The sequence below is a fragment of the Musca vetustissima genome, unplaced genomic scaffold (assembly GCF_032173495.1).
Source record: "Musca vetustissima isolate MV318-11 ecotype Yass unplaced genomic scaffold, APGP_CSIRO_Mvet_v1 utg488, whole genome shotgun sequence".
Taxonomy (NCBI): domain Eukaryota; kingdom Metazoa; phylum Arthropoda; class Insecta; order Diptera; family Muscidae; genus Musca; species Musca vetustissima.
The window spans coordinates 47,155-119,243 of NW_026877441.1; the positions used below are offsets into that span (position 1 = coordinate 47,155).

Sequence of the window (72,089 nt, forward strand, 5' to 3'; positions counted from 1 at the left end):
TTCTCATATGGTAGCAAATCTTTCTACTAAAAGTTAAGAATAATGGTTCAATTTTTTATGTTTTAGTGTCTGGGAGTTTAGGCACTTTTTTAACCCAATTGGCTGTAATTATATACATTAAGTTCCCATTGGGTAACAAACCACCTTACCAAAAGTTATCGATATCGTTTTTTTAAGATATCCTTCATGAACGACTACTTGGTCGAACTTAGAGACGTCTTTACTTGTTATTAGATCATTTTATAAAGAATGACATGTAAAACATGTATTTTTAAAACAAATATATTGTATTATGCCTATTAATTTTTATATAGTTTACCAATATATACCATTTCCTATACCAAACATCCTCGGAGTAATAGCAATGTATGTGCTAAATTTCAAAGATTCATATATTTCGAGCTCTTTCGTTTTAAAGGTGTGACAATAAAATTACAAACATGTCAACTACCGAACTACTGAGGACATCCAATAAAAACCTTACATAATATTAGGCTACTGTTATCAGAAAGTCTTACAATATATGAGAAAAATTTTATTAAATTCATATCATGTAATATTCAGCAATTTGGGCTTTTGATGTCTAACATATGTGTGCTTTTAATTTATTTCATTTTAGAACGGAAAAAAATCATTTGGGGGATCGTTAATGGCACCGGTATATTATGCCTATTATGCATTTAATAGACGAATTTTGCAATGTCTTCTTATATTAGTTTTCTCTGTGATTCATATTGCCAATGGCATAGAAACACTTTAGGTACTTTAAGGAACAACTTGAAATAATTATAATTTTTTTTTCAACCAAAATGATCTAGGGCATCACAGAATTCCGTGAATGGACGCGAACTCGATTCAGAATGTCTTCTGATATTCCATCCTTGCATTTGTCCCAAAACTTACGTGAATTCTATAGAAAACCAGTAAATACAATACTCGCGTGTACATTCAATGATATACTTCTCAATTATTTTTTGTACTCTCAAATATTTTCAATACAATGCCAATCCCATTAAAAAAAAATAAATAAATAAAATATTTTGAAAATTTTCAATAATTGACAAATGAAAGCTTAAAAGATTGATACGCTACCAATTTTCGCCCAAAATGTCTCAAAATAACAACTACGACGTGGTGCAATCATAATAGATCGATACTAAATTCGTAGAAATGCAAATATGATTCATAATATTTTTTCGCAAATTTTTCGCGGTTTTCGACACCTTTTAAACCTTCCCTGAAGCTCCACGAACATTTCAAGACTAAGATATGAAAAATCCGTTCAGCCGTTCTCGAGTTTTAGCGAGACTAACGAACAGCAATTCATTTTTATATATATATATATGTAGATAGATATATAGTTTGATGTTTTAGGTATATAATATTAACAATAATAAAGATACATATAATAACAATAGTGTTTGCCCTTAACCCACTTTTTACCTTCTAAATGTTTCGGAATTTTTAAAAGAAGCTCCCATTTTAGGAGTACTATTAGTTATAACGAAAAATGTTGCTTAGAAAAAATTTTTTAAAAAGCTTCAAAATTGTAATTTTCATCTAAAAAGTTAAGTTTTTTCTAAAAACAAATCGGCGCTTAGTGGGTTAATAAAAAAAATATTGCCAATTTTTTTCATAAAATAATTAAAATTGTCCGTCTAAATCTATTCTTATCCAAGATATCGATAAACACACAGTAAAACATCTACTTTTATTTTCTGCGCGCTAGATCTGCCTTTTTCCCACTGTGCCGTGCTAGTGTGTGAATCTGAAGCATGGGTACTTGCACAAACAAATGAGGCACCTCTTGGAGTTTTTGAGATAAAAATTCTCCGAAATATCTACGGGTCGATCTTCGTCGACGGTGAATATCGGTTTAGAATCAATCCACGAGTACTTGGACACTGTACCCGGACATCGACATAGTCAGACGTATCGAGCTGTAGCGACTAGGGTGGCTAGGTCATGTTTTGCAAATGGGTATCCTCATCCATTTGCAAAACACGACATGACCAAATTAAAAGGCATATAAAAGCTAGCCAACTAATGGCTACGCTGAAGAGCAAATCCACTAATTCGATGGAAAGATCAAGTGGATGTTAACATATCGAGACAGGGTCTTTCAAATTGGAAAAACTGTGCACAAGACGGACGCGCCTGAAAATCGTTTTTAAGCTCTTATGGAACAAATTTTCTGTCTCGAATCAGCTTAGTAGGTAAGTATTCACAATCTAAGAACCCGTAATGCCAAATTACAGCCACTTCAGAGCTAAAATAAAATTACGGCAAATGGTGTATTGATAGGAAGGATAACAACCAAGTAGAAACCAACATTCTAAAATTGAGCCTATTCGGTTGAAAAACCGTTATATGGGGCCTACTGTAAAAAATTGACAAATATTTAATTGTTTTACATAAAAAGATTTCCTACCCAAATCATTCATTTCAAATTGGTCCATAGTAAATAGACTCTTACAGAGGGAATTTACAGCAAAAAATCGAACTACGCAAAATCCCATATGGGTAATCTGTATTTTTCTTATTACTAAATCTTATTATTAAATGTTTTTAATAAATGCAATTTTGTCTGCAATACCATATTTATGACCTATATTCACTTGTTACTGATGTTTATATAACAGCTGTTGTTTTTTTTTTGCGTTTCAGCGGCACCTGTTTATATATTGGTTGTTCTAGTTGTAATAGTTCCAGAATTTATTCATTCTTGTGTTTCCAACGTCATCATCTCCAAGGAAATTAGAACAACAACAAAGTAAAAAACATCAAAACATTGGGAATTTAGCACAGCGGGACTTCCTCTTGTCTTCTCGGAGAGAGACAGAGTGAAAGATAATATAAACACAACAATTTTTTGAATGGCAAGAAACACAAATGATGCAGTTAATGTTCCAGTTCCATGTGAAAAAATCATCCAATGAATATGCGTGTATTATGTATATAAGGGTGGTGTGGATGTGGAAAATTAAATGGAGGGCGTTTTAAAGACTATTTCTCAAGGAATCCTTTTAAAGAATATTTTTCAAAGAATCCGTTCAGCAATAGGCGTGGATTTTGTAAAAAATATTTTTCAAAGAATCCTTACAGCAATAGGCGTGGATTTTGTAAAAAATATTTTTCAAAGAATCCTTACAGCAATAGGCGTGGATTTTTTAAAGAATCATTTTAAAGAATATTTTTTAAAGAATCCTTACAGCAATAATCGTGTATTTTGTAAAGAATCCTTTTAAAGAATATTTTTCAAAGAATCCTTACAGCAATAGGCGTGTGTAAAAGATTTTTTAAAGCAATATTTTTAAAAAATAAGAATCCTTTTAAAGAATATTTTTCAAAGAATCCTTTTAAAGAATATTTTTCAAAGAATCAATAGGCGTGGATTTATTTCATTTTAATGAATATTTTTCAAAGAATACAGCAATAAGCGTGGATTTTTTAAAGAATATAATTTTCAAAGAATCCTACAGCAATAAGCGTTAAAAAATATTTTTCAAAGAATCCTTTTAAAGAATATTTTTCAAAGAATCCTTACCTATTGCTGCGTGGATTTTTTAAAGAATATTTTTCAAAGAATCAGCAATAGGCGTGGATTTTTTAAAGAATATTTTTCAAAGAATCCTTTTAAAGAATATTTTTCAAAGAATCCTTTTAAAGAATATTTTTCAAAGAATCCTTTTAAAGAATATTTTTCAAAGAATCCTTTTAAAGAATATTTTTCAAAGAATCCTTACAGCAATAAGCGTGGATTTTGTAAAAAATATTTTTCAAAGAATCCTTTTAAAGAATATTTTTCAAGGAATCCTTACAGCAATAGGCGTGGATTTTTTAAAGAATCCTCTTAAAGAATATTTTTCAAAGAATCCTTACAGCAATAAGCGTGGATTTATTAAAGAATCCTTTTAATGAATATTTTTCAAAGAATCCTTACAGCAATAAGCGTGGATTTTTTAAAGAATCCTTTTAAAGAATATTTTTCAAAGAATCCTTACAGCAATAGGCGTGGATTTATTAAAGAATCCTTTTAATGAATATTTTTCAAAGAATCCTTACAGCAATACGCGTGGATTTTTTAAAGAATCCTTTTAATGAATATTTTTCAAAGAATCCTTACAGCAATAAGCATGGATTTTTTAAAGAATCCTTTTAAAGAATATTTTTCAAAGAATCCTTACAGCAATAGGTGTGGATTTATTTAAGAATCCTTTTAAAGAATCTTTTTAAAGAATATTTTTCAAAGAATCCTTTTTAAGAATATTTTTCAAAGAATCATTTTAAATAATATTTTTCAAAGATCTTTTTAAGGAATATTTTTCAATGAATCCTTTTAAAGTTTATTTTTCTTTAAATTTTTTAAAGAATACTTTTCAAAGCAATAGACGTTATTTTTATAAGGAATATTTTTTAAGCAAATCACACATCAATAGGCGTTGATTTTCTGAGCCCCGAATTTTTTCCAAGAATCGAAAATAATTCTGATGGCAGAATTCGTACAATTTGGACTGTATACACAAATTAGTACTGTACACAAATTTACCTTCTTTTCTATATTTAAAAGCTCATAACTTTACCAAAATTTTGAATTTGTTTGATTTTTCTTTTGTGTCGTCCATAATCAGGTCTTGACATATGAAATCCAAATAACATATATCTACTAGCTGCATATTATATATAAGCTCTAAAACATTTTGTTGCCTGTGAGCAACACTGGCCACAAAGGGTTAAAGTATATTTTACAAAGACCTGACACAGATAAAGCGTGGATTTTTTAAAGTATATTTTTCAAACAATTCACACATCTATATTTTTTAAAGAATATTTTTGTTCCGTTTTGAACATTTAAATTTATATCAAATATCACCACAGGTTCACTTTAATATAAATTACATGCTGAAATAAAAAAATCTCTCACACAAATCAAATTAAATCGCCCCCTTTTATCACACCCCACTTGTTGATGGCATTCCTCTCCGATTCTTCCAATAGCAATTTATCAAAATTAGTACCCTCCACCAGCACAATTAACACCTTAATTTATCTACTTTAAGGAAAATATTTCAAGAAAAAAATACATCTTCATTTTCTTGTAAATTAAGAAAAAACATGTCGTTTTTTCAAATAGATTGTTTATTTAAGAGAAAGTGTTTCAGTTGCTATTTTTAAAAAACACTTTCTTCGTTTTTTTTATAAATAAAAAATTATATTGAAATTTGTTGATGCGTGTGTGTCGGTTATGCGTTTCTGTCTCGCAAACCAAATGAAAATGAAATTCCGACACATGTCAGCTTGAACTTAACACTCATGCACGGACACACACACATGCATACATACACTCACTCCCTCGCATATAGTCACAGCAGTCAGCCAGGCAGACAGCCAACCAGTAAGATAGACATTCTCCACATTCCTTTTTGTCCGTGGCAGGCATTCATACAGAAATTATTTCCCATTCACCAAAAACGTCATGATTTTTAGTGATTTTTACCGCGACGAGCGATGACGTGTGATGATGTCAGTCAATTGGTTGGTTGGTTACTTGGCTTGTCATGACATTCAAGATGTCTACACACATGATCATTATTATGGTAGCATATCAATGGTGACAATATTTAAGAAACACTATTTCATACCAAAATCATTATGATATGAATTTAAGCCTATATCTTCACCTCATAATGATTCTTTCTTTATTATTCTTTAAAAAAATCTACGCCTATATCTGTATGAAAAAATATTCTTTAAAAAATTCTACGCCTATGACAAAAAAATATTTTTTAAAAAAATCCAAGCCTATAGCTGTGTGAAAAAAATATTCTTTAAAAAATCCACGCCCATAGCTGTGTAAAAAAATATTCTTTAAAAAAATCCGCGCCCATAGCTGTGGGATTTATTTGAAAATTATTCTTTAAAAAATCCACGCTCATAGCTGTGTAAAAAAATATTCTTTAAAAAAATCCTCGCCTATAGCTGTGGGATTTATTTGAAAATTATTCTTTAAAAAAATCCGCGCCCATAGCTGTGGGGTTTATTTGGAAATTATTCTTTAAAAAAATCCACGCCTATTGATGTGTGAATTCTTTGAAAATTATTCTTTAAAAAATCTACGCCTATTGATGTGTGAATTCTTTGAAAATATTCTTTAAAAAATCCCCGCATATGACTGTGGGAATTCTTTAAAAAATATTCTTTAAAAATACACCCCTTTCACTACTCTTGGATTTTATTACTTGTCATCGAAAACTATTAAAAATAATGAGAAACACAACAGATATTTTGTTCAAAATATTATAAATATTTTTTATGATCTGTCCTTATACAAATCCGTACAAATCCAATGAAGTTATAAAACAAGGCATTCATAAAAATATAATTTATTGCTCCTAAATATCACATAAATCTTGTGCTAAAAAACCGGTCATTAATAATTTAATAGCTCATTTTATATTTTAAATTCTTACAAATAAACAGAAAATTCCTATTTTTTAACAAAAAAATTTGAAAAATGCCATATCTATCAAAAACATTGAACAAAAGATATCATTGATCAATTCCAATGAGTTTTTTAACTTTTCACTTCGAATTTGAAAAAAATGTTTAGAATAAGAAAACTTTTTTGGCAAAAAGATTGTTTATAAATTCCTTAATTGCCGTCGAATTTTTGTTTTGTTTGTATTTGGTTTAATTTAAAATAAACATTCAATGGTGGTTTGGTCATTTTAATGTTTATATTTGCATTTTGTGTTTCATGTGAAAAACTCAACACTTTTAAGAATTTCGAAATTATTGTTGTGAAATATGAAAAAATTGTTCAAACTTTTATGAACAATTTTCTAGAAGTGGTAGAAACTTTTGAGAAGCTTTAATATTTTTTTTTCACACAGCTATAGGTGTGGATTTTTAAAGAATATTTTTTTTACACAGCTAAAGGCGTGGATTTTTTAAAGAATATTTTTTCACACAGCTATAGGCGTGGATTTTTTAAAGAATATTTTTTCACACAGCTATAAGCGTGGATTATTTAAAGAATATTTTCTCACACAGCTATAGGCGTGGATTTTTTAAAGAATATTTTTTCACACAGCTATAGGTGTGGATTATTTAAAGAATATTTTTTTCACACAGCTATAGGCGTGGATTTTTTAAAGAATATTTTTATTTTAATGAATATTTTTTCACACAGCTATAGGCGTGGATTTTTTAAAGAATATTTTTTCACACAGCTATAGGCGTGGATTATTTAAAGAATATTTTTTCACACAGCTATAGGCGTGGATTATTTAAAGAATATTTTTTCACACAGCTATAGGCGTGGATTATTTAAAGATAATTTTTATTTTAAAGAATATTTTTTTCACACAGCTATAGGCGTGGATTTTTAAAGAATATTTTTATTTTAAAGAATATTTTTTTCACACAGCTATAGGCGTGGATTTTTTAAAGAATATTTTTATTTTAAAGAATATTTTTTTCACACAGCTATAGGCGTGGATTTTTTAAAGAATATTTTTATTTTAAAGAATATTTTTTTCACACAGCTATAGGCGTGGATTTTTTAAAGAATATTTTTATTTTAAAGAATATTTTTTTCACACAGCTATAGGCGTGGATTTTTTAAAGAATATTTTTATTTTAAAGAATATTTTTTTCACACAGCTATAGGCGTGGATTTTTTAAAGAATATTTTTATTTTAAAGAATATTTTTTTCACACAGCTATAGGCGTGGATTATTTAAAGATAATTTTTATTTTAAAGAATATTTTTTTCACACAGCTATAGGCGTGGATTTTTTAAAGAATATTTTTATTTTAATGAATATTTTTTTCACACAGCTATAGGCGTGGATTTTTTAAAGAATACGTCCCAAAGTATTTTTACAGTTATAGGAGTGGATTTTTTAAAGAATATTTTTTTCACAGCTATAGGCGTGGATTTTTTAAAAAATATTTTTTCACACAGCTTTAGGCGTTGATTTTTAAAAAAAAAAATATTTTTTCACACATCTTTAGGCGTTGATTTTTAAATGAATATTCTTTAGAGAATTCACACAGCCATAGGCGTGGATTTTTTAAAGAATATTTTTAGAGATCCCAAAGTATTTTTAAAGTTATAGGAGTGGATTTTTTAAAGAATATTTTTTTCACAGCTATAGGCGTGGATTTTTTAAAAAATATTTTTTCTCATTTTTCACACACAGCTATAGGCTTTGATATTTTTTTCACACAGCTTTAGGAGTTAATTATTAAAAGAATATTGTTTAGAGAATTCACACAGCCATAGGCGTGGATTTTTTAAAAAATATTTTTAGAGATCTCTTACAGACATAGGCGTTGATTTTTTAAATAATGTTTTTTACAGAATTCACACAGCCATAGTCGTGAATTTTTTAAAGAATATTTTTTAGAGAATTCACACAGCCATAGGCGTGGATTTTTTAAAGTATATTTTTCAAAGAATTAGAACAGCTATAGGCGTGGATTTTTAAAGAATATTTTTTAGAGAATTCACACAGCCATAGCCCTGGATTTTTTAAAGAATATTTTTTAGAGAATTCACACAGCCATAGCCCTGGATTTTTTAAAGAATATTTTTCAAAGAATTCTCTCTCATTTTTCAAAGAATTAGAACAGCTATAGCCGTGGATTTTTAAAGAATATTTTTCAAAGAATTCTCACCACCATAGCCGTGGATTTTTAAAGAATATTTTTGAAAGAAATTACAAAGCCATATGCGTGGATTTCTTAAGGAATATTTTTCAAAAAATGGCACAGCTATAAGCTGGGATTTTTAAAGAATATTTCCACCAAAAGGTGGAGTGTATATTAAATTTGTGTTTGCAACACCTCGAAAAATTCACCGTAGACCCCATAAAGTATATATATTCTTGATCAGAATAAAATTCTATGTCGATTTACTCCGTCCTTATCCCGGTCTGTCTGTTGGAATCACGATAGTAATCGCAATATTTAAGATAGAGTTCTGAAATATTGCACAAACATTGCTAGTACTCCTGTTATGTTTGGTATTACAAAAGTGACATATCGGTCTACGTTTTGGTGTAGCCCCCATATAACGATACCCCCCAAATATTCGACATTTTGGAGATGTTTGAAATATACTCCAACCGAATTAGCTATAATTTTATTTTTATTTTGGGTTCTCATTGAATAACACTTATCCGTACCAAAAATTTAGGGTAGTCCCAGTATTCTGTATTTTGGGAATTTTGAACACGTTTTTCTAACCAAATTTGCTGTAATTTGATATTTTGTATTCTCATTGGTTGTCAAATCTCACTGCCAATATTGCTCTTTGTTTTATTATAGCCCCATATTTTCATATTTATTATAGCCCCACTAATATTTCCGAGAACCACCCATTAACTTTAGATATTTTGATTGTCATCCGCATGGTTTTATTATAGCCCCACTATTATCTCCCAGAACCACCCATTAACTTTAGATATTTTGATTGCCATCCTCATGGTGGAGGGTATAAAAAATTCGAACTTAACATTGTTTTTATTGTTTAAACATGGATATTATAAAAAATAATAATTCAAAATGTTCACCCTTTCTATGAAATGAAAGTATTTTATTTGAATTTCTTTTTCTGAAATTAAATTTTCTCGCCAAAAAAACATTAAAGAATTTTAAAAATACATTTTAATGGACCACTTTGAACTCAACTCATCAATACATTATTATTGTATTATTATTTCACTTCTGTATTTGTTGGTTTTGGTTTTTTCCTTTCTTACCGATTTCTCCATTTCACCAACATATAGCCAATAATACAAAATAAAATTATGGCAAACACTGCCGACACCTCCCATTTGACCGAATTAATGAGGCAAATATCGGTGCCCAAATGGTCATGCAAAACTTCGGAGCGTATGTAATCACAATTAATTGATTTTGAGGCCATATTTATTACACTTTTAGGAAAATGATTTCCCTTCACTTTCTTAAGGAATTTTAATAACAAAATATTTTCATCTATATTTTCATTTTTAATTTTTTTCTCAATTTTCACTTATTTTTAATTTCCATTATTTCATATCACTTTGCAATATTTAATTAAATTTAATTTTTTCTCCCCGATTCAAAAGTTTTCCATGTGCTTATTCGCTAATTTCATTAATGGCCTTCATTTTGAAATTTTCTTTTGTTTAGAAAATCATTTTTTATTTTCCTTTGTAAATATTGATTTAATTTCTTCTTCTGGACTTCCACAATATATTTTTTTTCTTTAAGCAATTTTCGTTTGCATCTTTTGCCACGGTAATAGAAAAAATTTCAATTTCGTAAAATTTTCACACAAAACACACCGACGACACACACACACACACTGAAGCAATCCGCGACAAGGTAGATATTTCAAAACTCATAAACAATTCGACACGAACGGTGTTCTACACGTTTAAAATTCTTTTTTTGGGGGCGAATTGTTTATTTTTCCAAAATCCAAACATGAGCAACAACAACAACGCCGGATACTACACGCCAACAACACTTGAAAACAACATACCGTTTTTTCCGTAAAATAAAATTCCAAATGAACCGTCTCCCTTGAATATCGCCGATCGTCTGATTGCTGAGAATTTTCACAAAAACTGAAGATGTTTATGTTCGCTTCTGGCCATCGTCGGCATGATCTCTTCGTTGGCTGGACGATGCAAGTGCGTCCTGCTTATTCTCAATAGCATTGGGAATTCTTTGAATTGGAACATAAAGAAATGTTGGGTTTTCTCTTTGTTTACGCCAGTCCAGAGAGCTTTTACTTGGACTTTTTTTAGCGCAGATTAAGAGAAGAATTATTTTGGAAAACTAAACCAAAATGTGGGAAATGAAACCCATTGGACTTCTTTGGAAAACAATTTCCTTTATAAAGTCCCATTTGTTTGCATAGAAACCATAGGGCCTTATAAATACTAATTTGGTCGGTATAGAGACCACAGTTCTTTATAAAGAAAAATTGGTCGGTATAGAGACCACCGGTCTTCATAAAGAACAATTGGTCGGTATAGAGACCGCCGGTATTTATAAAGACCAAATGGTCAGTATAGAGACCACCGGTCTATATAAAGACCAATTGCTCGGTATAGAAACCACCAGTCTTTATAAAGACCACCGGTCTATATAAAGACCAATTGCTCGGTATAGAAACCACCAGTCTTTATAAAGACCAATTGGTCTGTATAGAGACCACAGGTCTTTATAAAGACCAATTGGTCTGTATAGAGACCACAGGTCTTTATAAAGAGTCTGTATAGAGACCACAGGTCTTTATAAAGACCAATTGGTCTGTATAGAGACCACAGGTCTTTATAGAGACCACAGGTCTTTATAAAGACCAATTGGTCTGTATAGAGACCACAGGTCTTTATAAAGACCAATTGGTCTGTATAGAGACCACAGGTCTTTATAAAGACCAATTGGTCTGTATAGAGACCACAGGTCTTTATAAAGACCAATTGGTCTGTATAGAGACCACAGGTCTTTATAAAGACCAATTGGTCTGTATAGAGACCACAGGTCTTTATAAAGGTCTAAAGACCAATATAGACCACAGGTCTTTATAAAGACCAATTGGTCTGTATAGAGACCACAGGTCTTTATAAAGACCAATTGGTCTGTATAGAGACCACAGGTCTTTATAAAGACCAATTGGTCTGTATAGAGACCACAGGTCTTTATAAAGACCAATTGGTCTGTATAGAGACCACAGGTCTTTATAAAGACTGTATGAAGACCACAGGTCTTTATAAAGACTGTATGAAGACCACAGGTCTTTATAAAGACCAATTGGTCTGTATAGAGACCACAGGTCTTTATAAAGACCAATTGGTCTGTATAGAGACCACAGGTCTTTATAAAGACCAATTGGTCTGTATAGAGACCACAGGTCTTTATAAAGACCAATTGGTCTGTATAGAGACCACAGGTCTTTATAAAGACCAATTGGTCTGTATAGACCACAGGTCCAACAGGTCTTTATAAAGACCAATTGGTCTGTATAGAGACCACAGGTCTTTATAAAGACCAATTGGTCTGTATAGAGACCACAGGTCTTTATAAAGACCAATTGGTCTGTATAGAGACCACAGGTCTTTATAAAGACCAATTGGTCTGTATAGAGACCACAGGTCTTTATAAAGACCAATTGGTCTGTATAGAGACCACAGGTCTTTATAAAGACCAATTGGTCTGTATAGAGACCACAGGTCTTTATAAAGACCAATTGGACCAATTCTGTATAGAGACCACAGGTCTTTATAAAGACCAATTGGTCTGTATAGAGACCACAGGTCTTTATAAAGACCAATTGGTCTGTATAGAGACCACAGGTCTTTATAAAGACCAATTGGTCTGTATAGAGACCACAGGTCTTTATAAAGACCAATTGGTCTGTATATAAAGACCAATAGACCACAGGTCTTTATAAAGACCAATTGGTCTGTATAGAGACCACAGGTCTTTATAAAGACCAATTGGTCTGTATAGAGACCACAGGTCTTTATAAAGACCAATTGGTCTGTATAGAGACCACAGGTCTTTATAAAGACCAATTGGTCTAGACCACAGGTCTTTATAAAGACCAATTGGTCTGTATAGAGACCACAGGTCTTTATAAAGACCAATTGGTCTGTATAGAGACCACAGGTCTTTATAAAGACCAATTGGTCTGTATAGAGACGAAAAGTCTTCATAAAGATCAATTGGTCGGTATAGAGACCACCTGTATTTATGAAGACCAATTGGTCGGTATAGAGACGAATGGTCTTTATAAAAACCAATAGGCCGGTATATAAATACCAATTGTTCGGTATAGAGACCACCTGTCTTTATAAAAGACAATTGGTCTGTATAGAGGCGCTTATAGAGACCACAGGTCGTAATCAAGACAAATTGGTTTATATAGACACCACCGGTCTTTATAAATACCAATTTGGGCAGAATTTAGACATCCGGTCTTTATAAAGACCAAGTATTCGGTACAACAACACCCATGTTTATAAGAAGACCTATTAACCCCCCATTGCTTTCTTCTCCTCCACAGTACCATCCGATACAATAACAATTACTGTGAAGTAGACATATTTCAATTTCATCCCATTAGCATGACATGTGTATTTGAGAAGTGGAGTAGTCAACTCCATTTATTTTCCAATTAATACAAGATCGAAAATAAAACAAAACAAACCCCACAACAAACAAAGACAGAAGAAACTAAAACGATGAACAATGTAAACATATTTTACTCATGCGTCCGCACATTGAGGGTGGTACTTCGTTCCAATTTAATTGAACCGTACGCATATCGCTTCATTTGTTTTATAAATATTTAGCTTTTGCAACAATTAAGGCAAATTTCAATACAGTTTGTTTGTTAGGAATACAAGAACAACACACACTTGTCCTCAACATACCGACTGGTGGTTCTGCGGTTTGTTGGTCACTCGTTGTTTCCTTCAACTGTCTCTGTTTGCTTGATTAAAGCGATCGCCGGCAATTTAGTTAAGGGTCAATTAAAAACTACAGCAACAAATGCACAAATGGAACTTCTATGGGAGTAGAGTAGATGATACAGAATCATCATCACATACAACTTGCTAAACCATTAAAAATATTTATAAATTATGATGTTATTCCATTTCTAAATTTTCAAAACATTAAAAGTTCAAACATATTTATACTAATTGACTAAATTATTATATTTAATTCAAGAATTTTTTTAATATTTCTTTTCCACCACACACCACGGGAGATTGTTTTTTCCCCTCTAGTCGGAAAGAATTTTGCATCCTTCTTCTAATTGGTAGAAAAAAAATCTTCAAAAACATATTGCTGGCGCCACGATCTCTAACTGCACTTTCAATTAAAAAAAATATTGCAGATTTTGTTTTGAGTTTGTGCAATCATCATTAAAAATCCAAACTCTTAGCTGGACCACAAAATCACCTAATAAAAATTTCATCGTTAAGATGGAATGAAAACTGCACACACACGCACGCACTCAAGCCGAACAACATCCAAGGCATTTGTTATTAACATGATAGACTCTTGAGAATTGGAGATATGCGTGCCTTTTAGATTTTTAAAAACAAAAATAAGTCAAACAATTCGAATAAAAGGCAATTACTCTATACAACCATATATTCCAATAATAAGTGAACACATCTGTGAAACATATTCGTCTTCGATGGGCAAGATAGGCCCATACAAAAAATGTTTATATAGGTCATGAAGGAATTACCCCCAACATCTCATATTGTAGCTTTTTTCAAGACAGCGATTCTAGCAATCATGAATGCAACAGGAATTATCAAAGAGTTTGGGATTAACAACATAGGACCCCCGACTATTTGTGTGGAGAGGCAGGTGGCCTAATGTAATCAATAGCAATTTGTTAGTCTTAGTTGGGTAATCATATTGTCAAAGTGAATAAATAACATAAAATGTCTTGAGGTGATCCACAGTCTACTAATATACCCATTGATAAGTATTTCAAAACATCAATAATAAGCTATTACATCGACAGAATTCATTTTATTTACTTTACAACGTTACCTAAAATCCGACGGAGCGTACAAAAATATTCAACTTCCCCACTATGGCAAAATGTTGTTTTCGGCCGTATTACCCAAATACGTCGAATCCATATCTTCAAGCAAATAATACAAACCGCAAAAAATTTAAAATTTATTAAATTAATCCACATATTTTTAGTTTCCATTCGAAATTTCAAATTTCCAGAATGTTTTGTTTTTGTTTTCAACAAAAGGAAAAATGAAAAATACGTTCTGTCAAAGTTGAAATTGTTCAACTTGAAATTTTGTACGTTCGACGTATTTCGGTAACATTCATATAAATACATGTGTTCTACTTTTGTGGTGAAAAACGTCGAACGAGCTAGTTGAATTTTAGGAAAGGCTGTTAAGAAAACTGACACTAAATTTACAAAAACCATACATGGGTTTTGTAAATTTTGTTTTATTTGCAGGTATTCATTTAACAGGATCATTCCGACAGTTGTCCCCGCATTTTTGAAAGACCATTAAAATGAAATTGGATGAACTAAAATATGTGATCTTTATCGAAATGTGAACCGACTTAGATCCATCAGTAAACATGTCATTCGTTTGTTACAATGGGTCAAAATTATATATGTATGTATATCGATTTAAAGCAAATATCAACCGGACACCCATTTGAAGCCCAATTAACACGAAGTCAGTAGGAAATATATATGGGATATTTCTGTACTTCTACAAAACGAAATTACGCCATTCTATGCTCAATTTTGTACATTGTGCAAAATGCCATGTCAATTTGGGTCTTTAGTGCACCATTTAATTAAAATCGGAAGAAATTATATATGTGAGCGATTTTCCCAATTTCAATATGGTTCTTGGGCCAAATAAATGAGCTGTGCCAAATGTCATCCAATTCACAAATGCGACTTGTACTTTTGTACAATTTAACATGGACAGACAGACGGACATGCATAAATCGACTCAGATAGTGATTATATGCACTTTTTTCAAAAGGAACCATGTGTCTAACTCGTTTCCTTTTGCCTGTTACAGACAGACGCACAAAGACATATTACCCTGTACCACAGTGTGGTGAATTGAAAAAGGCGTTAAGTTCGGCTGCGCTAAAATTTCGATAACCTTCACTACATAATCTCCTACAACGGTGTATGAGGTTGGGAATTGTCCCTAAGACTTCCGATGCAAGTAACAACTGGCGGGATCTTTATGTATAAGAGATATCACAACTAAGTGATCCTATACTAACAATGCTTTCTAATGATATCTTGGAAACGACTAACGACCAGCAATACTAAATGACATTCACGTTTGTTGATACCTTAAACTGAAAATTCCACCTTAAACTGATTTTCTCATCACAGGAGGAACTAATTATAATGTATTGCTTTCAATCGGGAAACTTGCCAGAAATCCTCAAGAATCGGATATTTGAGGCGTGCCTTATAATGGGGCTACTTAAAAATTAGACCCATATTGATAATTTTCAGTAGGTAGATTTCGTACCAAATGAGAACTTAAAATACCAAATTACAAACATTTCGGTTGTAAAGATGGCCAAGCTCCCCAAAATATATACCTAAATAGTAAATCGATATTTATAATTTTTAATAGGGAGATTTGCTACCTAATGAGACCACAAAATTCCAGCTAATCCGGCCCAAAAATCTTTTATATTCAATTCTATTAATCATGATAAGCTCGTATGGAAATTAAGAAATAACTTTGACTTTTCTAAATTAGTCTGCATGCTGATATTGCCTTTTTTGAGGGATCGGAACCCTTCATTATATATTTTAATATTAATATTAATTTATTTATTTTATTTATTATTACTTTTTTTGTAATCTATTGAAATTGGAGAAAATCGGTTCAGATTTAGATATAGCTCTCATATATATTTTCGTCCGATTTTAGGTAAATGGTGCACCAAAGTCCCTTAAAATCATTAGATTTGTACGAACTTTGGCATAGCGTACTGAATTAAGTCGACAATGATGTGTGCTAAATTTCGGGAAAATCGGTTCAGATTTAGATATAGCTCTCATATATAGTTTCGCCCGATTTTAGGTAAATGGTGCACCAAAGTCCCTGAAAATCATTGGATTTGTACGAACTTTGGCATAGCGTACTGAATTAAGTCGACAATGATGTGTGCTAAATGGTGCACCAAAGTCCCTGAAAATCATTGGATTTGTACGAACTTTGGCATAGCGTACTGAATTAAGTCGACAATGATGTGTGCTAAATTTCGGGAAAATCGGTTCAGATTTAGATATAGCTCCCATATATAGTTTCGCCCGATTTTAGGTAAATGGTGCACCAAAGTCCCTGAAAATCATTAGATTTGTACGAATTTTGGCATAGCGTACTGAATTAAGTCGACAATGATGTGTGCTAAATTGCGGGAAAATCGGTTCAGATTTAGATACAGCACCCATATATATTTTCTAGAATGATGTGTGCAAAGTTTCGTGAAAATCGGATCAGATTTACAAACATCTTCTATATATATTTTCGTCCGATTTTAATGGTGCATTAAAGACCCCCTAGCTAGGCCGATTGACACAACGTACTGAAATTAATATAAACTAATATCTTGCAACTTTCCTTGAAATCGGTTCAGATATAGATATAGCATAGCTTCCATATATAATTTCGAATTATTCATGTTTATTGTACACCAAACAATCAATGGGTGTTTGATTGAGATTAAATTTTAAATAAATCTGAAATTGTTTGATCGATACTTTACGAGAAATCTATTAGTACAGCCATATCCCGATATGGATAATGGATTTCTTTTTCCCCAACCTAATATATAATTTATATATACTTTATAGGGCCGAAAATGAATATTTCGATGAGTTACAAACAGAAGGGAAAATACTATGGTGAAGGGTATAAAAAAACTAACTTTAAGGGATATATAAAAGGAATTTAAAATGTCCTGAAGTGATGAGTGGCCATTATATGAAGACCATGTCAAAAGATACGCCAATATGTTTGCAAAATGGTTTTTGTTGTATATGTTAATAGTTTTAAGTAACATGAATTACCCTGTTTGTAATTACTTACCACTATGTATGATAATAATCACAACATAGTTATAGTTTATATAAAACATAATAAATGGATTCACTTTGGTTGTACATACAAATTGAAGAAGACGTATTTTCTTAACATGGTGTCAGGTGTGCTTAATTCAATTATAACCTAAAAAAACACTAAAGAGCAGAATGGAGGAAAAACACCAAATTGCGGCCGCTTTGCCAATGATGGATTTTAAGGCTACAAATTTAGCAAAAGAGTGGAAGACATGGCACACAAAGTTTAAAATATTTTTAAGAGCGTCAAATCTTGAAACAGAGCCTGACAAACGAAAGGTTGCGTTGCTATTACATCATCTTGGAAGTCAGTCGCTGGAAATTTTTAATTCCTTTGATATGGATATTGATACAGTTACGTATGAAGACTTAGTGCGAATGTTGGGATCCCATTTTACGCCAAAAGCAAATATTGTAATGGAACGGCACAGGTTCTTCACTTGTAAACAACAAGACAACCAAACAATTGATGAAGATGTAACAATTTTAAGAAACTTGAGTTTAAATTGTGAATTTGGAGACTTGAAAAATGATTTGGTCCGTGATATATTTATATGTGGATTATCACAAAAACATTATAATATAAAAGAGCGGCTTTTAACAGAGGATAAAATTAACCTAGAAAAATCAATTGAAATAGCTAACAATATAGTTTTGGCAAAATCAAATGCGGCTATGTTACAAGAGGATGGTTTTATGGAAGGAAGTATTAATGCCATGAGTAAAAAATCAGGAAGAATGTACGGCTACAATTCCAACAATACCAAAAGTGAGAGCGGGAAATGTAAAAAATGCGGCCAAAGTCATAAATATAATTGCCCAGCCGAAGGAGCTAAATGTTTTAAATGCGGAAAATTGAATCACTTCGCTCGAGTGTGTATTAATCGGAGAAAATTTGTTAAGCAGATGCAGGCAGAAGAAGAGGCGAATGATGGTGATGATGATGATCAAAATAGCGATTTATTTGTTGGAGTGCTGAATAAAAGGGGCAAGTCATCTACTGAGTGGAACGTTAATGCAGTGATAAACGATAAAATGATACAATGTCAAGTAGATACGGGTGCGCAGGCGAACATAATGTCGGTGGATACGGCTGGTATGCTGAAAATCAAAGATAAGCTGAAGAAAAGTGCGACAAGGCTATTCACTTTTAGTGGAGAGAGAATACCAATTCTTGGAGTAATTGAGGTTAAGCTTTGTTATAAAGAACAGGTATTAAATTCAAAATTTTATGTAGTTAATATTTCATGCAAATGTATTATTGGTATAGAGACCGCTATGGATTTAAAATTAATTAGGGAAGTGAATAATATTACTATGAAAAATAAATTAGTTGAAAAATACCTAGATGTTTTTGAAGGCCTAGGTCTTTTACAAAATAGTTGTAATTTGAAACTTAGGGATGGCATAGAGCCGGTGGTGGAGCCCCCTCGTAGAATTCCATTCAAAATGTATAAAGGCTTAAAAGAAGAATTAGATCGTATGGGGAAAATGGGGGTAATAACCCCGATAAGTGAGCCAACAGAGTGGGTGAGTTCTATTGTTCTGGTGAGCAAGCCCAATGGCACTATAAGAGTTTGTTTGGATCCGAGACATTTAAATAAGGCAATTATGAGACCACACCATTCATTTCCAACCATAGATGATTGCAAGGCCAAATTAAGTGGAGCAACAATTTTTACAGCATTGGATGCCAAAAGTGGATTTTGGATGGTGCCCTTAGACGAGCAGTCCTCCAAGCTATGTTCATTTAATACACCTTTCGGGCGATATCGTTTTTTAAGATTACCATTTGGTATTAATGCGGCCCCTGAAATTTTTCATGCCGAAATGGTTAGATTATTTGGTGACATTCCCGGCTTAATTATATATATTGACGATTTCTTAATATATTCATCAAATATTGAGCAACATTTAAAGATTTTGGAGATGGTGTTAGAAAGGGCGAGGAAGGTTGGACTTCGGTTTAATGAGGATAAATGCAAATTTTTACAGAATAAAATGAAGTTTTTAGGTCACATTTTTGATAGTTCAGGAGTCCGTGCTGATGATGAAAAGATTAGAGCAATTGTTGACATGCCTAGGCCCCAAAATGTTAAAGATTTACAGAGGTTTTTGGGTATGGTGAATTACGTGGGCTCCTTTATAGAAAATCTCTCGTTGAAAAACAAAAATCTTAGGGAGCTCTTACGAAATGACGTTTTGTGGCATTGGGCATCACATCACGAGAAAGAGTATAATGATTTGAAAAATGAAATAACCAAAGTACCGGTGCTTACTTATTTTAATCCCGATAAAGAATTGGTATTATCGGTGGATGCTTCGAAATCGGCATTAGGGGCTACAATTTTACAGGAACGAAGACCGATTGCGTATGCATCAGCTTCGTTAACGGATTCCCAACAAAACTATGCACAAATAGAAAAGGAGTTGTTCGCTATCTTATTTGGCTGTACAAAGTTTCATCAGTACATATATGGGAATAAGGTTATGGTAGAAACAGACCATAAACCTTTGGTAACCCTATTTGATAAACCACTATATAAAATTCCGCCAAGACTACAACGTTTCATGTTACGCTTGCAATGCTATAATCTCGTAGTTGTATATAAACCAGGAAGGGAATTAAAAATAGCGGACACACTGTCAAGAGCGCCACTAAGTGATGTAGTAATGACAGAACTTGATGAAGAAGTATCACTTCACTGTAATTTTGTATATTCGAATCTAGAGAGTTCATTTGCGGACATGGAGTTAGTTAGGAAAGAAAGTAAGACGGACGAAACAATTTTAAAATTAATTGAATATGTGAAGAAAGGATGGCCAAAGAGTAGAAATGATTTGGACCAGGATGTTATGCCATACTTTAAGACACGAGATGAACTTACAATACTAAATGACATATTATTAAAAAATAATCAGGTTGTGATACCAAAAAATTTGCGAAGAAAGGTATTGCATAAGATTCATGAAGGGCATATGGGAGTATCAAGATGTCAAAATTTGGCACGTCAGTCTGTATACTGGCCCAATATAAATAGTGAGATTGAAAATCTGGTATCAAACTGCGAGGTGTGTATGAAATACAAAAATTCGAATACTAGACCTGATCTAATGCCGCATGAAATTGTAGATATTCCTTGGTACAAAGTGGGGTGTGATCTTTTTGAATACAGAAATAAAATGTACATACTTGTAGTCGATTATTATTCAAAGTTTATTGAGATCGAAATCCTCAATAATGGCTACAATAGCATGAACGTGATCACTAAACTGAAATCTATATTTGCACGGCACGGTATACCGAACATCTTTATGTCCGACAATGGCCCGCCTTTTACTTCAAAGGAATTTAGAATATTTTGTCGTGATTGGGAAATTGAACATATTACATCAAGCCCATTTTTGCCAAGGTCAAATGGCTTGGCTGAACGGTCTGTGCAAACAGTTAAAAAAATGCTATTAAAATCTTCCGAGAGTAATTCTGACCCCTATATAGCTCTATTGCACTACAGAACAACACCGAAAGGTAGTATGCATAGTCCTTCCGAATTACTAATGTCTAGGTCATTACGCACAAAAATTCCTTCAATCTCAAGAAACCATGAGCCAAAAATAGTTGATAAAGGCGATTATAGGACAAAGTTAGAGACGAACTTAAAGAAAACTACAGAATACTATAATAAAAAGTCCAAGGTTTTGAAACCAGTTGGTGCGGGCGATGCGGTCATGTTTAAGAAAACACCATCCAGCTATTGGCAACCTGGAAAAATTGTGGAGGCGTGCAAAGAGCCAAGATCGTTTGTAGTTGTAGATGATGGTGGGTATATGTATAGGAGAAGTCAAGAACACATAATTAATAGATCCTCGAATGAACAAAGAAATGTATGTAACGATAATCAAGACACTAATGAAAGAGATGTAAGCCCTGTAGATAGTGATAATAATTATGAGGAACATTTATTTGAACATAATAATAACAGCAATGAAAATAATAGAACTTATTTAACAAGAAGCGGTAGAGAGGTCAAGAAGCCAAAACGATATGAGGAAGATTGTTAATTAAAAAAAAAAAAAACATTGCATTTCATTCAATTATTTATTTATATTATACATTGTACTTGAATACTTAAAATTATTATTATATTATATATACTTTATTCCTTTAAATTGTTTTATACTTATTTACCTGTAAAAGGGAGACTGTTGTATATGTTAATAGTTTTAAGTAACATGAATTACCCTGTTTGTAATTACTTACCACTATGTATGATAATAATCACAACATAGTTATAGTTTATATAAAACATAATAAATGGATTCACTTTGGTTGTACATACAAATTGAAGAAGACGTATTTTCTTAACAGTTTTCATCCTCCAATAACCCGATATACATCGCAAATTGTTATATCTATAAAAATATGAACATTTGTTCGCATATTTCAAGAATATACAATACCAAATTGATTGTACATCGGTGAAATTATACGCCTTACCTCAAGAATACTCTTATAAATGGACTATGTTCAATAGCAAACATCCTAAGAATATATACAAAATTCCAAACTCTATACTGCTCTATCGACTCTAGATGTACAGGCAGGTTCACATCTGCCGTAATGGGTCAGAAAGAAAAATTGTATATACATATAATCCACATAGTAAAAAGGCTCATTCGATATTCTCTATAAATCGCCGTACAAGCTACAGCTATGTATAACATGAGGAGAAGGAAAAAGGTTCTCAAGTCACTACCTTGGGTCCTTATAAGGAAACATTTTTGGCAAACCAAAAAGCGCCTATGAGTAGTCCACCTATGCAATGAAAAATTTTTTAAATTCTCCAAATTTTCTCTGAGGACTGCAGCAGTGTATCCCCTCAATACTCCGATATAAGACTTACATGAGGCGACGAAAATCCTTCATATGCGAAAACACAACAAGATGTTGTCAAACCAATATCTGCATGGTGCTACAGAAGCAGTTATCTAAATCATTACCTAATGGATAGACGCCCAACGGCCAGGAATGTCAAGAAGCGTATTCACGATCTAGAGAAAAATGTCCAAAGTACAAAAGAACGATTCTAGATCAACAGGTGTATCAACAATTATGGAATTGCTCACACAACGGTATTTTTAAGGAAGGCATTAAGGAATACAGGTGCGATCTTTCTACAACATACACCACAAATATCAGCAGAAAAACTGCAGAACCCGGGAAAAACTTGAGTGGTTTTCACACAATTAAGTTTACTTTGGTATAGCCGGCTCAATTCACACTGGCCTAATGACATTAATCAGACACCCTACAGCTATTCAATTACCCATCTAAAACTATACACTCAACCTATACAGGACTCTACCTGAATCTGGAGTTTGAAGCAGAACCGGCTTTTGTTGTGATAAGAGACTCATCTTTAACGTAGACAAATTTATATCGCGTATCCGAAATTTCAATCTGTCCATATGGTAAACTCTAAAAATCCCTAGCCTAAGACCCCATAATTTAGGAACTTTAAGTTATTTTTTTTAGTTTTAATAAAAAGGATATCTTGATCGTGTAGCCGATTATTCCTATTCATAGCGAATGTCTTAGATTCCTGACTATAAAAATTGAAAGGAATTTAGTGTGGGATAGTAATGTAGTCGCTTTACAACATATGTTACCTTCATCGATCCATAAAGGACAAAGCCTCATATCTCGGTAAGTATGAACCACACCAATGAGTCATATATTTTCATAATTAGGAGGCCCAAACCTACGTGTTATAAACATTAAAAAATCTGATATAAACCCTCAAACTCAACTGTATATCTTTCCCCACATATAATCACCTAAAAATGTAGTAACAATTTTTTTTCAATATAAATTAAGAATAGTTTTTATTAAAACTTTATACATATTTCATTTAAATTTAATTCATTTTCATTTAATTAAAAAACCTATTACAATATTAAATATTTTACATTTCATATTCATGGTACAAGTAACAAAAATTTATTGTGCTTACAAAGCAAATATCTTACAAACTACAAAAATAATCACAATTATCACACATGGCCTCCAATTTATTATTCAAAGGATTTACGAAGAAATTCAATTTGCTCAAGCAGTTCTTTTCGTGTGTATCGACTCGGGATAATAACTCGGTATGAAGTGATGATGTATCCGATGAATAGAGAAAGCTATAAAAATATTAAAGGAATATTATAATTTCGAATTTGATTAATTAATATTTGGCTTAAATGAAATTAAAGAGCAACATGAAGTTAAATATTTCATTAGGTTTATAATTTATATCAACATGTTAAGATTTACCCCACCAAAAATTGCGGTCGTTCTGAGAACTATTGTCCCCAACCAGAATTGTATATCTAAAATGTTACTTACTTGGCATTGCATTTGCATCTGTAGTTGAATTGTTCATTTGTCTTGTATGCAACTAAATTATTAACCTGACAAACGGGACAAATCAATGCTTGTGACTCCGCAACCTCTAACAAATAGTTATCCTCATTTTCCAATTCCTGGACAAACCATTCATTGAATTCTTCCAACAGCTCATTGTAAATTTCATTTTGTAATTCAATATCATGTTCCAGTTCAGCCAATTCTTGACGCAAAATGTCATTAATAGAAATCTATAATTAAATTCCGAAATATTTAATAAACATTTCCAACAAACCGTTCATGATGATGGTACATTCATTACCTTACTCAAAATCGCTTTACCCTCCTCATCCAAACGACCCTGGCTATAGCACTGTTGTCGTGCCTCCTTGGCACGAATTACACATTTCTATCATGGTCAAACAAAAATCTATATTAATATTGTTTAAAATAGTGGATAGATATACGCTACCTCTCGTAATATATCCCTTAGCTTGGCTGCACCATAACGATGCAATTTGGCCGCATTTTTCGATTTTAGTTTTTGCTCAACTGATGTATTATACACGGGATTTGTAGGACATTCCAAAGACATTTTCGTGTCGATTTAAATAAAAGCCTGTTGAATAGTAATGAAATTAAATAAAAATATAAGTATTCCCGAAATCCTTATTGGAAAGTTAAAGGGCGCGTATCAAAACTGTAAATTGTTATCTTCTTCTTCTACTGACATATGTTTTCCATATGTCAATTCCACCATGAGATGCCATACTGTCACTTTAATAGCTATCAATATTATTTTCTTGGGAGTTATTGTACATTTTCTCTGGGAACAGGAAATTGATGACTCAAATGGCTCAAGCAGCTGTTTCAAATTGGTATAAAATTATAGGAAAGGAATTACGAAAGCTACGTTACTTAATTGACTAATTAAGACCATGTGTGTAAGAAGCCAATCAAATATAACATTCAAATGGCGTTAGTTTCTTATTTTCACAATTACGCGATTTGACTATGAGCACGTTTAGACTACTAAATCCACTCAATCTCAAATCCATAGCGTATATGTCACGTTAATCCCGTTCACAAATCCAGTGGACACTATGGAATTTAAATTTGAGGTTGATATTTGATGATAATCATGGCATAATTATAGAAGGTAGCCTCATTTGAGAATTTATGAAGGCAACCCTTTTCAATTTGGAACTCATTTATCAATTTTAAATAATATGAAAAATAAATTCCATAAAATTGTGTGTATGACGATAGGCATATGTTCAATAAATTAAATTATATTTTCTAAAGGTGAACATTGCTCATAGGATTTAACCATGGTTGTTACATCATATATTTATACATTTTGGAGGCAGGGAACTTCAAAATATTTATATATATAAATTATTTAGCAATTTTTGCCACTGAACAAATGAAAGCTGAATACTGTCAAAGGACAATTTATGAAAAAAAATGGAAACATATGACTGCATGAGACTTCCTTGCATGGTATTATTATTACAAGGTAGGGCACAGCTACAAGGTAAGACACAGCTACCAATTTTTTCTCAAGATGGATTGTTCCATCAAATCAAAATACAAATTTTGTGTATGTGTGTGTAATGTTTTGAATACTATGTCAAATAAATTCAAAATAAATTGAAATATATTCAAATTTAATCATAGTACAATTATAAAAGGTAACAGCAAATCCCAGCTGATTTGATTCCAACGTAATACTAATGTCAATATGAATTTGACAAATTATGTTTTTAAAAATCACCCAACAGGAAAAAAAATTGGGAACGTATACAATTTGAAATTGTTCTTTATTAAATGTGTTCCCGTATTCAATTTACTCAATCTGCCTACTGGGAACGTTTGAGGAAGCAAATCTTTCTTCATGGAATAACTCGCTATTCCCCGCATTTTCATACGTGTTACACATATAAGTGGCAATGGCTTAATTATGGGAAAGATGTTGAAGCGATAGAAATATAAATTTGATAGATTTGATAGAAAAATTGATAGATGTTTTTCAAATTTTATTTTGAGGATTCAAAATTATTTCATTTTCAAAATAAATATAATTTGTTTATAATTGGTTTGTTTGTTTACATTTTTCTGTCAAAAGACATTGACACTAGTAAAACTTACAACAACAAATTTTCATGTGGTTGTTGTATCGTTTGTTGTACAACAACAGTTGCTGTTACCTTCTTTTATTATACCATGAAATTTAATTGAAATGAAAATTATGTTCTTAACATGTTCGTCTGGAAGTAATTACTTTGTTATGGATGAAACAAACATTTGATGATATTCCCTACTGGATTTTGGGAAGAAATCATAACCTTTCATTCATATTTCGCGTTTTAGTTTTATGTTGAAAAAAATGTAAAATAAACACAAACACTTGTTGCGTATATTTATTTTATTTTTGGCAGAAGAAGCCACACGTGCATAGTTGCTTTTTTATTATTCACCTCAAGCTGTCCTACCTTGTATTATTGTACCATGCAAGGTAGGGCACAGCTACGAATTTTTGTGGTTTGTTCCATCAAATCAAAATACATATTTTGTGCATGTGTTGATTGAAAACGTTTTCTATTTCTGTAGTTATATTTTATACAAAAATATAAGCAATCAATATTCACGATGTTGAAGATGATGTGCCGTTTAAATAAAAATTTCAGGAATCTAAAATGCATATGTTGAATCTATGGTAAGTTCTGGTTTTGCGTCGCAATAAATACATCGTAATTTTTTCAACAATATTATTCTACAGATTTTCAATAGATGTTAATTCAGAAGTATCCAACAGATTGGGGGAACAAATAAAAGTTTGAAATACATAGGTAAATATTCTCCAAAAGCTTCTACTTATGCTCAAAATATATATTGTAGAACATAATTTTGAAATAAATAAAAAAATATGTATTAAAAATAACTTTTATATTTTCAATTTTCCAAACTGTTATAATAGCTAATTTGCTATAATAACATGTAACTAGGAATAATACTAAACAATGGTATCTTCAGAAATTGCTGGTTACTGGTAACGCAGGTATGGGACAATTGACTTCCCCAATGACATACCCATGTTACATTCACCAGTCTAGGGTATGAAATGGTAACTAGTGGTAGTTACAGGTAATTAGTAAAATATCTAGTTCATAACTAGTTACTCGAACTACTGGGTACTATGTCAAATAAATGAAAAATTTGAACGCGCCCGTCTGAAATTAATTACTTTGTTATGGACGAAACAAATATTTAATGATATTCCCCATTGGATTTTGGTATTCCCATTCATTTTTCGCGTTTTTAGTTATATTTTGAAAAAATGTCAAATAAACACAACCACTTGTTGCGTACAATTATTTTATATTTGGCAGAAGAAGCCATCACCTACTTAGTTGATTTTTTGTTATTCAACTCAAGCTGCCCTACCATGTATTCTTGTACCATGAATAATAATTGTACCATGATAGCAACTTTCTGTTTTCATTAAAAATATAAGATAAAAAAGCTCATCATCATAAACAACCTCGTATTCTTTAGTTTTTATAATTGTGCGCTGTATACGAGGAAAATGCTTCGATTTTTGTTTTTACATATTAAAAATTAATCAAATTTACATTATTACAAGCGAAATGATTCACTTAAAATTCTCCCAATTATACTTTACGTTACGGTGCCATTAATCAACGAGTAGAACAGTTATCGAAAACGCAGTGTTGTATTACGCAATGCTGACAACTTTTCCTCAGTACTGACAACATTGAAAACAACTTCCTTTTGCCTTTTCCTTTTCTCTTTCAACGTGCACTGTGACAAGTAAAGGTTAGTGAAGATTTTAATGTTTTTGCCGAAAATTAGTGCAAATTAAATATGTTTACCGTTATTAATCAGTTAAAATGTGTTCCCCATATAGATGCCTGCCACGGCCGCAAAGAAAACCGGAGCTAAAAAGCTCCCAGTTGTGCCTGAATCCAAATTGAAGTTCAGCAAGAAGCAATTGAGCAAACGTGCCCTCGAAACCAAGAGGAAGTTGAAACGCGCTGCCGTCATTGCTTTGCGTAAACGTGAAAACTTGGTACGTGCTGAAAAATACCAAAGTGAATACATTAAGGCTGAAAGACGTGAAATCAAGTTGCGTCGTTTGGCCAAGAGCCGTGGTCAATTCTATGTCCCAGCTGAAGCTAAATTGGCTTTCGTTGTCCGTATTCGCGGGTAAGTGTAACACTCGGTAGCCGGGTAGAGTATATGTGTCGGTGGTTTCCAAGTCAAAGTAATGTTGTGTCGTGGTGCAAGTGTGTGTTCTTTTTTTGTGTCTCTGTTGAGTGATACCACATTTCCACATGATAGTCGTCGTTGATTGTTGTTTATAAACATAACCTTACTTTGTCATGCCATCTGCATTTTGTTTACCCATGCAAACATTAACGTCTGTCCAATTCTATTTCAGTATCAACAAGGTTGCCCCCAAGGTCCGCAAGGTCTTGCAACTCTTCCGTTTGCGTCAAATCAACAATGGTGTCTTCATCAAATTGAACAAGGCTACCATCAACATGTTGCGTATTGCCGAACCCTACATTACCTGGGGTTATCCCAACTTGAAGTCGGTGCGCGATTTGATCTACAAACGTGGTTTCGTCAAGCACAACCGTCAACGTGTCCCAATCACCGATAACTTCGTTATTGAACGTAAGATGCGTCAAGCTCATGGCATCCAATGCGTTGAAGATTTGGTTCATGAAATCTTCACCGTCGGACCCAAATTCAAGCACGCTTCCAACTTCTTGTGGCCCTTCAAATTGAACACACCCACTGGCGGCTGGCGTAAGAAGGCTAACCACTACGTCGATGGTGGTGACTTCGGTAACCGTGAAGACAAGATCAACAAACTGCTTCGCAAAATGATCTAAACATCTTGATGGATGGTGGATTGGTTGCTATTATTTTGCCTCCAACTTTTAGTATGTACATCATTCTTGTAAAGTCTGTTTGTTTAGTTTTTTTTCCAAGAAAATTAAAAAAATATTAACGCTTGGATAGCGTTACCAGAAGAAGAATGTTTTTTTATATATATTTTACACACACAACACTCAATATGATTACAATAAACAAATGGATGGAACGTAATGCCTAGAGTTTTAAGAATTGTTGGATTTTATGTGGAAGGAGGAGCAGAATTGTGATAGGAATACCATTTTGTATTGATGTTTATATACCAGCCGAAATTTTTTGAAACGAATGAAGTCAAATGAATGGACAAAAATCTTATTTGTTTTAGTAATTTTCAAAGTGCTTAGATTTTTGGAATCTCGGTCGGTGGTCATTTTGATCCAGACCTTAATTAAAATGGCTTTTAAAAACCTGATAAATATTTAAAAATTTGGCTTAAGTCTAGTTTAGGGCCCCCTCGAGGTTAGTTTTGAAATTTTCACCACATGTAGTCCTTGGGGTCCTGATTACAACGGTATACCTTTTTTCTTGCGGAAATCGGTATTTCCGAAAATATGGGCCTCCAATGTTCCGTTGGGACCCTATGCAATATGGGTATCAATTTAAAGCGTTTGAAGTCCTGATTTTTAAATATATTAGGTTTACCTAATCTTCAGATTTCATCCATATATAAATCTTCACCGGTATGCAACAAAATCGCATACTTATGAGAAAAATTGGGGGTAATTTTCCAAATAAAATGTTTTTTGTCCATAATGTCCAATGACAACTCTTTATTAGGCTACAACTTTTGGGAGCCGAAAAATGGAAATCTGGATGATCACAAGATTGTAGGGCGGAAATGGCGCTCTAAAATTCAAAATTTATCTTAGATCATCGATCCCAAAATAGTCAAGGCGGAATTGGCGCAATTATCTCAGGTCCCTTGTAAACCAAAGCGACTTCGATCTCCTGTCCATTAGTGTTCTATGATTTACTGTCAGTGTACCGATTGTATTCGGATGGAATGATGTCTTTGTTATAGTAGATAGAATACATCAAATCCTTTAAAAGATCTATAAAACATGGATACAATTGACATACAAATCAATCACTTCTATGACACTTTCTGGTGCAGTTGGCTTGAAACCTCGGACATTTCTATCTCCAATTGTATTGTTATTCTCATAATACGGTATATTACTTTTTAAGGAATTTAAATTTTTTATTGCAACTGTTAAGCATAATTTGAAATTTTGCTCTATATAACACCGTAGCCGAAGGAATTTAGAAGCACCGAAAATATTTTCCTTTTAATATATTTTTTATTTTACTAAAATTTATATTTTTTTTATATTAAAAATAACAAAGAATATATGTATATATTTACATTCCATATATAATTATTGTTAAGACCTAAACTTAATACTCTTACTAACGGTAGCCTTGATACCGGAAATTTCACCACCATAACGTGATGTTTCTTTGCGTACAGTGCGAACAGCACCCTTGCGGCGAATCAAGGCCTTACGATATTTGCCACGATGTTTCACACGAGGATTACGTTGTTCCTTCTTACGATGTGGTGTAAGACCCTTATTTTTGGCAATTTGATAGGTGATACCACGACGAGATTCAGCATCTTCACCTTCTTCGTAGTCTTCTTCCTCGCCCATGGCATCTTCTTCGCCACCATCATCATCGTCGTCTGAAGACATTTGAGCCAATGTTGCCAAATCTTTAGCATGAGCATCATCATCCTCGTCACCGTCATCATCATGATCAGTGGTTTTAGGTTTCTTCTTTTTGGGTTCTTCATCCGCTTCATCAAATCCAGATAGTATACCCAATTTGCTTTGTTTCTTTGTACGTTTAGTTTTCTTTTTCGCTTCCTGTTCTCCTTCTTCATCATGTTTCGTTTCCAATACCTCAAAGATGTCACAATCTTGTATACGTTCCAACAATGCCTCCAATTGTGGTTTTATGATATTTTCATGCTTATCATTCAATTGGTTGAGTAGCTTTTTCAATTGCATTAATCTCTGGATAATTGGATGGTTTTGTATCGAAGATCTATTGGCTTTTAACAATAAATAAAATGCCAAATTGCTACAATAAGTTAAAGCAATATTTTGATAGTGTTGAGCAAATTGTAGAGCTGGTATCATTGGCACCTTATTGGCATGCACATAATTTAAAACGGGAGCATGGAGCTGTTGAATTTCTTCCAGATAACCTTCGAAATCACCAACAAGACCTGCAAACTCAGGAGAATCTTTTTCGAACAATTCCAAACGTTCACGTTTACTCAGCCCAGAGAAATCGGCTTTAAGCAAAGTACTTTTCTCTTCATCCACAACGGCGGATTTCTTTGCTTTCTTCAATTTCTTAAATGTGTCGTCCAATTCGAAATCGGCTTCCTTCAGCTGTTTGGCCAAACGTAATTGTATAGCTTTGGCTTCTTCTCCTTCTAGTTGGGCCAATTCCTCTTCCTTTTCATTGTACGTACTATAATCCTGATCCACAAAATCGGTATTATAATAGGCACTCGACTTTTTACCCCAATATTTTGTATCGGGTAAATCGTCATTTTGTTCTGCTCCCTCTATATCACTGTCGGCCAAACCCATTTCGTCGTCATCCTCATCATCACCACCGGCTTCGCCATCATCCTCCTCATCTTCGTCTTCAGACTCTGTGAAAGCAAGCACTTCATTTTGTTTGGATTTATCGCGAGAACGGCCTTTTCGAACTTCTTGCAACAGCTCTTTCTCTTCCTCACTATAATCCTCATCGGAATCTGTGGGTTCATATTGATCATCGTCACTATAATTATTTTGTTGTAATTTAATTTTATCCATTTTTTCTTTCTTTAATTAAATTATTCTCCAAAACAAACGACGTAAACAAGCACGTGTACTACAGAGAGAACATCTGTCACACTGCAGCTGTCAATAACAAATGTAGTGTGATCAATGTGCTGTGAATGTCTAGTTTTAGGTAAATAATGTAGATATTAATTTATAGTGAATGCTTGAAATAAAAGGTTCTACAAGAGTGGCTTAAACATGATATTGATTATAATTATGGTAAACAAAACAGATATATTAGACATCTATAAATTTATGTACATATCAAACATCTCATGGTATTCCATAAACAACAAACATCTCATGGTATTCCATATTGGATTTTAGGAAGAAGTCATAACATTTCATTCATATTTCGCATTTTAGGTTATGTGTTGGAACATTTCAAATAAATGCAATTACTTGTCATAACATTTCATTCATATTTCGCATTTTAGGTTATGTGTTGGAAAATTTCAAATAAATGCAATTACTTGTTCTTTATATTTTTTATAATAGACAGAAGAAGCCACTACCTACAGAGTTGATTTTTTGTTATTCACCTCAAGGTGTCCTACCTTGTATTATTGTACAATAGCGTTCACACATGTCAAACTATAATTTAATTTAATAATAATTATGAATCTAGTGTATTTTATTTGGTGTATATACAGTGGTATTGTAATTATTTAATTCATTTCAAAGCCAAACGGATTTATGTGATCATTACTACCAACAACTTCTGTATGCGTTATCCCGAATTAGACACCTCGTCAACCTGAAAATATAGGGTGGTTTTAAACCAAAAGTGAAAGCCAGCAATAAATTCCTAAATGTTTTAGCTTTGCTTCCAGACAAAGATAAAGAACACTTTATAGTCATATAAGAACTATGTTGCCCCGGTCTGAACTTGCATCCTCAGTGACAATCCAAAATAATGCACAACGAAAGTTGTGAATAATCCTAGACGATAGCGAACTTCTTGAAATCTTCGAAGTCAAACTCGGTTACAAATGAAGTTTCCAACACTGAGAAGCTTATTCCTTGGCAAACACTTTCCATTTTGGCACAACAAAGGTTCGGGACAGCATTGTTTCCGGCATCCTAAACTGTTGTCCTACAGTTCGTCTTCGGACGGTTCGCAAAACCGACGCATCAAAATAGAGCTGTGTTAAACTTTCACTTAAATTGTCACATGTTGTATCTACGAAATTATAGTTTATCATCGAATACAAATTTGAGCGAAAATTTTTTTAAGAATATTTCATTTTTATACAAGAGCCAGCCCGAAGGATTTGTAGATATTTTTAAACGGTGTCTGTCTACATATGGGTGCATGGTTCTATACCTTCTATTTTAAACGAAAATGGAGGAGGAGTTAACAATAAAAAAAATAGTTGTTCTACCAACCCTTAAGTACTTCGACAATACTATTCGACACTGCAAATTATATATATATATATATATATAAATCTCACAAATAGCGTAGATTGGTTGATTGATGTATTTTAATTCATTTTCATCCATCTTCACACTACGAATTAAACACTGATGTTTTTTGTCCGAGACAAACTTTTTCTTTTTTTATTTTAAACATATTTTCTAAATAGTAAAAGGATGAAAAACATTATTATAATACGGTATCCATTACCAAAAAAGGTTACGATTTTAATGACCCCAAACGTTATGATCTAGTTTTACTTATTATGCTTATTCTTTACAAGTGATTAAGAAGCATTATAATAAACGAAAATAGAAAAAATGTCAATTTCCAAAATCACTAAAAACTATTTTTAAAAAAAGAAAAAGGTTGTTTTTTAATTTTTGAAGTATTTCTTTTTAATAATAAATATACAAAAGCAAATCCATAAAACATATAAAAATAAACAAAATTAAATAAGAAGACATCATTTAAAAACACATAAAAAAAGAGCTAAGATAGAGAGGAAATAAAAAAGTCAGGAAATCAGTACAGAATAGGAATGGTTAGCCCTGGAGCTAGGATTCGGGTTGGTGAAATTATTACATATTCCGAAAGAAAGTAAAAGAGTGCGAACAATTTTCAAAAAGTAAATATACCACTTGCCTAAGTTTTTTTGTTTTGTTTCTGTTTTATATGGTCAATATTGGTGTTATTTAAATACTAATATACTATTGCTTATATAGACAGTGTGAGACATAAATTATATACAGGGTTCTGAAAATTCCGAGAAATTAAATACAATTCGAGAATTATTTGGCAAATATGCAACAATTCTTTTTCATTATGGCAGTTTTTAAATTTATTTAATATGCATCTCAAAACAACAAATGCACAAGAAAATAAACCCAATGAAATGCATTTACATTACACATTTTTACGTGTATATTTTATAAACAAAATATTATTATATTTATATAAAATTAATAAAAAAAACATTAAATATTTTTATATACATCATACGTAATGCAAAGATTTGTATGACTGTGTAAATTTTTAATACAAATAAAAATGTCACACTTGGACAAATTCATATTACCCTGTATATAATTTAAATTTCCATTTAAATTATTAATTTTATATGTTTTTATTTTTGTTGTTGTTTTTGTTATATTATATTGTTTCTTTAGAAGGGAGTAGTTCCAAGAATTATATGGGGATTGATTGATTTTGTTTTTGCATGTATGTGTGTCATATTTACGTGGAATTGTTTTTAAAGTTTTTCTCTTTTTTTCAATATACTGTTATTTTTACTGCCAACAAATAGACTTGTGTTTTTGTCAAATAAAATGTTCTTGTGTTTGCAATTAAATATATTTTAATGTTGTCTAAACACCTTGCATTTGTTTTATGTTGAGTGTCTGTCTGTCTGTTTGTGATATATAAAATGGAGACTTCTTATTGATGACCATGGGAAGAGACGTGTATATTTTGAACCAGTCGTTGGCCCCAATACTCTTCCAAATTGAATGGTTTAAAATTTTTTAATTGATTATCAGTATCGTTGTATAGAACAGATGTACTTTGTTCACTAACCTGTAAATTATAAAAAAGTTAAGTTATTGAATTGGTGTAATCAATTCGAGAAAAATAAAATATCACTCACTTTTGTCCATGCTTCTCTTATATAGCGTATAAGTTCATCATGTTGTGTTATCGGTTCGCGGGCTGTTGATGTTATATTATTGCTTATATGTGTTGTTGTATTTGCATACATCGACGACGACGACGATGATGAATTATTTTGTAGCGAATTATTTGAATAATGTGACGACGAATTATTACTTGTATTACGATGTGAATTATATGAATTATGATTATCGTAATGATTATTATTATGGTTATTTGAAGATGATGATAATGACGATGAGGAGGATGATGATAGGGATGAATTTGAATGATTGTTATGGTGTTGATTGTGTCCACCGCCATTATTACCACCACGCTGGCCACCACCGCCTTCACGACGATTGTATGAATAACGTCCGGAGCTGAAAATAGAAAAAAAATAATAATGTTTGTGTTGGAAGGACATAATATTTTAATTTTGGCAGGTTATGATTTTTTCTTTTTAAAATTAAATAGAGTTTCACTGTGAAAGTGAAAACTAATTTTTATTTTAACACATTTTCGTAAAAATATGATCACTGGATGCAACTTCCGTAGATCATAGACGATTTTAGATTGAACAACAACATAAATTTGAGAATCAAAACTTATCCTGTTATTAAATAATAATAAACATTTACGTATACCCACTACAGCGACGCCTGATTGACCTCTTAAAACGTTAACATTAGGCACACCTTATATATTAACCCAAATAAGACAAAGGCAATTATCTTAGGTGTTCATAATTGCCTTTGTCTTATTTGGGTTAATATATAATGACTTATCCTGAGTCCTACTTAACGTCCATTCCAAACATGCATTTATTCCACTCTCAAGGTCAAACATTTTATGTCGATCTGAATAAGGAACACACGTCATCAAATATGTACAATGAACATGTATTTAGATTCAAGTATTCCGACATATCGTTCATATATATTATAAAGAGTAATGGTCCCAATACCGATCGTTGCGAAACTTCAAAAGTTAAATTTCATTTCATATATTTTATCCAATGTAATATAAAAAAACAATATGGCCAATAACTTAAATGAACTTATATAAAAAAATCCAAACAATAAATTCAAAATACGTAAAAAGGTAGATACATAAGATAGCCGCATCGGCGAATTGTTAACATGATATGTCAACATTTGTTAACAAAGCGAATATACATTAATTCGCAGTGACATATAACATTTAATGCGAATTCTTTCAACCAATCAGAACACAGAATTTTTGAAGTATTACAAATATTTGTTTACTTTTTAAAATTCCAAAACTTTACTTAAATATAATATTTATGAATTAAAAATAGAGTAAAGGATGAAATCTTTTAAAAATATTTTAAACTGGCTTATAGTGGATACGTTTATGGGGTGCAACGAAGTGGACCCATTATCAATGGTTCCGGAAGTTTTTTAAAGGCAAAACTCAACAAAATAGTGCATTAAATTCAATTGTGAAATTACAACCGAAATCGGAACCTATAACTACAAGGAAACTAATGCAAATGACAATTTTATTTTAAATAGCGAAGTAGAATTAAAGAAAAATTATTAAATTCTGTCTGACTGATGGCCAATAATAAAACTTCAAATATAATTTCTGGTTCCATTATTTAAATGGTTGTATCATCTTTATCAATAAGATATGTGGAAGTTTTAAATTGTCGTTTCGGATCGGAATATAATCTCACCGTCAAATAAACGAATTTTACTCTCGGTATAAAACCACCTGGCAATGAAGCATATAATTTAATTGAAGTGTACGAAAATGTACCTGGCAATGAAGCATATAATTTAATTGAAGTGTACGAAAATGTATCTGGATAGAAGATTATAATGTATATTTATAATAAATCAAAATATATATAGAATACCATATTATCTCTTCATAAAATCAAAACGCTTGAGAGTTCAAGCAAAGACCAATTTGTTTTTACCGAAAGGTTTTCATGTCTTAGGAACCAAAATGTTACGATTATGTCTTATAGTTAAGATGACTTAACTATATAAGATAATATGGTTCTGGTAGCAAATAAAACAATAAAAGGACTTCCATTGTAGAAGGCAACACAGTCTTCTTTTCGAAGACTTTATGATTTGTATTAATTAACATTGTCTTTTTTCATTTCCAATGTCTCTAATTTTGTATACTGAAATTGTTTTTTATTGTTACGGCGAATTTAAACATCAACAAATTGTTGTGACATATAATGTTACCATCACCTGGCCTGATTAAAAAGTTGCAAAACTTGAAAAATAGTAGATTATTTTAGGTTCTGGAACGGAACTATTATAAGTTTACATGCAGAAAATGTGAAAAAATTAAACTAATTTTCGCAAATTCTCAGGATCGCGAACTGTGGAAAGCTTAGAAATTGGTAAAACACGAGCAATCTTTCAAGGCGTGGGAAATACTATTTTTGTCAAAATTGTATGAAAAACATCAAAAATCAGATCTGACTCTGAAATATAAATTTTAAAAATTCCACCCATATGTAATCAATTCCCACTGACTTGGATTTGATTTTACTTAGGTCAATAGCAATGTCATCAGTAGTTATACATTAGAAGGAAAAAAATGTTCACGATCATTAAAGGATTGCAAATTCAAATCAGCATAGATATTCGACATCCCACTTAAGGCAAAAAAAACTTGTTTCTGCATAAAGTTCATTCAACAAGTTTTAATCTCCGAAGCAGCCATGACTCCGAAGAATTCTCCACAAACTTCTACAGTCTATATTTTAAAAAGTTTTAATGTAATATTTACGCCTCCCATAAGATAAATAAAAACGCCATCCCAATTAATATTCCATAAGTCGTGAAACTCCACCACTTCTTCAAACAAATTAATGTCAATATGAAAACATGCCACAATTAATTAATGGTGCGATCAAGGTGTATTTAATAAGGTGTAAGTGACAATCATATGGTTTCAAACTTTTTTCTTTATTGTTTGTAAAGCAAAGTGTCAAAAAACATTATTACATTTCAAGTTCAAAAATGGTCTTTAAATTTATGTTTTTTTAATAATAAAAATTCAAGTAAACTACATTCATAGAGGCGGACGGAAAGGAAACCTAGGCTCAGTTATAACCCCGTTCGCGTATTGGTACACATATTTTATGTTATGTGTGGAAATCTGTCCAGAAATCCCATCTACTCATAAAATCAAGGAGATTATGTTAGCCTATATTGGAATCGGCCCCTTGGTGCTTGTCACAATTCTCGGCGGAGGTTAAATACGCCTATGGAAAGATTTTATATGGTCAACACAATTTCCATGATTTAGTCTTTGGCCGGGGATTTATGCCCTTAAATTTTCTTTATGAAGGCAAGATTTGATGTTGTTTATATTGTAATCCACAATATAAACAACATCACAAGAGCCTTGGGCTACATGTGGGTGGCTTAAAATTAATCGCGATCAGGTCTTAAACTTTATTTTTCACTGACCTAAAACCGCCAATAACCCAAGAATACAAAAATTCATTAATTATTCCTCAAAGAATAGTTCTTGACAAAATTAAATTAATAATTGTTTTTGTTTATTTTTGTCAAAAACCTATTGTCAGCATGCCAATTTAATTTCTATAACAACAATGTTGTTTTTGTAAAATATTTGTTGTTGTATCTGATGCATACACCTTATTAAATACACCTTGGGTGCGATATAGCAGGACATTGTACTTGGCACGAATAATTTACAATTGAACTATCACTTAAAAGCATACTTTAAATTCGAGACGAACTTCGATGGGTCACATAAAAATGAGTAGGTATGATTTCTAAATTTAGTCGGATCTCATTAGAGATCTAAATGTGGGATAATTATTACATGTCATGTGGGATAAGTGAACAATTCAAAAAAAAAAAAAAGTCCAAACGATCTGCGACCGGTCCTTAAGCTAGATTTTTTAAAACCATCGGGATTGAGCAACTCATCTGGATTCATAAACTTCTACTCATTTTATGGATAGGGTTTAGATGACAATCTATAGGCAAATAAAACTAATAGATTTATCAAAAATCGTGAAACCTTAAAAATATATATGTATCTGTTTAACTTTTATATGCTATATTCAATTCTGCAAAGCAAATATACCCTACAACGATAGCGTAGTGAACGACGAACAACAAAAAAGATAAATACGAAAGTAAACACGCATAGTAGTTATATACTCTAAATACTATACGCCAAAGAGCACAGAAGGTTGGTGGATGTAGGAAATCAATAAAATTACATGATCTCTAATAATTGATACCATGCAATATCTATCCACATACATACATGTACATATGTACGTATATGCGGCATGTAGCAAACACAAAAAAAAAACTAAAAAAACGAGTAACACATATAAATGCGGTAAAGAGAATCACAAAATAGAAAGTAAAACAAACCAAAAAAAAAGTGACAACAATGCATAGAGTGTCGTCGTTGTGGGATACCATTACAAGGTCTATTAATGAGGATTTACAAAAATATATACAACTATCACCTCTTTACACTCTAATTATAAAATTAAACAGCAAACAATACAGCAGACCTTATGTATCTTTGAACGGTGTACACCTACCCCACCATAAAGAACATCTTTTCGCCCCTATCCACTGAATAACCAGCAGAGCAAAACACATATATAAATGAACACCCTTTAAAAACCGAGGCACCAAAAATGGCCCTAATTTTTGTTAACACTGTGAGTGCGTGTATGGATGCCTTGTTCTTGTTGTTCATTTGTGTCGAAAGAAAAATATCTAAGACCTTGGCACAATTCAGTCGCATTCGATAACATGCATGCATGTTCTTTTGCTATTTACCCTGAATTGCATTCGTCGTCAATGCCTACCCTCCTAATATGGAATACCTTAAACAACATTTCCTAAAATAACAAATACAAAAAATACGTACTGCACTTCTTTCTTTGCCAAAAATAAAAGCAAATTTTAATAAATTTCACTTGTCAACTTACCCACGATCCATTATTTTAAATTCGCTGGTTTTTTGTTGCTTTTGGTTTAATAAAAAACCCTCTCAAATGCTTTGTTATTTCCGCGTTTATTTATCTATCAATTGTTTTGTGGAAAATGCAATTTTCTTGTCAGCACAGCACAGCAAGCGTTGTTTATTGCGAAAAATTGCCTTTGTTATCTTGCTTTACTGCTGTTTCTTGTTTTCTTTCTTCTTTCCTGTCCGACGACAGAAAAACACAAAGGCGACGACGGTTGATGTTTGGGCTGGTGTGGTGGATTCTTTTATGTTTGTGTTAGTGAGATATTGTATATTTTTGTTAAGAAAGATATTGGGATTTTTCCAATGAAACTTGCATAATTTCCCCTTAAGAAAATGTATTTTCTTCCACCGATCACCAAAATTTATTGTATAGAGCAGCAAAATATCAAATGATATTGCGTATTTTTTCAATAGATCGTGGTTTTAATATTTTATCAAAATTCCCTATTCAGAAATTTTTTTGCTACTGGCGATTGTTTTATACGACTACGAAGTCAATGCCACGTGGCCCTTACGCCGTCTTGTTTTCTCTGTTTCTGAATAAAGCAAACGGCGTTTAATAGGCCTGTCTTCATTATATGATGTCTTCATGAATAGTTTAAAATAAATTACGTTAGAATCGTCATTAATTTTTAGAGCGCGTTTAGACTACTAAATCTACTCGATTGCAAACGTTAATTCCATTCTATTATTGAATGGTAGTTAAAAGCGTGAGCCATCATCAAAGCGGCCATCGCCTTCTAAAATTCGCCGATCAAAAGCATTATGGGTAGTTTGACAGGTTGTCGATGAATTTTTTGTGGTAGTCAATGAGTTCATTGAGGTAGAGTCAATTACCACTACTGCAGGGAAGCCGCACCATAAAAATGTTGTAACTTATTGATCGAGTGGATTTCGTAAATATAAACGTACTTTAAATATATTTTGCATTATAATACAATTATATTTTGGCTTGTTGTGTCAAACATTACATTTGGATATATATATATATATATATATATATATTTCAATTTATTTGATATCCCAGTAGTTCGAATAAGTGGTGATGAACTAGATTTTTTACTAATTACCTGTACCACTAGTTACCACTTCATGCCCTAGACTGGTGAATTTAACATGGGTATGTCATTAGGGAAGTCAATTCATTACCCTTTGCATTACCAGTAACTACTGAATTGGTATGATGTGCGTAGACAACTTTTTCAATTGACAAAAAATCCAACTGTCTATTTTGTGTTCCTTTTTGGAGTATGAAGTAACTAGATCACCAAGTAACTAGCTATATAACTATATAATAGCAGACAATTGATATTTTTTGAACAACTGGGATAGTATTCAAAATAATACACAAAATATGTATTTTGATTTGATGGAACAAGCCACCTTGAGAAAAAATTGGTAGCTGTGCCCTACCTTGTAATAATTATACCATGGCTGTGCCCTACCTTGTAATAATTATACCATGGGTCATGGTACAATTATAAAAGGTAACAGCAAATCCCAGCTGATTTGATTCCAACGTAATACCAGTGTCAATATGAATTTGACAAATTATGTTTTTAAAAATCACCCAACAGGAAAATTGGGAACGTATACAATTTGAAATTGTTCTTTATTAAATGTGCTCTTGTATTCAATTTACTCAATCTCCCTGCTGGGAAAGTTTGATGAAGCAAATCTTTCTTCAAAGAACTTACAACAACAAATTTCCATGTGGTTGTTGTATCGTTTTTTGTACAACAACACTTGCTGTTACCTTCTATTATTATACCATGACCATGGGTGTATTATCATTCTTGACAAAGTATGGCCTACCTTGCTTAAAGTTACCATTGGTCTGTTCCCGCACTGCAAGAATTTACTCGATTTTACTATATTCTTCGATATCATAAAGGAAAATTCGTTATCTTAGTAAAAAGTAGTAGATTCTTGCAGTATAACATTGTCTTTATTTGTAATTTGTACAAATTATTACAAAATGTTGTTCGTTTACCCTAAAGCCCAGTAAAAGAGAGAATTGAGAGAGCAGATTTAACAGTTGTTTTACTGAGTTACATTACCTTTCATTATTTTCACTTTTTTCCCCTTTTACTAACTTTACTATTGAAAAAAAGTATGTACACTGAATAAATGTATGTTCCAGATACTGCATGAATATAATAATTTTTGGTCTGTTCCCGTACTGCAAGAATCTACGAGATTTTACTATTTTCTTCGATATCATAAAGGAAAATTTGTTATCGTAGTAAAAAGTAGTAGATTCTTGCAGTACGGGAACAGGCCATTTAATAACAATTGTTCATTTATGGTATCGAAAAAATAGTAAAAATTAGTAGATATCTGCATTACAGGAGCATACCAATAGTCTTGTGTTTCATACTTTATATTTGATTATACAAAGAAGCCCTGGCGGGAATAAAAATCGTAGTGGCAAAATTTTTTAATGTGTCATAATAGGACCAGGTAACTAGACTCAATTCAGTTCAATATGCAATTTACATGTTTTGCAATCGGCATGTTTTTATTATTTTTGACAGAGGAAGTTGATTTTTCATTATTCACCTCAAGTTGTCCTACCTTGAATTATTGTACCCTGCACAATAATGGCTAAGGAATAAATAATTTCATGTAACAATGCTCTATTCAGCACTTTTTTTAACGAGTGATTTGTGCATTCTCTAAATATGTTTGGGTATAATCGAAACCTCTCAAAAATATTCACTAAACCAAATACAATTTAAATAGGGGTTTTGTATAATTAATTTTTGTGTTTTATTAAATAAAAACATTACATAACACGTTTATTTATTAATTTTTATAAGTGAAAATAGTAAATTTTAAATATTTCAAACTAATTATTGGGTAAATATATATATATATATATTTATGTATTTGGAGATGTGTGGGTATATACAGATGTATATAGGTAAAAAAATGTTTAAATGCATTTACAAAAGATATCTTAAACAATAAAATAAAAAATTACCTGTAAATAAAATCTTCTTCTTGCTTCCAAAAAAACATAAATAATTTTGTGTTAGGAAATATGTTAACAAACACTTCATTAAATTTAGAATTTGTTTTTTGTTTAGTTTACAAACATTTAAGATTTTGTTTCAAAACCTTTTGGCAACCAAATGGATATTTTTTCTTATTATTTTAAAGATTTAATTTTTCTTTTTGGACAAGATAATGTTTCGTTGTTTTTAACAAAAGTAGATCGATAAGAAATGGAAAAGAGCTTAAAGTCGGATTTAAGTTTATGGGTTTATGTTTTTATGTTAATATGTGTGTGTTGCAATTTTACACGTATACTTAGAGATTTATGTTTATTTATGTGTTTCTTTTTTCTTCTGTAATACAGTGACTTTTTTGTTAACTTGTTATATTTTTTGTATTACAATTAAATTTCAGCTGATATTTATCACTGTGTGAGAACATTACTTATTTTCTTTTATTGGGAATAGAATTTATTACTTAATGTGATTCTATACTATTAATTTAAATTAAATATATTCATCTCATGGGTTGAATGAAATTTATTATTGTAGTATATTCTCTCTTTTTGTCGGGGGAAAAGTCCAGTATTATCCAGTATTATTAAATGCAAAAAATTGAATTAGTCTTTAAAGGTTTACTTTTCAAATGTTAAACCGTTTTTTAATGGGAAACTTTTTACTTCTATTTTCCAGAAAGCTGCCAAGATAATAGTTTTTTATTATGTTAACTTACCGTTTAATATAATAAAATATAGAAAAAATTCTGCAACTAATTATAATTTTACCATGAAGAAATTTGATAATTGCGAATATAGAACTTCGAGTAATCTACATATGTACTAAGTAACCAGTGTATCAAACATTGACCTAAATGAGCATTCAGATATTAAAATAACCATTGTTAAAAATCCCAAAATAGTTGAACATTTTCTCCTAGACTTTTCAAAAAATAAACCAAAATTTGCACCTAACCCTAACATGAATGGAAATGTGGACATGGTCACGTCCCGTACCAGAATTTATGTATGTGCATGGAAAATTATAATCTAAACACACACAAAAACATACATACATGTATATACATTTCTATATAATTTTTTATGGATCACAAACCAACGAAAAATGCAAATGAATGAAAAAAAACCATTTTATAAATCATCATCCGCAATACCTTCGAATGCCTCATTTTGCACTGAATCATCACGTGCCAAAATCGAATTACGAAAGAAGACAGCACCATAGGAATGTTGCTTTGATATTCTAGGATTTTGTTTGCTTAAAATTCGTTGAGCTAAAAATTTAATTGGCGCCTCAGTTGCAGTAGTTCTTGTATCACATGGTGAAGGGCTAGACTGCTCCTCCGTCCGACCCATTAACTGATCATTATACGATTGCACATAACTACTGGAATTACCTTGGGGCGGAGTGGTAGTATTGGATGTAAAGGAAGACGAACACGATGATGAGGATGTTGGTGTGGGATAGGTAAACGACGATGTAGACGATGATGATGAGCAAGTTGTTTGCATTGAATTGCTGCCTGTGGGCGTTGCAGCCGGTTCTTTGTTATTATCCTTATAATTGAGCAATTCATTGACCATTTCCTGTAAACAAACAGACATCAGCATAGCCTGTGGACTACTGATGGTTATCCATCGTAGATTTTGTTTCGACATTAAATATTCAAATGACAACTGCAAATTGGAGGTTTTCTCTTTACTTTCCGTTTGCTGGCTATTGTGCAACGCCGTAACGCGCCACACTCGCATACGCGTGACCCGAAATTTCGTCTCCAATATTTTGTCCTGTTGCATAGTTCGCATACTCAATTCTTTGTTACCTATTGCTATTAAGGCCGTTGTTTCCGGTTCCGGATAGTCCACAACTGAAGCCTGGAACTGCAGACAACCATATAATGGCAATTGCCGTGCCATATCAATATATTCTTTGTGCATACCGTATTCTTGTAGGGATTTCAATTTCTTTAACACCTCTGCCGACGCTATTATCCACTCACGTTCAACCTCCGAAACAGTCTGCATAAAAAGTAGATTACAGGCAATAGGATTTTTCATTAGCACCAGATCATAGGCGGGATTCCAATAGCTTTTACGTATTTGAATTTGGCACGGTTGGTTGTAAAGTCGTGACACAAAAGGCGACTCAAAGTCCATTAGTTTTCGCAACAACACCAACGAGTCTTTGCTCTCACGACGCACCAGAAACAAACAAAGGTATGGCATCATATCGGCAGGCAGTTGTACACTCGTCAATGCCTTTCGCAATAGCGCTGTTGCATTGTCCGACACATAGCTGTCCACCTTTAGCTGATAACCATTTGGTAGTATGACTTCAAGACATGTACAGCGCATATACTCCTCAACTCTGGTCGAGGATGAGTCACCATCCTCTGTGCCATAACCGAAATACTCTTCGAATATACCATCGGAGAGAGCCGTTTCCAGTTGGGCGTTCAAAAAGAATTGTTGAAAGATCGGAAGCTTTGAGACACGTGCATCTTGACCCAGCAATTGCAAATAGTGTTCCAAGGCCTGACGTCGGCTTTCGACTTGCGAATTTGTCAACGGTAAAAACTTCTTGGGTGGAAATTCTGGCATAACATGGCCAATGGGCAAAAGTTGTCTTCGCAACTGTTCGTTGAGGGCATGTAGCTGTTTGTAACGTAGGCAGGCGTGAAAAGTTCCATTTATATAGATGTTATAACTTGTGTAGGTAGTACCAGTTGTTTCGGAATACAATTCCTGTGTATCAGGAATAGAGAAATGCATTGCTATCACAAATACAATATGGATTTTTAGATATCCAATTTCAAGTGTATATAAATAATTGCAGAATATTTATTTCAACGCACATATTTTGTTCTATACAATCGATACGCTTCTAATTCAATTAAGAGACTTTAATATTATGGCTTTATACGATTTGCAACACAGCAAATTGTGTAGCTCTAACTAGATATTAACTTTAACTCTGTACAAAATTTACGTGGGCTACTCTTCACTATTAAATTAGTCATTTACTTTATTTCTTTATTTACTTTAATTGTTTTTGCGTTCTTTCTGCTTAGGGATATGTACGTCGATAGACGGCTAATCGGCTGATTGATAAATGTAGTCGGTTTGTGGAACGTAACCGATTTATTGGCTACAGTCGATATTGCGACAATTGCTAGAGCTTAAACGGTGTTTACATAGGCGACTATATATGCATCAAAACAAAGACCTTTGTTTTTGTCCCGATCATCTGTCAACTTTTTCCTTATAATATTTTACATGGTTGGCAACACTTTGGCAGTTAAACGAGACATCAGCTGCGCTAAATGAACTACCTATTTATCTAGCAATTTCAAATTGTTTGAGAAATAAATTCCATAAAATTGTATGCATGTCGATTGGCATATTTTTAAAAAATAAAATTTGATGCATATTGTTCTTTAGCTAATATCTACAGATGCTACATCCTACATTTATAGATTATAGAGGCTGGGAAGTTTAAACTATTAAACATTTAATGTCGGAATAAATGAATGAAGGAATGTCAGATTTTCTTTTCAAAATCGATTTGGGGATATGATTTAAATATTGAATCATTCAAATCACACATTTATTCTTACAAATGTTGTAAAATTTATCTTCAAAAAATTGATTTTCGAATATATTTTGTTATATTTATCAAAACATTACACACACAGTCACACATTTTGTATATGACTTTGGCATAAGAAGCAACAGTATGAAAATTGCTGGAATAGAAATTGAAAAAAAAAATGCTCTTAACGACAATTTTCTGGCAATTCGTTTTGTGTATTTTGTTTGTAGTGTCAGTAATTTGAAATACCAATCAAGAATATTGTCAAAAAATATATAGTCCTGATTTATATTAGGCGAGTTTATCTGCGGCAATTTATATCGTTCTTTTTTGAACTTGCTTCATGCGTCTATACAAGGCAATTCTGAATTGAATATTTTTTCTGAAATGACACTACAAACAAAATACACAAAACGAATTGCCAGAAAATTGTCGGTACGAGCATTTTTTTCCATTTCTATTCCCCTTGCCCCTCTCTCCATCAAACAAAGACTTGCCGCAAGTAAACTCGCCTAATCTAAATTTAGACATATTTTTGAAACCGAATTGCCTTGTATAGACGCATGAAGCAAGTTCAAAAGAGAACGATAATAATTGCTGCAAGTAAACTCGCCTAATCTAAATCAGGACTTACTACAACAAAACAACTTTTTTGTAACATTATATGTCAAAATTTGTAAACAAGGCAACAAGGTAGATATACAAGGTAGCCGCATCGGCGAATTTCTACAACAAACATCGGTTGTTGTATTTTGATATGTCAAAAATATTCTTGTAGAAAATGTTAATAAAAGTATTATAATTCGGAGATTTTCATTTATAATTTTGTTTTTAATTTTTTGGTTCAACATTACAACAACATTTTTGACATTTATTTGTCCAACAGCTGGGCCGATGCGGCTACCTTATTAAATATTCCTTGGTTTGAAGCATGGCACAATGAATAGGTAGTCCATTTGGCGCAGCTGATGTCTTGATTAAATGTCAAATTGGATAATTTTTACTTGAATTCGATGTGCAGTGTTGCCAACCATTTGAAATATTATATGGAAAAATTTGACAGATAATCGAGACAAAAACAAAGGTTTTTGTTGGTATACATCACCTTATTATTGCATCATGGTTTGAAGCAAGGTTTATTCATAAGGTTAACAATGAGGCGAATTCCAAGTCTTCATTGACTGTCAAATTTATTGTTTGAAGAATAAATAAACAAAAAATATTTTATTCGAACCAAAATATACGTGCACATCACTATCATTACGTTTTATTCATGGTTACCTACCTTGTATATCTACCTTGGTTTTATTGTAATATATTTTGAGTTTTTATCCTGTTCTGGTTCATATTTCGCGATTAAAAAGTTGACAGCAAGAGAAGACTAAGGCATGAATTCGCGTGCTTGTTAACCTTATGAATAAGCCTTGAACCAATCAGAACAAAACTTTTTTATGCCCTATACCTCTATGTGTTGCCTCAAGAGTGTGTAGCTGCACGATATATTGATTCTAGATCCTTTTCGTATATGGTTTATCATCTCTCAACTAGCAGAATCGTTCTAGTCATGTGTGTCCGTCTGTCCATCATAATTCAAAACAAAACAAATTTTCTGTGTCTGCATCTTTCAATAATTTCCATTGTTGAATTCTGGAGATTTTACATGTAGATTCGGTTCTTGCCTAAGTCCGCTTTTCCACAGGCAGATTTTTATTTGGCAAATTTTTTGTTTTCTCTTTTGAAATTTTCGCTTGCTTTTCCATTAGCAAATTTTTCTTTGCCAAATTTGCGAATCAAAATACAAAAGAAAGAAAAAAAAACGTCAAAAGTGTTTGCATTTGAAAGTTTTTTTAAATATTTTATTTATTTTTTATATATTTTATTATATAAATTGCAAAAATTAAAAATTAAATTTCACTTGCACAAATTAAAGCAACAGGTTTGTAAACAAAAGCCGGCTATGTGTCAATAAAGCGAATAGGTTCAAAAGGAAATGTCAACAAAATTGTTTTCAACGTATATTTAATAAAAAGGTCAAAAAAATGTCAAAAAATTAAAAAACAAAATTGTTTTCAACGAACGTAAAAAAAGAGCAAAATAGCGATGTTTGTTGTAGAAAGAATTTGCGTGTACGGCAAATTCTGAACAGGCAAATTTTGTTTTTCTTCCTCGCACCCCTCTCGCCTACAAACTCAGTATTTGCCAAATAAAAATTTGCCTGTGGAAAAGCAGACTAAGACGACTTCTATAGGTTTTGGTAGTGATTGGTTCATATTTACAGACCACAATTATGACCCGAAAACCAGAAATTATACCCAGAAGGGGGTCAGGCAAGCGAATAAGAAGGATGTTTTCATGATGATCGGTCAATATTTAGCGACCAAAATTTTGTTTTAAAAATCTCAAATACAAATACATACTCAAAAAGAAAATATTTTTTATGTATTATTAATTAAAATTTACAACAATTAGTTTTGACCATTTAATGTTACAAACAACTGGGTCGATGCGACTACATAATTCATCTACCTTGATGTTACCGAAATACATCGAGCGTACAAAATTTCAAGTTGAACAATTTCAACTTTCACAGAACGTGTTTTTTATTTTTTCTTTTATTGAAAATAAAAACAAATCATTTAGAAAATATGACATTTCGAATGTGAACATAAAATATTTGGATTAATTTAATAAAATTTCAATTTTGTTTTGCGTTTTGTATTATTCGCTTGAAGATATAGATTCGACGTATTTGGGTCATACGGCCGTACACAACATTTTGTAAAAGTGGGAAAGTTGAATTTTTCTGTACGCCCCGTCGGATTATAGGTAACGCTGTAACAACGTTAGTCTCAATTTAGATTGGGCGAGTTTACTTGCGGCAAGTCTTTGTTTGCAGGAGAGGGGCAAGGGGAATAGAAATTGAAAAAGATTGCCCGTACCTACAATTTTCTGGCAATTCGTTTTGTTTGTAGTGTCAGTAATTTGAAATACCAATCCAGAACATTGTCACAAAATGTAAAAAAAATATATATTTTTGAAACCGAATTGCCTTGTATAGAGGCATGAATCAAGTTCAAAAGAGAACGATAATAATTGTCGCAAGTAAACTCGCCTAATCTAAATCATTACTTACAAAAGATAAAATTTTTCTTTCTACTTTATATACTTCCAGTTCATTTTAATATTATTATTTTTGTAATTTAATTTTTTATTGCATTTCTTCATTGTTATTTTTTTTTTCTTTTTTACAAATTATAATTGCTCGCCTAGCATATTTACCCTATAGTATAAAAGTGAAATATACTTAATCATTAAGTAATTTTAACACTAACACTAAAATACATATATTATGTATTTAGATTTCGGCAAAGAAGCTATTACTTAAATCACAATCATCCTCAGCCTCTAGTTCTTCAGAGAATTCATTGAAAAATTTACCATTTGTATTGGAATTCCATGATGATGTAGTGTCCTCAATGACATTGGTCTCTTTAATTTCAGGCTGGAAATGATCATATGTACAATTGGTATACGGCGGATAGGTTCTTTCTATGATTTGTTGCGTATTAGGTTTTATATTGTAATTTTTTTCGAAAAAATTGAAAATATCCTCCTTTGTAGTAAAGGAATTAAATTCCAAACGTTCTTTGCGTTTCAAGTGTGCACCCCACATAAATGTTAGGTGATGATGGAAAGTTAGAAAGTGCAGATTATCACCTGCCTGTAAGTACATTCGAAAATTGTTATTGGAAGTTTTATGAAATTACAAATATATTAAGAAAACATACCTCTACGGCAATATCTAACCAATCCTGAACACATTCTATCGGTGTAATTTCAGCATTTTTATATTTGGTGTTAAAAAGAGCAGGATTTGATAATAAACCCCGTGCAACCATAATACCATCAGCTCCAGTCTGCTTGTGCAGTTCACATGCATCGTCCCATGTCTTCACACTTCCATTTGCAATTAGGGGAATATTTAGAGCATCTTTTATATCTCGTATTGCTTCGACATTTAAGGGTTCTGAGGTTTTCTGCCACATTGTCCTTCCATGCAAGCTTAAAAATGTAGCACCGCACATTTCCAATTGCCGGGCAAATTCCACAGTTGTTTTACTCGACGCGTGCTGCAATAGTCGTATCTTTACGGAAACACTTAATTTTTCGCTGAGCGACCGACGAGTTGTGCTAATAATATCCTTTACTAACTCTGGGTTTTTCAACAGACCACAACCGTATCCCTTTGCTATGGCCCATGACTGGGGGCAACCACAGTTTAGGTCAACACCTTCGAAAATAAGCGTGTTAACAAAGATTAATAATTGATCTAAAGTTATAAAGTTATATATTCCTATTACCATCAACATATGGATATACTAGTTGAGCAGAGTTTACGAACTCATTGGCATCCTTGGCGGCAAATTGTGCTATCACCGGCACATCATCTTCTGCTGTTGTGAATTCATTTTGTCTGGCCTTCTCACTTCTTGTGAACGAATCTGCTATAATCATGGGTGTAAATCGTAATTGTACCTAAATTTACATTTGAACAAAATATCAAGAACCTCATATTTTGGTTATTTATAAAAACAAGTGTAATACTCACCCCATGCTTTCTCAACAATCGCCGGAATTCCAATTTACTATATCTGACCATTGGTGCTGCCACACGCAGGAAACCATCTGCAGACTTTCCTTCTTTGAATACTTCCAAGATGTCACAATGTTCACGAAATGGATGCATATTTATTTCAATTAATTTTATTTGTTTATAACGATGAATAAAATGTTTTCTTTTATCACTTGTCGCACATTATTTTTTGTAAACAGGCGAATTGCATGACATCGAATTGTTTATATTTTATACGGCGAATTCAAATGACAAAATATATTAGCTCTGTTCCACCACTGTTTATCGGCCATTTAGGCAGAAAATTCCCCAATCTGCCAATTTTTTGGTTTACGTTTTCACACGATTAAGTCAAAATTTAAAGAATTTTGATAGGTCGGGTGAAATCACCGGGTCTCGAACGACCATGAATAAAATGTTTTATTTTATTTCACTTGTCCACCCGACCTATCATTGTCAATTCGTGAAAAACGTAAATAAAAAAAAATGACAATTTGAGGGATTTTTTTTTTTGAGGGATGACCGATAATATTCGCTTTTACACGATATGTTTATTGGGCCCATGATATATGTTGCGTTCCCTTAACTTTTAATTGTAAAAGAGAAAATGTCAAAATCGCTCTCCGAGTTCAAAATAAAATGAAAAGCTGTGGAACAAGGTTTATAAATAAAGTTAACCGGTAAGGCCAGCTGTAGTCTTCATTGACTGTCAAAATTTATTGTTTGAAGAATAAATAAACAAAAAATATAAACCAAAATATACATTTTCAATTATATAATTACGTTTTTTAAAGTTATTTTGAGTTTTTATCCTGTTCTGGTTGAAATTTCGCAATTAAAAAGAGATGAATTAAAAAAAGGTTCTTGCCCCAAAAAAAATCGCATTTAATTTCAATACTTTTTTGTTTTGTTCATTATCTGTTATACTCCATGATATACGAAAAATCATTCTATATTCGCGTTTATCGTTTTTGGAATTATTTGCCTAATTAGCTTAAACGGAGTAAAAAGTAGTAGATTCTTGCAGTACGGGAACAGACCAAATATCACTACAATGCCATGGTACAATTATAAAAGGTAACAGCAAATCCCAGCTGATTTGATTCCAACGTAATACTAGTGTCAATATGAATTTGACAAATTATGTTTTTAAAAATCACCCAACAGGAAAATTGGGAACGCATACCATTTGAAATTGTTCTTTATTAATGTGCTCCCGTATTCAATTTACTCAATCTGCCTGCTGGGAAAGTTTGAGGAAGCAAATCTTTCTTGAAGGAATAACTCGCTATTCCCAGCATTTTCATACGTGTTACACATATATGGCAATGGCTCAATTGAAGGAAAGATGTGGAAGCGATAGAAATACAAATTTGATCGATTTTCACTCATGTTTTTCAATTTTTATTTTGAGGATTCGAAAATATTTCATTTTCAAAATAAAAATAATTTGATGATAATTTGTTTGTTTGTTTACATTTTTCTGTCAAATGAGTTGACACTAGTAGAACTTACAACAACAAATTCCCATGTGGTTGTTGTATCGTTTTTTGTACAACAACACTTGTTGTTACCTTTTATTATTATACCATGCTACAATGCATTACTAATTGCAAAGACATAGAAACTGTAAAGACTCGACCAAGGTAGATATACAAGGTAGCCGCATCGGCGAATTTCTACAACAAACATCGGTTGTTATATTTTGATATGTCAAAAATATATTGCCAAAACAAACAGATTGACAAGATTTTTTTACACAAATTCTTGTAGAAAATGTTAATAAAAGCATTGCCAAAAAATCTATTCGAAATTCGGAGATTTTCATTTATAATTTTGTTTTTTAATTTTTTGGTTCAACATTACAACAACATTTTTGACATTTATTTGTCCAACAGCTGGGCCGATGCGGCTACCTTATTAAATATACCTTGGACTCGACAAAATGCATTTTGGCAAAATAGTTTATGAAAAAATATCCAGGGTTTAACAGAGGCACGTTAAGAATAAAACTGCCAATACGCGATAGTGTGTGTTAAAAATGTAAATAAAATCAGAGGCCTGCACTCAAAATATATATTTTCATTTTATAAGCTTAAGATATAGCACTAAAAACGTTTAATACTGTTCTATCTGTTGTTATGATATCGTAACAACAGAGGAAAAACCATCTGTTGGAAATTGCTTACGTATCGATTGTCGTATCTTTATACTTTTATGTCTTTGCTATAGGGCTATCAAAGACAGAAACCGTAAAGACTCGACAAAATGCATTTTTGACAAAATAGTTTATGAAAAAATATCCAGGGGGAATCAGGCATAACAGAGGTATGTTAAGAATAAAACAGCCAATACGCGATAATGTGTGTATAAAATGTAAATAAAATCAGAGGTCTGCACTCAATATACAGTAAAAACTCGCTAATCCGGATAATTGATTGCAGACCCCAATCCGGATTACCGAGATTTCCGGATTATCGAGTTTTATTAATTGGTTTAAATTTATATTAATTTGGTGACAATTTAATTATTTTTATGTTTTCATTAAAAATGAAAATTATTTTTCAAAAATATGTACGTTGAATATAATAGGTACCATTTTCAATTAAATTTGCAACGATTTTTTTTATTAAAATAAAAAGTAACGTATCTTTACAATCCGGATTTTTTGAGTCAAATAGGTCAATCAATCCGGATTATAGGATACGCAATGGGTTGTGAAATGCAGTCCGGATTACCGAATAATCCGGATTGTCGAGGTCCGGATTATCAAGTTTATACTGTATATATATTTTCATTTTATAAGCTTAAGATATAGCATTAAAAACGTTTAATATTGTTCTCTCTGTTGTTATGATATCGTAACAACAGAGGAAAAGCCATCTGTTGGAAATTGTTTACGTATCGATTGTCCTATCTTTATTGTCTTTATACTTGTATGTCTTTATTCCTATGTATTGATATTTAATAAATGAAAAACAAAATATTACTGGAATTGTCAATTGTATGGGAAATGGACCAAAATTGTGCCGCTTTTAGAAAATAAAATCCTGCAACATAAAATGCAACATTTTATTAGTACATTAACTTCTGTTGATAACAGTCCATGTCTACAGTTACGCATTCTGTTTATGCTTCATTCTGCTTATGGCTTACATGATCCATTTTATTCGTATATTAACATACTTCTGTTAATAACATGACATACATTTTATACTCTCTGTGAAACATTCAAATAGTACCCGGTACCACACTGGCACATTTTATTTTTGCACACAAGTTATCCAATGTTTAGATCCCTACTACTAAACCGGTACGCCGTTAAGTTTTTTTGCAGACTTTGTTGTTGATTCGTATTTAACGAAGGTTTCAAGCCATTCAGACGACGCGCGTTCCTACGGTCGAAGTGCGGTAAATAAATTTCTGCAAATTTTTATTGTTTGCTTTGAACAAAGTATTTTGTAATTGATTTTCCAGTAGAAAAAAGTGTAGAATTGAGATCCGATATAATAAATATAGATATTTATTAGGGCGCCGCGTCTTTAACGTCTTATTTCTCTTTGCAAAATCTATTGGCTGTAATGGTGGTGTACAGTTGAATGCAATAGCGTGGTATGTATATACGAATAAGTTATTGTCGCCTGAGAACTTAATATAGCGAAAACTTAAATGGAAAAAGAACTTAGACAAATGTTGTCTGCCGCTGCAATTGTCTGCATTGTGTTGGGAATATTCACAATTTTAATTGTGTAATTTTTAATTGTATTTATCAAAAATGGCGCCTTCGTCGTCGTATTACATTTCTTTGAATTTTGTAAGGTAAAATTGGCATTATTTCGGTGAATCGCTAATGATTTATCTGATTTTTCATAGTTTTTAACATAATTGCATAGTTCTTTATGTACAGACACACACAAGCACACATCATATGGCGGCTGCTATATTTGCTGCCTGCTTGCCGTGTGTTGTGTTTGAGCGTGTTGCTTTGTTTGGTTTTTCGTTTTGTCGGCATTTCTATGCTCTTGTTTTGTTATTTTTGCGTTTGTGCATTTGTTTGTATATACAACACATACGCACACAGATACAAAATGCGGATACAGTTTTCCCGCTCACTTTGTAGCTGCACGGGAATTTGTATTTCTGCTCGCTCTTCGTTGAGAATCTCTCTCGCTCTTTCTCATTTGATAGTTTTGATGTGTGTGTGTGTGTGCAATTCACACAGGAATCCTCAAGCTGTACATAAAGGACGCCTTCTGTGTTTTAAGCTAGCTTTGATCCTTTCAAACTACAACAGCAGCTGCAATATTTGTAATTCCGTTCGGCTTGTTTTAGTTATTGCTGGTGTCCGCTGTCGAAAGGTTGTGTTCTTGCAGATCCGTTACAAGTTGTAATTTAATTAAAAAGTTTGTTTTCTGTTTCTTTTTAGGATGCGTTAAAAATATCCACAGGATATAGATACAAGGAAGGAAGATTAATTGCACAGCGACATTAAAATTAAATTGTAACATTATTTTAGTAAAAACATTTGTGCATCTCCTCCTACCCGGGAAACGTAGGTAGGGACAATATATCAACTAAGGAGATAACAGTAGAAACAAACAAAATATTTAAATTACTCAACGCATTCCTAGATTTTTTACTGCACTTTCCCCAAACAAACTAAAAATGGAGAATGGAAGCAATGCCTCCGGTAGTGGTGGTGGTATGTCCATCGAAAAGATGTACCAAAAGAAATCACAATTGGAACATATTCTTTTGAGACCCGATACATATATTGGTTCTGTGGAACATACCAAGGAATTGATGTGGGTCTACAACGAAGAGAAAAATCGTATGGTCCAACGAGAGATATCCTTCGTGCCCGGTCTTTATAAGATATTCGATGAAATCTTGGTAAACGCTGCCGACAACAAACAGCGAGACAAATCCATGAGTGCTATTAAAATTGATATTGAAGCCGAAAAGAATACAATCTCGATATGGAACAATGGCCAGGGTATACCGGTAACTATGCACAAGGAGGAAAAGATGTATGTGCCAACTATGATTTTCGGTCATTTACTGACCTCCTCGAATTACAATGACGACGAGAAAAAAGTTACCGGTGGTCGTAATGGTTACGGTGCCAAATTGTGTAATATATTTTCCACCATGTTTACTGTGGAAACCGCTTCGAAACAGTTCAAGCGCTCGTTCAAACAAACCTGGGCAGCGAACATGACCAAAACTACCGATCCTAAGATTAAGGAATTTGCCGGCAGTGATTATACCAAGATTACATTTTGCCCTGATTTGGCCAAATTTAAAATGGACCGCTTAGATGAAGACATTGTTGCCTTGATGTCGAGAAGAGCTTTCGATGTGGCTGCCTCCACCAAGGGTATTGCCGTCTATCTAAATGGCAAAAAGTTGGCCATTAAGAATTTCAAAGATTACATCGATTTGTACATCAAGGGAGAAGATGAATCTGGCCAAGCGGTTAAAATTGTCTACGAACAGTGTGGAGAACGTTGGGAGATAGCCTGTTGTCCATCGGACCGCGGTTTCCAGCAAGTATCTTTTGTAAACTCCATTGCCACAACGAAGGGAGGTCGGCACGTCGATCATGTGGTGGATAACATCATCAAACAACTTTTGGAGGTGTTAAAAAAGAAAAATAAGGGTGGCATCAGCATTAAACCCTTTCAAGTTCGTAATCACATGTGGATATTTGTCAATTGTTTAATTGAGAACCCCACATTCGATTCCCAAACCAAGGAAAACATGACGCTTCAAGCTAAAAGTTTTGGTTCGAAATGTAATATTTCGGAGAAATTCATTGGAAGTGTTTCCAAATCGGGCATTGTCGAGTCCGTATTGTCATGGGCCAAATTCAAAGCTCAGAATGATATTGCCAAAACCGGTGGCAAAAAATCCTCAAAAATAAAGGGCATACCGAAGTTGGAGGATGCAAACGAAGCTGGTACCAAAAACTCGTATATGTGCACACTGATTCTCACCGAGGGTGACTCAGCCAAGTCTTTGGCTGTTTCCGGTCTTGGTGTAATTGGTCGTAATTTTTATGGCGTCTTCCCGTTGCGTGGTAAATTGTTGAACGTTCGTGAAGCCACATTTAAGCAATTGGCGGAAAATGCTGAAATCAATAACTTGTGTAAAATCATTGGTCTACAATACAAAAAGAAATACCTCACCATGGATGACATCAAGACACTGCGTTATGGCAAAGTCATGATAATGACTGATCAGGATCAGGACGGTTCTCACATCAAAGGTCTGCTCATCAACTTCATCCACACGAATTGGCCTGAACTGCTGCGATTGCCATTTTTGGAGGAATTCATCACACCCATTGTAAAGGCTACCAAAAAGAACGAAGAACTCTCATTCTATTCTCTGCCCGAGTTTGAGGAATGGAAAAACGATACACCCAATCACAATACCTACAATATCAAATACTACAAAGGTTTTTATTTTTTGAGAATCCCCCAAAAAACGTTGATTAATTTTTATTTATTTGTTTTTTCTTACCACCTTAGGTTTGGGTACCTCCACATCAAAGGAGGCTAAAGAATATTTCCAAGATATGGAACGTCATCGTATCCTCTTCAAATACGATGGCACCAAGGATGATGACAGTATTGTAATGGCATTCTCCAAGAAACACATTGAGTCGCGTAAAGAATGGCTTACAGCTCACATGGATGAAGTGAAACGACGCAAAACACTGGGTCTGCCGGAACGTTATCTGTACACAAAAGGCACCAAGGCTGTCACATATGCCGATTTCATCAATTTGGAATTAGTATTGTTCTCGAATGCCGATAATGTACGTTCCATACCATGCTTGGTGGATGGTTTCAAGCCTGGCCAACGTAAAGTCATGTTTACTTGCTTCAAACGTAACGACAAACGTGAAGTTAAAGTTGCCCAACTTTCTGGCTCGGTTGCTGAAATGTCTGCCTACCATCACGGTGAGGTATCCCTGCAAATGACCATTGTCAATTTGGCCCAAAACTATGTGGGCTCGAATAACATTAATTTGCTTGAGCCTAGAGGTCAGTTCGGTACTCGTTTAACGGGTGGCAAGGATTGCGCTAGCGCTCGTTATATTTTCACAATTATGTCGCCATTGGCACGTCTCATCTTCCATCCCATGGATGATCCATTATTGGCCTATGAGGTCGATGATGGTCAAAAGATTGAACCTCAGTGGTATATTCCGATTATACCAATGGTGTTGGTAAACGGTGCTGATGGTATTGGTACCGGCTGGTCAACCAAAATCTACAATCACAATCCAAGGGATATCATGAGGAATATTCGACGCATGTTGGCCAATGAGGAACCTCAAGTAATGCATCCATGGTTAGTAGAATAATTGTAATTGTCTATTAGTACGGGTTTTAATCTTAGATTATATAATCTCTTTAATAGGTATAAGAATTTCCGTGGTACCATTGAATACATATCCGATGGCCGTTACATCAGTTCGGGTAATATTCAAATTGTCCAAGGCGACAAGATTGAAATATCTGAATTGCCTGTTGGAACATGGACCCAAACATACAAGGAAAATGTCTTGGAACCATTGGCTAATGGTTCGGAAAAAGTCAAACCCATTATTTCCGATTATCGCGAATATCACACCGATACCACAGTACGTTTTGTAATCACACTGGCTCCCGGAGAATTCGATCGTCTGAATGAAGAACCAGGCGGATTCCATCGTGTATTCAAACTAACCTCTTCTATGTCCACAAATCAAATGCACGCCTTTGACGAAGCTAATTGTTTGAGACGTTATCCCACATCGGTGGACATTTTGAAGTCTTACTATCCCTTGCGTTTGGAATACTATCAAAAGCGTAAAGACTATTTGGTCGGTATGCTGACAGCCCAGGCCGATCGTCTTACTGATCAGGCCCGTTTCATTTTGGAAAAGTGTGAACGAACACTGGTGGTTGAAAATAAAAAACGCAAGGCCATGATTGATGAACTGATTAAGCGCGGCTACCGTCCTGACCCCGTCAAGGAATGGCAAAGACGTATTAATATGCAAGAGGACGAAGAACCCGATGATGAGGAAGAAGGTGAAGACGAAGAAAGTGCATCTACATCAGTGGTAAAGAAGGAGAAGAAGGCGCCAGTAGACCCGGAAAAGGCATTCCAAAAACTTACCGATGTCAAGAAGTTCGATTATCTGTTGGGTATGTCCATGTGGATGTTGACGGAGGAACGTAAAAATGAACTCTTGAAGCAGCGAGATCAGAAGCTTGCCGAACTGGCTGCCCTCAAAGAGAAGACCATACAAATGTTGTGGTTAGATGATCTCGATGAATTAGAAAAGAAACTGGATGAAGTTGAAGAGAAGGAACGTCTCGATGAATTGGGTATTAACAAGAAACAAGCTAAGGCTTTGGCCAAGAATAAGGCAGCCGCAGCAGCAGTAACTAAGAAACGTGGTGGCGATAAGGGTGGAGCCGACGTTTTCCCAGATCCACAGGGTGTGAAGGTCGAATTTAAGGTAACTGAAGAAATATTAAAGAAGGTGGCTGCCGCAGCTGCAGCTACAACCAAAGTCAAGAAGGAAAAGGTAGACAAGAAGGCTGCAAAGGAAGGTGCCGTTAAAGAAGAAGGTGATGAGTTCGATAATCTGGTAGAGGGTGGTGGTGGTGCTGCAAAGGCAACGAAAATTAAAAAAGAACCTGGCACCACAGGTGCCAAAAAAGGACGCAAAAAGAAAGATGATGCAGGCGATGGACTGAAACAGTCCACGTTGAATTTCAAGGGCGGCAAAGGTGTAAGTATAAATACACACGAAAGGTATATGTCAGCGGCATTTTGAGCATTATTAATTTGCAGAGAAAGAAAAAGGCCGGAAGCTCCGATGAGGATGAAGATGACTTAAACTTGTCTGGCAGCGATGTGGAAATGAACGTTGCGGCGGTGGCACCACGTGCCGATCGTCCTGGTCGTCGTGCAGCCACCAACAAAAAGATCAACTATTCTGGTCTATTGGATTCGGAAGAGGAGCAGAGTAGTGACGGTGAAGTGGTTTTCAAAGAAAATGATGCTGTCAAAGAACCCTCCACTGCTGCCGTTACCAAAATATCCGATGCCGAAAATAGTGACTTTGATGATTTCCAACCCGAAGAAGATTCACCGGTTAAAAAGAAAAAGCCTGCAGCAGCAGCCAAACGCCCACGAAAGAAAGCAAATCTATCCAGTCCCGATAGCGATTCAGATAAGAAGGTATGTAGTAATGCTGTTGAAATGCTTTCGAATTTTGAAATTAATATTAACGTTACATTTCAGACAAAGAAGAAGAAAAAGAAACGCTTTGCGGACAGTGAAAGTGATGAAGATGATGATTCAGATTTTGAGGCTTAATTTATTTGTAGTCCTTGTGGTTTACATCATATATATATATAGGACACTACATATTAGTTTTAAATATACAAACACACACATACATATATTCAATTGGGAAATGTTTTTCCAAAAGAAAAAACGAGAAATATTGTATTCACAGCCACCACAACTAATTATACATTCTACAAAAGAAATTGTTGTAATAATTATGCCCCCTGCTCAGCAAAACAAACTCCTCCCTCTATATTCCAATTGTTTGTTTGTCTTAAATATTTTGTTTTTATTTAAACATTTCGTTTATTGTTTCATAATATCCATAACATTTTTTTTTTGTACACAACACCACAAAAAAGAGTTTCTAATTAATAGCCATTCATCGTTGTACCATTTATGATATATATATTTTAAAATTTTATTTGTGTTTATGTGTTTTCTTCTCTCTATCTCCTAAGAATTGGATATTTACATGACCACTTATTTTATTTAAAAAAAATCATTTTACCCTAATGGTCTTTATGTTTAATTTAGTTTAACAACAACATTTCAAGCAAAACAAAGAAAACCATTTAAAAATGTCTCATTTTTAAAAATAAAAATTGTCCCCTTTTTATATAATTAGTTTTTTTGTAAATACATTTTTTTATAATCTCAACAATATATATATTTTTTTTAATTTTTTTTAGCCTACAAGATTCCTAAACGAACATACATTTCACAGTATCATTATATACATACGCAAAACAATACAAATAAAAAAGAAATTAAAACAAAAGATATTTACCAACAACGCGTGTGATGATTTTTAAATAATTGAATGAGGTTTGATATGGTGATAATAGCCGGTTTACGTCGGTTACGAGAATACAGCGAAAGGGATTATATTGCCTTTGTAATGGGGTCTACGTTTCGAAACCACCCCGAGTCTCACTCCTCGAAGGACAGACACCACTATAAATTGATGCGATAGATTTGATGATTTGGAAGAACATGGTAGTCACATCGTTGGAGGGATGCAGCACTATCATACATCATTGTGATGATGTGAGGAATGATCGGAATTACATTTATATTTTTACTTGTTTTATTATACATAGTAATTATTATTTTGAGTAGTTTATCATATTGGAAATTACCCTTTTAAACTATAGGCAACAGTTAAGACATTCTCAAAGTCTGGCCCTGAATCACTGTTACCACGAAACGGTGGTTCGAAGATGTTCGCTCATTAATTTGGCCGAAAGTTTTCAGGATTGAGAAGAATCTCGATCCAGATTCTAGGGTTCACAATCATATATGAATCAACTGCGATCCAGTTCGGAAAGTTCTTAGCCTAGAACAAAAAGCGAGATATAAACAGAAAAAAGTAATGTGTTTTGGAAACTTCCATCTCTGTTATGAACAGTTGTTAAATTTCGTTTTGATCTGGCAACTTCATATAGAAACAGGTGTTCAGAAAAGACCTATCCGCAATTTTTACAATGAAAGCACGCATTTCTATGGCTGACGTCAGAGTGCAAGCGATAATAGTTCATGCTACTTTAATGCTATAATATGTCAGAGTGGGTGCTATAGAGAGCAAAACGTGTTGTTTGTTTACATCGCCTATTTCAGTGTAAACAATAAGGATTCAGACAAAAAAAAAATTTCATGTCGCAAAATATTTTCAACGTAATTTTTAAAAGAAATTTCACGAAATTAATAAATGTTTTTGCATCAATTTCCCTTATTTTTTCCAAATTATTTTATTATTATTTAATTACATTTGCACAAACAAATTCTGACAGATTGATCCATGCCATTAAAATGCGAAAAGATCCAAAATAACGATGCCAAAAACCGATCAAAAACGGTAAATTAAAATAATGAACAATGAAACTCAAACAGAGACAAAGCGAGTTCTTGCTATAAGCCATTGCACAACTCGCTTTATCGCTTGTAGCATAGCATCCACTCTGACAGTTTTTGCGCTATGCCATAAGAAAACACACGCAGAGGTTTATAGCGTCGTCTAGCGGGATATCGCTTCTCGCGCGCACTCTGACGTCAGCCTAACTTCCCATTGTAAAAAAAATTGCGGAGGCGTCTTTTTTGGGCACATGTTTCTATATGAAGGAGTTGCCAGACCAAAATAAAATTTAACATGTGTTCATAAAAGAGATGTAAGTTTCCAAAACACGTAACTTTTTTCTGCTTCTACCGCGCTTTTTGTGCTAGGCTAAGAACTTTCCGAACGGCCCTCGTATATATTTCCTGATCAGCGTAAAATTCTACGACGATTTAAGCATGTCCGTATGTCTGTTATAATCACTCTATCCTGTAAACGAATTGAGGTTGATCGCCAAAATTTTGTCTGCAGTTCGAAGATGAGCTATGTCGGTTCATTTTTAGGCCCCATATACCGCCAATTTTCGATATTTTGGGGTTCTTGAGCGCGCTTTTCAACCGAACTCGCTGAAATTGGGTAGAATGGGTTCTTCTTTGGGTACAAAATGTCTCCACTGAAAATGATCAAAATCCACTTTTTCTGGTAGTCCCCATATGACGGTACTCACCATTTATCGTTATTTTGGGTTTCTAAACCGCGTTTTCCGACTGAATGTGTTCTAATTTGGCACTTTGCGTTCTTATTGGGTACCAAATTTGTACTTAATTTTTTTTTAATATTTTGCGGGTTTTAAGCTCCGTTTTCCACCGAATTAGCTGGAGTTTGGTATTTTTTTTCCTAGTCGTATTTGGTAGATTTGTTACCAAAAATTATTTATACCTGCCTTTTTTGGGGGTAGTGCCCATATAACCTCTATTAGGCATAGCCCCTCATATAATAGTAACTCAAAATGTTCCGTAATTCCTACACGATTGGTCCCGCTTTTGGAATAGCCAGGGTAAATGTATACTTTTTGGTATGTCCCTATATTTCCATTTCAAGTAACTATCAGTATACCTTTTTTAATGGTTTTACTTAACTTTCCTATAGATCTTAAATAATCACCCTTATATTAGTAGAATGTTGTACTAGCAACTGTAAAAAACAGAGTAAATCATACGGCTATATTAAGAATTGTTTTAATTTGAATTACCAGTCTATTTCGGTGATTGGTTATCGTTGAAGGATTACCATTGCCATAAAGAACTGCAATTAATAAACATTGGCTGTTGTTTGGCGTTAATATCAAGCAATGTTTATATATGATATGAAATCAAAATGTCTACAACCAACATAGTCGGTCATACAAAAAGATTAGATTTCATACAATTCTCGCTGATAAAAAACGCTTTAAATTACACAGAATAATCTCAATATACAGTGGCTCCATCGAATAATCGGACAAGTGGTTGTCAGGTATAATAACGCTATACATTTCAAAAAAATTGTCTAAATGTGTAGTTTTTTCGCTTTTATTTACACATTACTTACTTATATTTCTGAACAATACAAAAAACAACAACTTTCCTAGTGATAACAGTAAATTTCGCCAGAAAAACAAAATTAATTCAATTTATTGTGTTCAACGCAAAATCGGACAAAGCAAAGTATCAATGGTAAAAAATGCAAAAAATCGAGAAACTAATATTTAGTTGCATATTCTTTGTTGTCCAGAACGGCCTGTAAACGCTTCGGTATTGATTTGACCAAATTCTGACATACCTCCGGCTCTATGGAGTTCCACGATTCCAGTAAAGCCTCCTTAAGCTGTACTAAGGAGTTAAATTTTTTTTCATACACTCTCCTAGCTAATTCTTCCCAAAGATGCTCAATTACGTTAAGGTCTGGGCTCTGTGCAGGTGTTTGTATATGTTTGGGGCAGTTATGGATCAACCAAAGCTTTGCTACACCTGATGTGTGCTTGGTATCGTTGTCTTGATAAAAGGCAAAGTTGTTCGCGATACCCAATTTGTCTGCACTTTGCTTTACATTTTGTTTTAAAATGTTGAGGTAGACAAATTTGTCCATTTTACCATCAATAAAATGCAAATTACCTACTCCCGCACTCGACATGCAGCCCCAAACCATAACGGAACCTCCTCCGTGCTTAACAGTGGCTTTTGTATTCTCATTATTATAGTCAGCATTTGGCTTACGCCACACATACATCTTCCCATCTGATCCGTGCAAATTAAATTTGCTTTCGTCAGTAAACAGAACCTTAATATAATGAAAACTATCAATAGAAATTTATTTTAAGATGATCTATCATCAAATTACCTGCTTCCAATAATCGTCTGGTTTTAGTAAAAACTCCTTGGCATATTTTATACTACAGTTTTTATTTTTAAGGCTAATAAATGGCTTTTTTCTTGCAACTCTCCCATAATAATTATATTTATGCAATGTATTGCCAATAGTATTTAGGCACACATCTTTTCCAGTGCGAGTTTTTAAATTTATTTTAAGTTCTTTTGCGGTTTAAAATGAATATTGTTTTATTTCTTTTAATATCGAACGCTCTTCTCGCTCATTTAATATCTTCCCTTGACCTTCTCTGCTTTTATTGGTCAATCGGAACTCATCACGGAACCTCTTTATAATGTCGTGGACAGTAGATTTACTCATTCCTACCAATTCGGCAATTTCTCTTACTGTTTTATCTTCATAACTCAATTTATATATTAATTGCCTGATTTCCACACTGGATTGTTTCCCTTTTGGAGCCATTTACATTTATTTTTATTTAGTATTACCACTTTCTTGGTCTAAATGCAATTTACGAATGAATATGACAAACAAAATACCGATTTGAAGTTAATATTTGCATAATAACGGGACTTTAAACATTGATACTTTGCTTTGTCCGATTTTGCGTTGAACACAATAAATTGAGTTAATTTTGTTTTTCTGACGAAATTTACTGTTATCACTAGGAAAGTTGTTGTTTTTTGTATTGTTCAGAAATATAAGTAAGTAATGTGTAAATAAAAGCGAAAAAATTACACATTTAGACATTTTTTTTTGAAATGTATAGCGTTATTATACCTGACAACCACTTGTCCGATTATTCGATGGAGCCACTGTATATATGGCCATAGATTAAACAAATACTTATTGAATTATTAAACAATACCCGCATATGTTCATGAAATTAATTGCAAATACCAGTTATAAGAGACAACAAAATATATTTATTTGTATTTACTTATTTCTTGTTTGCTTTATTAAAAAAAGACAACTGCCTGCGCTTAATAACAGAATATATTATAAAAATTTACTTATTATAGTTATATACGCACATATATGTATGTTTGTATAAAAAAAACAATTTTTCAAAGATGTTTTGTCTGTCACATTTTATAAATGCATCATCTCTTAGATTTCTTTTGTCTCCCGCTCCAGCCAAGCTAGAGTAAGTGTATCACCTTCTTTCTTTAATATTGGCGACAGTGTCTCCCACACAAGACGATGATAGTCGTTCAACAACTTTTTCTCTTCGGGCAGTAGAAGCTCCTTTTTAATCATTTTGGTTTGTTTGGGAGCCATAGTAATTGTCTTGAATGTCAATGCACCGCGACCGTTGAAGTCATACTTTGAAGAGGCCGGTACAATTTGTACAATATCCTCAATGCGTATACCAAATTCACCATCCTGATAGTATCCCGGTTCGTTGGAAATGAACATATTCTCTTGTAGACCAGGATCGTCGGGCATTAAACGTATACCCACACCCATAGGTCCTTCGTGTACGTTCAAGAAGTGACCAACACCATGGCCGGTGCCGTGGCCATAATCTAGACCCACATCCCATAGAGCCTTTCTGGCCAACGTATCCAATACCTGACCTTTAACTTTTTTCGGGAATATCGTTGCACCCAAAGTCAGTTGACCCTTCAGCACACGGGTATAGGTTTCCATTTGAAAATCGGTTGGTTCACCAAAATGCCAAGTACGCGTAACATCGGTGGTACCATCTCTATATTGGGCACCCGAATCACACAGATATATCTCTTTATCGTTAATGGGACGATTTGTTTCCGGGGCTGGGTGGTAATGAATAACCGAACCATTCGGACCTGAAGAACTGATGGTGGGAAAACTCAAACCCATAAAGTGTTCCTTTTTCGATCTGAATTCTTCAAGTTTAGTTGCACCAGAGATTTCATCAACGGGCTGTTTATTGGCAATCATTTGTTCCAGCCATGCAAAATATTGACACAGTGCCACACCATCACGTATGTGGGAATTAATGAAACCCTCTACTTCGATGGGATTTTTAATGGCCTTGGCCAATGCAATTGGAGTAATTTCCTGATGTCTGATTTTCTTTGGAATCAATGCATTGAGGTAGTAACTAGAACCAGGAGAAATCCAGATTTTAGCTTCAGCATTATTTTCTGCCAAACGTCCCAGTTCTTCCCCTATGGCCGAGTAACTATAAAGGCTAATTTCCACGCCATTGCTTGCTTGGTGTTGCTTGAAATCACTGGGCAGTTTTGAGCTATCCACAAAGAACATAAGCTGTTCGTGGGTGATTATCAAATATGAGAAAAATACTGGATTATAGTCGATGTCGGATCCTCGCAAATTTAAAAACCAGGCAATTTCATCCAAAGCACTAACCACCAAAGCCTGGGCCTTCTTTTCGGTCAACTTCTCCTTAACATTGGCCCACTTATCGGATACGGTCATACCGGCAAAGGTAGTGTCCAATGTAATAATGGGATTCGATGTCTGCTTTGGTTGTTCATCACCCCAAACAATATCGACCAAATTGTCTTCCACAGGAATGAGACTGCACTCAGCCCCGGAAAGTTCTTTTTCAATGGGTTTCCATAGACGATATGAAAATAACTTGGGGTCAACTCCTACCCTACTGCCTTTGGCCAGATTACAAGCCAACCAGCTAGCAACACTGGGTGTTGTGGGTAAACCATCTTTCATTAGTTCCCAATTGGAATCCAATTGCTTTTGAGCCTGCTGGTAATAACGTCCATCTGTCCACAGCAGAGCCTTGTCGCCAGTTATAACAGCTGTACCAGCACTGCCATCAAATCCGCTGACAAACGCCCGGCGTTCATCATGCTGACAGATGTATTCACTTTGATGGGCATCGTCCGATGGCACAATATAGGCTGCCAAAGGACTCGGCCCATGTGTCTGCATCAGCTGACGCAGCTTTTTTAGAATTTCTGTTGTGTCTTTCATAATAATACGCACTGATGGTGTCGTCGAATGAGGAATCGAATGGATGATAACGTGTATTAATGGTTTAAACGTTTGCTTTATATTGAATGAACTAATTGATATGTACTTGCGGCTAACTAGTTGTTCTTTCAATCTTATCACTCTCTCAGCGGTTGTTAATTTGATTGTTTCTTTGTGTGTTATGGAGTAAAGATATATTGTGGGTTTTTTTGTGTTACTGGCCGTCGCCTTGGTCGCTGGTTCGCCGTTTCTTTCTCTTGGACTGTAAATCAAAATAAAATTATTGCAAAATGCACACACATACACACTCGTAACATTAAAAGCCGCAAAAAAGAAGACAAAAAGAAAAACACGGACGACGATAACAGATGGCTGCGGTGATGTTATCGATAACTTTTTATGACGATTGTGAAAATAAAAGGGGGAGTAGGAAATTAATTGAGGAATAAACCAAGGTCTATATAATAGGTCACCCAGCAAGGACAGCTGATATCTATATATTTTGTTAAACTATGTTGTTTTGATTTAAATTCCAATAAAAACCATAGTATACCTACACTAGGGGTGTGCAGAGAGAAAATGCTCGGAGAATAAATGAGAAACGGCCATATGAAATGACTTGCTAAAAGAGAACACAGAGAACAAACCAAACCATTTTCCATGCTTTCCCAGCACTAACCTACACAAAAATGCCGAACGGGATATTCTATTAAAAAATAAATTTGTTAAAATATGAAAAATATATTTCAAATCTTAGAAAAAACAATTGAATTGTTTACGGAAATAGTGTGTGGTGACCAATTTGTGTTGTGCGCTCTTAAAAATGTGGTAAATTAAAAATAATTTCCAAATAAGATTTTCGCTTTAATTACAAATTTTGCCAATAGATACGGGTGCAGTGTTGTACTTTTGATTAAATTCGCCTTTTAGATGACCTGATTTTTGGGCCATGTTAAAAACGAAATATTTTGAAATACTCAAATTGAAAAACGTGAATTATAATCTACCAAATTTATATTTCTATCGCTTCCACATCTTTCCTCTAATTGAGCCATTTCCACTTATATGTGTAAGACATATGCAACTGCTGGTAATTGCGAGTTATTCCCCAAAGAACGATTTGCTTTCTTAATCTTCCCCAGATTAAGTAAATGGACTACAGGAGGACGTTTAATAAACAACTGTTGGGTAATTTTTAAAAACATAATTTGTCAAATTCATATTGACACAAGTATTACGTTGGAATGGATCCTCGCAAATTCAAAAACCACCACAGCCACATGGTATAATTATTACAAGGTAGGGCACAGCTACCAACTGTTTACATTTTTTTAAAGTTGGCTTGTTCCATCAAATCAAAATACATATTTTGTGTGTGTGTATTGTTTTGAATACTATGTCAAATAAATTTAAGATAAACTGAAACATATTCAAATTTAATTGAAATGAAAATGATTTCTTAACGCGTCCGTCTGGAATTAATTACTTTGTTATTGATAAAACAAATATTTCATGGTATTTCTTACTGGATTTTCGAAAGAAATCATAACCTTTCATTAATTTTCCGCGTTTTTAGTTATGTGGCTCAACGGTTAAATTTAATCACGACATAATAAATAGGTAGTCCGTTTGGCCCAGCTGATGTCTTGATTAACTGTCAAAGTGCGCAATTTTTACTTGAATTCAATGTGCAGATGGTCGAGACAAAATAGTTTTTGTTTTGATACATCACCTTATTATTGCATCATGAATTTAATTAACATTCTTCTTCGATCTGTAGATCCCTAAAATAATGTATCGATCGTTATTGCCCTTCATTTCTTTCGGTAATTTTGTTTTGATTACCGCCGTTTATTTTTATTTACGTTTCTTCTGCACACAATTTGCAACAGTCTGGCATCTCAACTCCCTGAGTGCTCCAAGGATACTGTTTTTTTGTTGTTGATGTGGAAAATATAAATAATATACCACCTGTTCATATGGATTAATGCATATTATTCGAAATTTGAAGTACAAATTTTATTTTGGGGGTGGAAAACATAGAGTATACTGTCATTGAGTTTGAAAATAGAAAAACAAACAAACAGACTAGCAACAACAAATCGATACTCTATAAAAAGAAGAAAAAGGAAGCAAGCGAGTGAGTGGGCTAAACAGCAGTTATATAAATACACAAAAAGGATACTATTTTATCTATACATAACAACGAACAATATCACAGAGAAACCGGTGTCTTCATTATTTATCATAAACAAATAAAAGGTGAGATGGTGATGGGACGCAATCGAAATATTATGGTTTTCATATTGTTTTCGTATTTCAATTAGATTTTAGATATGGAACGTACGTCCTCCAAAGAAACCGCTGTGGCAACAGCAAAAAAATCAACGGCTGTTGGAGTAACTGGTACGGGTCGTAAAAAGTCTGGTCCTAAATTCGAGCTGTCCGATGCCCAAAAGCAGGACATCAAAGAAGCCTTTGATCTATTCGATGTTGACTGTACGGGATTCATTGAAGTCAAAGAACTGAAGGTGGCCATCAGAGCTTTGGGCTTCGAACCGAAAAAAGAAGAAATTAAACGTATGATAGCAGAAATCGATGGCAAGGATGGAAAAATAAGTTTCAATGATTTCCTGCATTTGATGACTATGAAAATGGCCGAAAAGGATACCAAAGAGGAAATACTTAAGGCATTCCGTTTGTTCGACGACGATGACACGGGTAAGATATCGTTTAAGAATCTTAAGCGAGTGGCTCGTGAACTTGGCGAAACCCTAACCGATGAGGAATTGCGAGAAATGATCGATGAAGCTGATCTGGATAATGATGGTGAAGTGAATCAAGATGAATTTCTACGTATCATGAAAAAAACTAGTCTATATTAAAATAATAATTATTGTTATAATATACATATTTATAGTAATTATCTGCACTTATATATTTATATATTTTGTAAGAATATTTTTACGCCAAACAAACAAACAGCAACTGCTTTTATTGTATTGAGAAAACAAAAATGAAAGAAAAAAAAAATTATGAAATTTATGCATGTACTTTTTTTGAAAGAAACGAGCACCACTTTAAAAAAATAATTTTAGAAAAAAAATCAAATGAATTTAGATCAATCAATTATTTAATATAGAAATGAGCCAGGCGCAATTAAAAAATACAAGAATATCTAAAATAAACCAGTAACAAAATGCCCAAAATATAGTTGATCAAAATTTTTAATCAATACCAGTAGTCGCTCAATTCCAAAGAAGAGCATTGATTATAAAACACAACAACAGCTCAGCTTTTTTAAAAATGAAAATATAATATTTGATTTATTTCAATTTTTCCAGAAATGTTTTCTGTAAAACATAAGAGAAAAGTAACAACAATAAAAAAAAATAAATAAATTATTTTCTTATGGAAGTTTATTGAGTTTAATTTGTTAAATGGGCGGAATATATGGGGTATTACTTATTATTAAATTATTAAATAAATCACAATGGTTAAGGCCTCACAATAAATATACATACATTTTGACAGGACTTTTGTATTTTTAGAATTTTATTTTACTTTTTTAATTTGTACATGTATAGGAGTGAAACGGAAGACCTTTAGGAACCATAGAAAGACAGTTGGGAACAAATTTAATTCGAAAAAGATTCGGAAATCAGTGGTTATTACGACCTATTAACGATTAATGATGTTCAAAAGGCATCAAAACTCTTCTGAGTTGCTATGAGTTCGCTTGTCTAATCACACATCTTCGGAAAAATTCCAGACGTTTTGGTGAACCAGATACATTTTAGTTTTTCGAAGAACTGCAAGGAAATCGTTTAACAGGGATAGTAAGTCTAAGCCTAATGCAGATTGGAGTGCCACAAAGAGCCTTTCAACAAATATAAAAATGAGATTAAGAGATATAAAGGAAAGACTTAGATATGCCACCATAAATGGAAACGGACGTAATACTATTTTAATTATTTTACCAGAGAAGAAAAAAACGTTATAAAATCAATAACAAATAAGTATGTTTGGCAAGTTTTCCAAAATACGCGGATACCAAAAGGCTTGTGTCAAGTTTTTTTTTTCAAATCGATTCAGATTTCAAGCGTCATTCATAAACGTGGAAATATTGGTCCTAGACACCATCATACGTATTCAGATATTATTTAGTAACCCATTACCACACTAGAGGGCTGAAATATAGCGCTAATCGCTTTGAAATTTTCCATGATATTCCAGTTATGGTCAAGGAAAACGTCTATAATTTTCGGTGATGAGCAGATAATAATTTTGAAATGAAGTGGACCGAAAACCTAATTTTTTGTGTTTTTTAGGGTCGATCGATCACAACACAACCCACGGTGAAG

General features: G+C 33.2%; 9 protein-coding genes across 9 annotated transcripts; 3 read left to right on the forward strand and 6 right to left on the reverse strand.

Moving 5' to 3' along the window:
- Positions 1-24,064: 24,064 nt before the first annotated feature.
- On the reverse strand, positions 24,065-24,671 carry LOC133322021 (RIP-like protein). Its single transcript, XM_061531090.1, has 3 exons — positions 24,541-24,671; positions 24,391-24,477; positions 24,065-24,319 (listed from the first exon to the last, which is right to left on the reverse strand). Exons 1-3 carry the CDS (start codon positions 24,661-24,663, stop codon positions 24,065-24,067), a joined length of 465 nt encoding a protein of 154 aa, XP_061387074.1. The 5' UTR covers positions 24,664-24,671.
- A 3,113-nt stretch (positions 24,672-27,784) lies between these two features.
- Positions 27,785-29,140, forward strand: LOC133322028 (large ribosomal subunit protein uL30). The gene is made up of 3 exons (XM_061531096.1): positions 27,785-27,908; positions 28,000-28,298; positions 28,534-29,140. The coding sequence occupies exons 2-3, from the start codon at positions 28,000-28,002 to the stop codon at positions 28,991-28,993; spliced, it is 759 nt and encodes a 252-aa protein (XP_061387080.1). The 5' UTR covers positions 27,785-27,908; the 3' UTR covers positions 28,994-29,140.
- Positions 29,141-30,419: 1,279 nt separating this feature from the next.
- Positions 30,420-31,858, reverse strand: LOC133322022 (something about silencing protein 10; the record flags this gene model as incomplete). Its single annotated transcript, XM_061531091.1, has 1 exon — positions 30,420-31,858. A coding segment is annotated over one exon (1,437 nt), but the record flags the coding sequence as incomplete, so codon positions are not given.
- A 2,841-nt stretch (positions 31,859-34,699) lies between these two features.
- Positions 34,700-39,977, reverse strand: LOC133322019 (probable serine/threonine-protein kinase clkA). Its single transcript, XM_061531088.1, has 3 exons — positions 39,937-39,977; positions 34,948-35,332; positions 34,700-34,877 (listed from the first exon to the last, which is right to left on the reverse strand). Exons 1-3 carry the CDS (start codon positions 39,945-39,947, stop codon positions 34,740-34,742), a joined length of 534 nt encoding a protein of 177 aa, XP_061387072.1. The 5' UTR covers positions 39,948-39,977; the 3' UTR covers positions 34,700-34,739.
- A 4,141-nt stretch (positions 39,978-44,118) lies between these two features.
- LOC133322023 (sorting nexin-17) lies at positions 44,119-45,820 on the reverse strand. The gene has a single exon (XM_061531092.1). It carries the CDS (start codon positions 45,763-45,765, stop codon positions 44,125-44,127), a length of 1,641 nt encoding a protein of 546 aa, XP_061387076.1. The 5' UTR covers positions 45,766-45,820; the 3' UTR covers positions 44,119-44,124.
- A 4,120-nt stretch (positions 45,821-49,940) lies between these two features.
- Positions 49,941-51,332, reverse strand: LOC133322024 (tRNA-dihydrouridine(20a/20b) synthase [NAD(P)+]-like). Its single transcript, XM_061531093.1, has 4 exons — positions 51,195-51,332; positions 50,947-51,121; positions 50,374-50,876; positions 49,941-50,306 (listed from the first exon to the last, which is right to left on the reverse strand). The coding sequence occupies exons 1-4, from the start codon at positions 51,330-51,332 to the stop codon at positions 49,941-49,943; spliced, it is 1,182 nt and encodes a 393-aa protein (XP_061387077.1).
- Positions 51,333-55,829: 4,497 nt separating this feature from the next.
- Positions 55,830-60,608, forward strand: LOC133322026 (DNA topoisomerase 2). Its single transcript, XM_061531094.1, has 4 exons — positions 55,830-57,681; positions 57,755-58,583; positions 58,653-60,018; positions 60,081-60,608. The coding sequence occupies exons 1-4, from the start codon at positions 55,884-55,886 to the stop codon at positions 60,606-60,608; spliced, it is 4,521 nt and encodes a 1,506-aa protein (XP_061387078.1). The 5' UTR covers positions 55,830-55,883.
- A 5,283-nt stretch (positions 60,609-65,891) lies between these two features.
- Positions 65,892-67,871, reverse strand: LOC133322018 (xaa-Pro aminopeptidase ApepP). The gene is made up of 2 exons (XM_061531086.1): positions 67,832-67,871; positions 65,892-67,736 (listed from the first exon to the last, which is right to left on the reverse strand). Coding segments are annotated over exons 1-2 (1,845 nt in total). The 5' UTR covers positions 67,833-67,871; the 3' UTR covers position 65,892.
- A 2,190-nt stretch (positions 67,872-70,061) lies between these two features.
- LOC133322020 (uncharacterized) lies at positions 70,062-70,616 on the forward strand. Its single transcript, XM_061531089.1, has one exon. It carries the CDS (start codon positions 70,062-70,064, stop codon positions 70,608-70,610), a length of 549 nt encoding a protein of 182 aa, XP_061387073.1. The 3' UTR covers positions 70,611-70,616.
- Positions 70,617-72,089: the final 1,473 nt, after the last annotated feature.

Coding starts and splice junctions, on each gene's coding strand:
- LOC133322021 (XM_061531090.1), bottom strand. CDS start 24,663: ATGTCTTTGGAATGTCCTACAAATCCCGTGTATAATACATCAGTTGAG. Junction 24,478..24,540: donor TAAGGGATATATTACGAGAG/GTAGCGTATATC, acceptor TGACCATGATAG/AAATGTGTAATTCGTGCCAA. Junction 24,320..24,390: donor GTAAAGCGATTTTGAGTAAG/GTAATGAATGTA, acceptor ATTTAATTATAG/ATTTCTATTAATGACATTTT.
- LOC133322028 (XM_061531096.1), top strand. CDS start 28,000: ATGCCTGCCACGGCCGCAAAGAAAACCGGAGCTAAAAAGCTCCCAGTT. Junction 28,299..28,533: donor TTCGTTGTCCGTATTCGCGG/GTAAGTGTAACA, acceptor ATTCTATTTCAG/TATCAACAAGGTTGCCCCCA.
- LOC133322019 (XM_061531088.1), bottom strand. Junction 34,878..34,947: donor TAAGAGAAGCATGGACAAAA/GTGAGTGATATT, acceptor TATAATTTACAG/GTTAGTGAACAAAGTACATC.
- LOC133322023 (XM_061531092.1), bottom strand. CDS start 45,765: ATGCATTTCTCTATTCCTGATACACAGGAATTGTATTCCGAAACAACT.
- LOC133322024 (XM_061531093.1), bottom strand. CDS start 51,332: ATGCATCCATTTCGTGAACATTGTGACATCTTGGAAGTATTCAAAGAA. Junction 51,122..51,194: donor GATTGTTGAGAAAGCATGGG/GTGAGTATTACA, acceptor ATGTAAATTTAG/GTACAATTACGATTTACACC. Junction 50,877..50,946: donor AGTATATCCATATGTTGATG/GTAATAGGAATA, acceptor TTATTTTCGAAG/GTGTTGACCTAAACTGTGGT.
- LOC133322026 (XM_061531094.1), top strand. CDS start 55,884: ATGGAGAATGGAAGCAATGCCTCCGGTAGTGGTGGTGGTATGTCCATC. Junction 57,682..57,754: donor CAATATCAAATACTACAAAG/GTTTTTATTTTT, acceptor TTACCACCTTAG/GTTTGGGTACCTCCACATCA. Junction 58,584..58,652: donor CCTCAAGTAATGCATCCATG/GTTAGTAGAATA, acceptor TCTCTTTAATAG/GTATAAGAATTTCCGTGGTA.
- LOC133322020 (XM_061531089.1), top strand. CDS start 70,062: ATGGAACGTACGTCCTCCAAAGAAACCGCTGTGGCAACAGCAAAAAAA.